Source organism: Nestor notabilis, unplaced genomic scaffold (assembly GCF_000696875.1).
Source record: "Nestor notabilis isolate BGI_N333 unplaced genomic scaffold, ASM69687v1 scaffold1205, whole genome shotgun sequence".
Taxonomy (NCBI): domain Eukaryota; kingdom Metazoa; phylum Chordata; class Aves; order Psittaciformes; family Psittacidae; genus Nestor; species Nestor notabilis.
In genome coordinates this window covers 99,021-169,682 of record NW_009927724.1, presented here as the reverse complement: position 1 = coordinate 169,682, position 70,662 = coordinate 99,021, and the positions used below count along the sequence as shown (strand labels likewise).

Sequence of the window (70,662 nt, the reverse complement as noted above, 5' to 3'; positions counted from 1 at the left end):
GACACTCAGTAGAGAGTAAAACAGCAGAAAAGTTAGCAATGATACTTTCTGTGAATATTCTTCCAGCTTCTAACAACTTACTATAGAACCATAGAATAGTTTGGGTTGGAAGGGACCTTAGAGATCATCCAGTTCCAACCCCCTGCCACAGACAGGGACACCTTCCACTAGACCAGGTTGCTCCAAGCCCCTGTGTCCAACCTGGCCTTCAGCACTGCCATGGATGGGGCAGCCACAACTTCTCTGGGCACCCTGTGCCAGTGCCTCACCACCCTTATAGTGAAGAAATTCTTCTTTCTATCCAAACTAAATCTACCCTCTTTTAGTTTAAAACTGTTACATCTTACCCTGTCTCTACAAGCCCTAGTAAGAAGTCCCACTCTGTCCTTTTTACAATCCCCCCTTGCATATTGAAAGGCCACGATACTGTCTCACTAGAACCTTTTCTTCTCTGGGCTGAACAACCCCAGCTCTCTCAGCCTTTCTTCACAGGAGAGGTGCTCCAGCCCCCTGATCATTTCCACGGCCCTTCTCTGGACCCACTCTAGTAGGTCCATGTCTGGGGGTCCCAGAGCCAGGTGAAATACTCCACTTGTTGCACAGGGATTTCCAAAGCCAGAAGTAAAATCTGTTTATTTCCTTTCTGTTATTTTTCCCAGCTGACTCAGGTAAGCTTTTATCATCCACAGAATGCTGCAGCAAGGAGCTCCATGGTCATGTGTTGTGTGAGGAGTCACTCTCTTTTCCTTGTTATGAATCTGTCACCTGCTAGTTTCATTTGGTGCCACCTTTGTCCTGTTTTAAGAAGAGACAGCGAAGAGTCAGCCTGTGTGCTTTCCTTGGTGCTTAGTTTTATAGATGTTGCATTGGCTGTAGTGCAGTTGCTGATGAAAGGGTGATCAGTTTCTCCAAATGCTTTATGTACAGCAGGAGCCAATTGCTAGTCTGCATGGACTCCTCTCTTACTGAAGTCTTAGCAGGTCCAGCTGCTTAGGCTTGACCTCCAGGGAATGCAAGAAGAGCAGATCTGTAAGAGAGATTTATTTTACACAGATGTCCTGCAAGGGAAGCTCACCTGAGAGCTTGCAATACCATACCATGGCTAGATTTTAATGAGATGCCTTCTACCCAGTCCCTGGGGAATTCACAGGGCAATGGAGATTCCCACCCATCTGTGACAAGGCTTCATCATCACCATGTTCAGTTAGATTAAACTGCATCCCTGGCAGTGTTCAAGGCCAGGATGAACAGAGCCTTGGGCGACATGGTCTAGGGTGAGGCATACCTGCCCATGTCAGGGGGGTTGGAACTAGATCATCTTAAGGTCATTTCCAACCCAAACCATTCTATGATTCTATGATTATGCTTTATTGTATCCTCCCCCTGCCATTTTTATGGTCACACAGGCCACATACCTTCCTGACAACACATGGAGAGGAGCAATGCAGACAACGAGTTGCAGGAGAGGTGATGTTGCTCCAGCAGCCTGGAAGGGAGGCGGAGCAGCGGGGGACTGAGAAATGGCCCTTTCTCTCCCCACCAGGGTTCATTTTTTCCCTTTTATTTTTTTTACCCTCTTGATGTTCCACTTTGCATCCTTTGGGCTGATTCTGGTCCTAAATGTACTCAGAGGGGCAAGGTGAGGCATCTTAATGGAAAAAACAGTGCCTGATGCCAAGTGACGTTTTTTTCCCCAGCCTCAGAGTTGGCAGGGCTGAGTCTCTTGCTTACACTGTGAAGAATTACAGCATTTTTGCTAACACAAATATCTGTTCTGAGTTTCCCCTCTCCCAGCACATACGCCAACCACCCACCACTTGGCAGCTTCTCACTGCTGCCAGGCAGCTGCTCTTGCAAAGATCTGAGGGTTTCCTTGCATATTGCTCTGCCTGTGAAAGGATTGTGCAGCACTGGACCTGCTGATCATGTTCCCTAGAGGGGAGTGCCAGAGGGATTTGGGATTTCCCCCCTCCTTCTCCTCTCTTGCTTCCACTTTGGGACAGGCAGCCCTCAGATAAGCAGGCATGGGTTTTGAGCACTGGGATTTGCAACATGATGCCACCAAAATGTGCTGCAGGGAGGATGTTTTCCAGGCAGCCACAGCATGCACATTAGGATTAGCTATTCCAGGAGAAAGCAAGTGCCTCCCTCGCTGCAGGAGAGCAGGGACTGAAACCATTAAGACTGTTTACAAAGCTAAAGCAAACTGATACCAGTGGGTACCTGTGGGTGCCCCCAGGGTGAGCCCACTTTGTGCTGGTATAAATCTTTCTCTCCCTCTCTTGCTTACACTCAGTGCGCCTGCCAGAAGCAGCAGCCTCGTCCTGCCTGGATCCTGCCCATCGGGCTTGCTCTGGCTGAGTGTGCTTTATCCTCCGAGATGCACCAGCTACAGGCAATATATGCTTATTTATCGACCTTACCTGGTACCCAAAGGGTGCGCTGTTGCAGTGCCACAGTGCCTCTGCTGCTGGCATTTTGCACAGGTTTGGGGCAGGTGTTGATGCTGCAGGTTTGCGACAGAGAGGGAGCATATATAAGCTTAGCATTATGGCATTATGGTTATTAGCTATTGAAATCCCGTGGGTGAAATTTGATATAAATGAACGAAAAAAAAAAAATGCAGCAGAAAAGATTTAAACGGGAGGGTTTTTTTTCCTAGATTCCAAACTAGGAGATCTGTGAAACTCACGGTTTGTGAATAGTGTAAAAATAAAACAAAATATTTGTCCCTTTCATTTTGGGTATCACTTGCAGTTGTCACAAGCTATGTAAAATAAGAAGGGCTCCATAAGGACAAGGCATAAGGATGTAAGCAAATCTCCAGCTGATTTCATGTGAAATTTATTACCATGAACTTATGTAGCAAAATTAAATGGTTTGTCAGAAAAGCATGCAACAGCTTTGAAAGTATGTGGGATTGGTCAGCGCAAGAGGATTGATACCAGCATGCATGGATAACTACCCTGTGCCTGCATGCCAATCTTCCTTGTCTTGGGATATTGGGGATAAAAGCAAACATCTTTATTCACTTCAACAAAAATGTCTTTGGGGAAATCTTTTTGGTTTTCTCTGCAGGAGTTTTATCTAATCCTTCTAATATGCTGGGAAGAGAGGGGGACTGCACACATCCTCCGGCTCTTAATTTGCTCAAAACCCAATGATGAGTGATTGAACTGATGACATCTAAAGCTTGATTACTTTTTCATCTGCCTGTGAAATGCAGAACATGTAAAACCTCCTGTTCATATACTCTCTGAGGACATTCATGTCAGTCCCCATTGTGTTTCATCACATCACCTACTGACTGCCACAGTAGCCAAGGAAATGCAGGACCTGATGGTTGTAGTAGAGAGAATAAGGATAAAGATAGGTGGAGGCACACCATAACAAACAACGTAAATTTTGGGTTGCTTTTCTGATGGAGGATTGATGATTGTTACGTCCTTCTTTTTGTTTGCCATTTTTGTATTTCTTTAATTGCTATGTCTCTTCCACTAGGTCTTAGACCCAAATTTGCAGTAAAACTTTGGCTTCCATAAAGTTGCATTATGACTTAATTTATCAGTCATATGTTTGACGTCACTGTGTTTCTATGGAAACTCTCTATGGTACAAGAGATTGTGCTATGGTCATATTCTAAACTGCTAGTCGCATCATTTATGTATCTCTCATATTTTTCACCCTGTGGAAGATTCTGGCTTTTTGGCAAAGTAATTTTTTTATATCATCTCCCTTTCATCCCCAGTATATTTTCAGAAATGCTATCTAAGCCTCATGATATTTACAGCTTGGAAGCTTTAGGGTTCTGTTCTCTGGTGTAGGCTGGACTCCCACACAAGGCTGCATGTCCCTTGATATGCCACAGCTTGTTGTCTTTGCTGTCTTTGCTTGAGGCTACTTGTTAACTTGCCAACTCAAGATGGGAACCATGAAGTGTTCAAAGAACCTGCCTGCCTGATCCTTCCCCCAGCCTAAGTACAGCAAAAAGCTGGATTTAAAAGAGCTTTCCTGCAAACATTAGTCATGGGATACAGAAAATAATGCAAAGAATTACAAAAAAGAAAAGCACACATAATGTGCTTTTGTAGCATTCATGTATTTAAAGGAAACATAATATGGGAATTTAATTCTAAGACATAAAGAACACAAACCAAAATAAGACTCACCAAACCCCAAACACCCACAAGTGTGGCCAGCCCTCTAGGCACATATTTTGCCCAGCCCAGCTTTCTGGTGTTAAGATGCAAAGAAGCAGGGTCTCATCATGTTTGCTTCTGGGAAGCATAGCATCACCATGAGTTCACAGCTGAATGAACACCCCTAAAGGCAGAGCCCTTCTTCATCAGCTATGCACAGTACTATTTCATCCCAAGATGCTTAACTGGTAACCGTTTTTCTGGACAGGCCAGCTCCATTTATTTTTTTTGTCTAATATTGTTGCCCAGTTTTACCTGAGACAGTCTGACAGAGTACCTCTGGTTAACTCTAGTAAAGATGATGTTAGGGCATCTTGTCAATGAGCTTTTGATTCTTCTTCATCTTACACCTCTTTCTGGTGATGATTAGGCGCTTGATCCTTGAAGATATCCTAAAGCTTACTACAAGGTCCCCTGAAGTCCATTTACATTATGTTGTCTCCTCAATATACCATTGCAGATAGCCCCTCTTTGATCTTTGGGTTTGGAGGAGTCAGTGGTTAGGGTCTGGCCAGTGGCAGGGCTTTTAGATGCTCCTCGGAAGTATATCCCTCTCTGGTACTCCATGAGATTCGGGTAGGTCCCACATACTGTGAACAACATAATCTACTAAGTGAAACTAATGAGAGGAGAAGGAGAAGATAAGGCACCCACGGGACAGCTCACTGAACAGGACAGCAGCACTTGCAGATGAAGATTGGGTTTCCGGAAGAGTTCAGACTGACAGGTCTTCTAGGTCTATGCCAAAAATAAAATATTCTGTGGAAAGCAGACTCTTGATGACAGGGGAAATGCCCAGCTCAGTGGGGATCCTTGACATCACACATCCCTGGTCTGCTGATCTGGTTACAGAAACACAGCTTTGTTTGGTGTCCCCCACTCTCTTTCTTTCTTTTTGTACTCTGGACTTACACAATCCCATGTACTCAACCTGCAAGGGCTTTCCTTTGTTTACCCATAAACCAGGCACCCCTCCTTGCCTGGTGCTGGTCCTTACCCACTCTTAGTGGCACATTGGCTGCATCCTCTCACTTACAGCTACTGCTGTCTGAGGGACAGGGCATTTCTTCTGTGTCAAGCCTTCTGATAAGTTATGGCTGAAATTAAAAACCTCCATGTGTATTTAACCACAGATGGGCCTTTTCAATGCCAGGAAAGACCATTACCTGCTGCTGTATTATTGGGATACCTGTGGTTTTGCCAGGATAAACATTGAGAATAAAGAAAGTTGGGATCTGATGTGAGTAGTGGTTGAAGGAAACAACAATGATCTGACCTCTGACTTTGTGTCTGTGCTGGCTGGTGGACAAGGTGCCAACCGCTTCTACGACAACATTGAGGACATGATTGGTTTCCGGCCATGGCCCTTGATCAAGATATGCTGGCTGGTGTTCACTCCGGGTATGTGCTTGGTAAGTGCAGCTACAACAACATGGCATGTTATTTTGGGTCACTGGGTTCTCAGAAGGAAAGCTGATTTGTCTTCAAGGTGCTGCTGTAATTTTTTCAAGCTGTTATGGAGAAGCAGAAGCTTGTCCATAGCTGAGGTGGCAGTGTATTTCCCTTTGTAAAGCCTTATCTTTTGCCTGGAAGATTAACTGAGCTTGAAAAGTCACTTGCTGACTGTGAAGGCAGAGGGAAATGTACCCTCAAAGTCTGGAGAGTTTTGGTCAAATTACTTTTAAAAACAAGACTGATGAGAATTACCCTGTTCTGAAATACTTGCTTCAGCCTGTGTTCCTGGCACCTCCTGTGGTTCAGAAACATTTTTGCACAGCCACTTGCTTTCTGTATTATTAAATATCTTCTAAAACTTCTCTGACAACTGTATTTAAAGAAAATGCACATGAAGTTGGGCAAGTTCTTGCCTGTTTTGAGTTTATGTCCAGTCTTTCTCCACTGACTTTTACATGATTTCTGAGCCAAATTTTGCTCCTGCATCTGGTGTTGAGAGTTGAGGGTTTTTTTAACCTCAGTGAGAACCCAGATGGGACCTACAGCTACAGCTTACAAAAGAGTTCTAGTCCTTTGTCCTCAGCCTCCAGCAGGAGTTGAAAACCAGGGAAATTTTCAAAGCAGCCCAAATCATCTGAGAGCCCTGGTGTTAGAGAGCCTCAAGAGGTGTACATCTGTGCCTGCATGGTACTTCTGGAGGGCTTCTGTACTTCTGGAGGGCTTCTGTCAGTGAGAACTACAGTTCCTGACTTTGATATGAATAAATTGGTGTCTCAGTGTTGCTGGACCCTCAAAGCTGCTGCCAGCTTTGTTTAGGTTGAAATCTTTGGAAGTCTGAAGGCTTTACACTGTGGGGAAGCCTGGCCAAGGATCCGAGATAACTCCTTGTGCAGTCAGCATCCACCAAGCTCTGCTGTGCTGCAGCTAGCAAGGTCCATGCTAGTTCGTGCAAGAGAGAACACTCACTGCCACCCAGGCGGTGCTTGCAGGGTGACCAGGCTGCCTGGCTTGGCTGTTCCCTTTGCTCTGGCTATGTCTGCGTTTTATGCTCCTCAGGCTGTCTTCCTGTTTTCCCTGATCAAGTACACACCCTTGAAATACAACAATTCCTACGTATACCCGGCCTGGGGCTATGTGGTGGGCTGGCTGATGGCACTGTCATCCATGGTCTGCATTCCTCTCTATGCCGTCTTCATACTCCTGAAAACCAAAGGACCCCTGAAGCAGGTACTGTGATTGTGGTCACTGGGAGGGTTGCTGATGCTTTCCTCAAAGGGCTTATGGGAAAGGCCCCAGGGAAGATGCATGTGGCACATTTCTCCTCTAAGGACTCAAGGGAGGGTGAGGGTGGTCCTTCCTCAGAATGCCCTGTAGCTCTTGTTGGCAACCTGGAGGGCCTGGAGAATCTCAGCACAGCTCCCATGGTGAATATCAAATGTTCAGTCTTCCATGAGACATTGCACCACCATGCTCAGGGTAATATGTAGACACATGCAGAGTGTCTCCAACGGTGGCTCCACTGGATGGCAGATGATTCCTTTAGTGTGGGCTAGCAGAGGTCACAGGTTGATTGGTTTGGTTTATGGTTCAGGTGGCCCCACTGGTCACGTAAGTAAGGATGGCAGGCCACCACCTTCGTCTGCTTTCTTGTTACTCATCGGTGTCAGCGCAAATCAGATGCAAAACCATGATCTGTTTTGCCTTTACTTCTTGTCCCTTGCTCCCGCTCCCCTTTTAGTCCTGCATCAGGACTATGTTATTTTCTCTGAAGAAAGTACTTGAGGTTGTTAAACAGGACTTGCCCAGAGAACTACAAAGGTCTACCCTGTGCCATGCCCAAGCCTGCCCTCTTTCACTGCAGACACCTTGTCATTGTCCTGGGTAGAACTGTGTCTAGGAAGATGGTGTCATGAAGATGAGACTCCACCTGACCCATGAAGAAAAACCCTGAGTGATGTACAGTGCATATAAATTTCTGCACAATTTCTCTTCTGGTCCTTCCTCATCCTCACTGGTTACAGGCTCACCTGTGGCTGGTTGCAGGGTGGAGCAGGTGAACTCTGGATGGGAGCATCCCTGTGGCTGTGGTGTAGGTCTGACAGTCACATTGTTGGGTCATGGTAAGGAGGACCCTGTACTGCCAACACAGCCAAGGACGGGCTGTGTGCAGGATATCCTTGTTGGCTCCATTGCCTCAGGGAAGGTGACTCTATGGCCAGAGGGACTCTTATCTACTGGCTGGGAGATGTGACTTAATAGGGGAAGACAGGAGCTATGGCAGAGCTGGCTAATGCCCATCTCAGGCTCAGGAAAAGATACAGTGCAATGCCGAGATGGGAATGGCAGCAATGAAAGTGAAACAGTGGCAGGGGCATAAGCCATGCAGGCACGAAGGTGGAGGAGAAGTATGGCCCTTGGGCCTCCTGGTTGCCATGGGTGGTCATGAAGAGATTACGGAGTTGGGAGGGAGCTGGCAGCTGTATGAGGAATGTATGAAGAATGTCAGGTGAATCTTGTGCCAAGATGCTGTGTTATGGTTTGCTTCAAGTTCAGACCCTGAGTCCTGACTCTTACAGCCCTCTCCTGTGCTCCGGGCCATTTAGTGATAATGCATCTGTCCTTTCCCATGGCCGGTTGGAAGAGTTTGACTGGGTGACTGATGGCACATGTGACTCCCCAGAGCTCAGAGGTTTCATATGTCTAAATGAGGACCCGAAGCTGTCACTGAAGTAATTGCCCAAATGTCCAGTCTGCTACACAAGCAATATTTCTCACCTGTTGCAAAGTGCTTTGAGCCCTTGGCTGCTGTGAGTAGTGTTAATGCTTATTTTACAGCACATCCGAGGAATTGATTTGGCCAATTTCAGATGGAGTGTTTTTCCATTTGCCCTGGTTAAATGATATTAGTTGTAATTTCCAGGGACTTCTCAGTTATCTTAATATGAAGAAACTTCCAAGGATGTGGTTTAGGAAGGAACTGGCTGCTAAATCTGGGTTGATTCAGGGGACGATCAAAGCCAACCACACGATACCTTCTGGAACAGTTCACCTGCTTTAAAAGCAGGTTTTCTCAAAATATACCTGTTCCCTTTTTCCAGTCACACACCAGAAATGTAATGAATTAATTTCCTGGCACAGATGCTTCCAGGAACAGTGTCTTTCAACTGAAGAGTGCAAACCATTCACTGACAGCAAGTTTGTAATTAGTAATTATGATCAGCCACTGCAACAGACTGATTTCTCTTGTTACACTTGACTGACCAAGAAACACAAAGTTTGTTTCCTAATGTGTCTGATTAAGACAGCTTAAGCTCCGAAGACTGAAACCTCACAATGAAGTGCTCACAGAGCAGCTGCAGGCCAAGGCCAATTTCAGAAGTCATGAGGCAAATAGTTTTGAATAAATGAGTAGATATGGGATTCTGGCAGACCCTTCACAAGGAGTGGAAGCACTGAAATTAATCCAGCAAGTCATGGATGCATTGCCTGCTCTGCTTGCAATGCACTTTCCAAGAGAGGGGTGTGCATTGGTCTGAACAGCTTGTGGCGGAAAAAGTTAGTAACTGTGAAAGTCAGTTTTCAGCAGGGAAATTATATGCTGGCCCGTGGAGCTGGGCAGGCGGCTGCAGGACATCATGCGTTACTTGGCTTTGAGAGATGAGGCACTCAGGAACAGGCTTGGAAATGAGATGAGATAGACCAGAAATTCACAGCATCTGCCTCTGTGGATCAGCATCTTTTGCCTGGAGCTCCAAGTTCTGTGCCATTTTTAAGGATTAACTCCCCAAAGCTGACACAACACTAGTATACACGTGTGTGGAACTGCCTGCAGCACCCTTGCATTGCAGAAGACAGGGGGAGCTAAGGGCAGGCAGCTGCTCCACAACCTCTGCTTGCACCATTGTATTGTGTCTGGCTGGAAGAGAGGAGCTGGGGTGGTTTGAGGACAAGAACCAGTCTATGGAGGGACTGCTTTACCAGTGACATGCCACTGCGGCAGGTATCACCTGCCACCCTGTTTTGGACCATAGGAGGAGATGCCCAGCACTTGCTGATGGTCAGACCATCTGGAAGGCTCCATAGCTCCCACCAAAGTGAACAGGAAGCACAGCTGCTTGGCACAGAGACAAAAAAGGGCTATACAGAGCTTTTTCTGTGGTCTCTGGGGCTAATCTCTAGCACCTTTCCTTGCAGAAACATGTCTGTGAGGAACCCCATGCATCAGATTATCAGTTCACAGCCCGGGTTTAAGCCCAGAGGTGGAATAATTGTCACTGAGGGCAGTTAAAGCAAGTCTGCTCTCCTTCCTCTCCCTTGGACAGCCACTCAGTGAGAGGAGCAGGGAGCTGGGAGCATTGGATCTCTAGGTGCCTTTGCCCCCAGCAATGGTTGTGGATCACTATTGGGTGTCAGTATGTTTGTTAGCTTAATTAACAGAGGCTTCCTCTCCGCAGCGGCTAACTCAGCTGATTTCCCCAGCGGAGGACCTGCTGCAGCCAAAGAAGCATGTGGCGGGGCTGTCTGAACTGAGGCGCCAGGGATGGTCCCCTCCAGTCCAGAAGGTGCTCAGCATCACAGAGAGAGAAACTAACTTCTAAGGTGCTGGGGATGTCTCCTCCATGCCTTGAACTGATTCGCTCTCTCATTTCTGAAGTGGTTTCTTTTCTCTCCTGGGCTCTTCCCTTCTCTGCTTCACATCCGAGACAGAAGCATCTGGAACACCCTCTTCTTCCACCCAGCTGGTTGCACCCACCGGGGACAGCATTTCTTTTGACACCCTGTGGACAACTGTCCCTGTCAGCAACTGAGGAGAGAGCAACACGCTTTGGTGGGGAGTGTGGGGCTCCAGTACTGGCACCGGTGGGGAAGAGAAAAACAACGTGTTAACAAAGAAAGGGAAGGAAAAAAAAATAAGCAGCAGCACTGGGAGGAGGAAAGGAAACCACAGCGGTGAGAGAGAGAAGATAAAAAGGTGTGCAGGAGCAAAGTTAGGGATGCGAAGGCACAAAACGATTGGGCGTTAGGGTAGGGAATAAGTAAGTTGGTTCAGAAGTACATAAGAAGCTGCAGGATGACAAAAGAAAGTGCATTGCTAGGTCACCTACATACAAGGGGGAAGGAGCCAGGAACATATCATAAGCAATGATAAAAGGAAGCTGCGGTGTTAGTTACGGCTTCAGTTGTCACTGAAAGGGAAGAGAAGTGACAGGGTGCTTGATGCAATCATAGTTATTGATGATGGATTTCAAGGCAGTCTCAGGCTGGAAAGGGGGTGAGGAATAACTACCCAGGGGACTTGCTCCTGGTCAAAACTACACGGCCCACTGAAAGCATATCAGATTGTGAAACAGCTGAATATTTGACAGTTCTCTGAGAAAATTCCTGGAGTGCAGGAAAAGTCCCAGAGCAGCTGGTAAAAAAAAGAGAGCTGCAGCACAGCAGTGACAAATGAGACCCTGGGGACTGCACGCCCACAAATTTAACTGCGCTATGGGGGCATTTTGTAGAGGAATTAATGAAGGAGGCCTGATTCTGTGCTGCAGACTAGCTTGGGGGCGAGGGTGGGAGAAGGATTGTGCTCCCTTGGCTTTGCTGCAGATGATTGCTCAGGGGATAAGGAAGACATAATCAGGTGCAATAATCATAAGCTCAGGCAAGATAAAGCAGTAATTAATAGGTAGGATGAGTTCATTGGAAGCAGATTTGTCGAATTAAAGGTCTGTCATTGCCAGGGTAGTCATGAATGTGAGACAATAGCTGGGAGGGATTGCACTCGGATGCAGTGTTTGGTGCAGTGCCAGATAGTTCTGTCCTATGGAGGCTGGGATTGCAAAACTCCCTGCCAAAGCCTGCTTGAAGGCCTATCCAAATTTCACAGTTAAAACCACAGGAGAAGCTGGTGGCAGGATTCCCCCAGGAGCTTTGCCGTGGTCGAGATGCGTGGCTGTGTTGCAATAGTGGCGCATCAAACCCATGCTGGGGTATGGCCGTTAAAAAGAATCGGAGATGCCACAGGCTCCTTTACCCTTGTTCCTCATTCTAAGTAATTGCTTCTCCCCGTGCTGTGTGGAGATAAACCACCAGCGCTAAAAGTAAGCAGGGAAATCAGGCCTCATCTGTGCAGCGTGGTACCTATTCCGATTGCTATGGGAACCTTATCTTTCGCAGTTTCCTGTGAGTTTAACTGGAAAATTAGCATAGGGCAATCATTTCCCCATTTAATTTCCTTTCCTTTAAAAACTAAAAAAACTGTTGGCGAAATGAACACTGAAAGTCAAATATCAAAATTTATATCTCTCTGGGACATTATCGTTTAATTGGACATGATTTACTGCAAAAGGTAGAGGTATCTGGCAAGCCTCGTTCCTGTTCCCTGCAAAGAACTACAGCACCACAGCACCATGTAAGATACCATTTATTTTATTCTTGTTTTTCAAAGAGCTGACTGTCACGTTGCAGCAATAGTTGTGGGAAGAGCTTAACATCCAGAGGCTTGCAGTCAGGCCTCATGGTAAGTATACTGGTGTTATTTTCCTCTGTGGTGGGTCCTACATGCAGCTGGAGCAAAAGCCAGTGGCCGCCACCAATAGGACATTTAACCCCTTTGCTTCTGCTGCCATGCCTCTAAGATGTAAAGTAGTGCCATGCTGCCAGAGAAGTTGTGGAGATGTGTTCACTCCTTTTTCCAAGGTACTCAGATAACACTGCAAAAATCCTAGACACAAATAAATCACTTTTTCAGTTTTGAGCACAAACGTGGGGCTGTGTTATTGAAAATAAATACTTCATGAGCTGGTTCCTCTGTTGCTTATGTGTAGCCTGAGAGTAGCATCCCACCTCTGCCAAGAAGCCACATATTTTAGTAAAATCATAGGAGGTATTGCTGTCCCCATTGAAAGCAACTACAGAATTCCCAGGATCAGGAAATTAATCCAGATGCTTTGGATGGGATTGACAGAGTCTCAGAAGTTCAAGGGAAAGCTTAGTGACCCAGGTACACCCAACTGGGAGAAGAGAGGAAAATGTCATCAATAACTGTCTTTTGCTATAAGACCCTGCAGCATGCAGGCATAGTTAGAGACCAACTAATGGTATACTAAACTTATATAAACACCTCAGGCATTGCTGCATACATACAACAGATCTGACAGGTTTCCATCAGCCCCTGGAAGTGGGCACTTCTGGAGACATCCAAGTCTGATGGGAAAGAACTCCCCTCCTGCACACCACCAGGGTGTAAATACGCTATTGAAGGGATGGTATGGAGAAGAGGGAGATATTATTTTCTCCCCGTAATTGTTGATAACATGCCAAGACATGATGCAATTGAAGTTGAAGTCCAAAGGAAGTTATGAGGTGGCCATACTGTGCTGCTCGTCCTGGCTGGAGGAAAAACTCTGGATATGGAAGAACGGACAGACGTCTATCAAGCACGTAATTACCACTCCTGAGATTTCAGATTTGCTTGTTTTTTTTTTTCATTAAAAAAGTCATTTCCACCCCCCTCTCCAGAAAGGAAAGCCAGTAAAATAGTTTGTTAAAAAACAAATCAAGCCCCAAAGTCTTTTATTTTCCTTCTCCTTTCTTCATTCTCTGTTTCTTTTCTTCCCGTTTTTCCTGTTCAGTCTTTCCTCCCTTCTTCCTTCAACAGTGCCCTTCTGGCAAATTTCTTCTTCCCAAAGATAAATGTGCTGTTCTTGAGAGTCTTCTCTTAGATCCTCATCTGAATGAAAGTGACTCCTTGTCTGGCTGGACTGCTGCTCCCTGCACTTGGCCAGACAGGGAGACAATTCTTGCTTTTCTACCTTTGTCCAGCATGAAGTAATATGTATTACTATCAGGATATCTTCAATTTTCTTGACTCCAACCCTCAGCACAGTGTTTTGGGGTGAGAAGAATTGCAGCAGCATATCCTCTTGGTTTGAGCTAAGTTGGGTTTGAACAGGGTAAAAGGAGGTTAATGTTCATGAAAGGAGAAAATAAAATACTATAAGCTTTCAAAAAGTAAGGATTAACATTTAAGACCTGAGAGGCTGAGCAGATGTGTATATGCTGCTATCCAGTTCACTCAGCAGGGCTGCAAGGAAGGGCTGGAGCGTTAGAGTCAGACTTTATTCCTGAATCTCTTGATCGTGCCAAAGGAAGAGAAGAAACATGTCTAACAGTGGTGGGAGGTGGAGAGCTTGTTTTGCTTTGTTTTGTTTTTAAACCCAGAATGAGCTCTGCCCCTCCAACTGCTCTTGGAGCATGATCCTGGCTCTGTTCTGAATCCCTGACCCACGACGGCAAAGGAGGACATGTATTTTTGGAGCTGTCTGTTCTGGTTTGTCAAGCCTGTGCTTGGAAAGCTGTGTGGAAAGTAAAGGGATTGCCAGGGAGAAATGCTTTCAATGGCTGTGCAAAGCTAGTTGTGGGCAACTCTGTCCTGCCTTGCTCTTGGTGACATGCCAAGGCCATGCTGTGAAAAGGTGTCTTGATTTCGGTCTCCTTTTTTCAACAGGCTGTAAAACAGTTTCCTGCCCAGCCTGGGACACAGCCAGGACAGGGAGCTTTACCATGCTAGCTGTCTAGGATGGCAGCTCTGGACTGGAGGTGTGCTCATGCTTGTTTGTTATTTGCCAGTTGCCACTAGACTTTTTCAAAATAGGCTCTGTTGAGTGTGAGGCTTTTGCTGTGCCATGGTGTAGATAGGGGTCTCTGGAGAAGGATGAGTGATTACAGCAGCCTGGTGCCTTTTTCAACTTCGTACTTCAACAGGAGATGAACCGAGCTTCTTTTTCTCATGGAGGAATAACCCACCCCCAAACAAAAAAGAAACCTACCACCTTCCCATATCCTGTCTTTCAACATGAACCTTCCTCCCCCCACATTAGCTTTGAGGCGGGGATGCCTGTGAGCTGCAGCCTGGTGTTTATTGACCAGGCTCTCTGGGAGCAGAGGGCTTAGTGCTGAGATGCTGCAAACAGCTCACAGGCAGGCTCAGGAAACGCTGAAGAAATCCCACCAGTGGCGAGGCACAGTGACGTAAATCAGAAACCCTGGGTTAGCCTCTTCAGGAGGGTGGGAGGCAGCCTGGCAATGGGAACTGGCACAGTCCTGGGCCTTAATCTCACACCTTGAGGGAAAACATGTCCAGGCAGTATTAGTTTTCTGTGTTGTGCTTCGGGATGAGGTACGATTTCCCCAGACAGCCCAGGGGACTGTGGCTCGTGTTGGTACCAGTGTGATGTGTACATCAGTCATGTAACGGGGATACAGTGGTGGAGTCCTCTCTCCCATGCCCCATGCAATTGTGTCCCATGGGTGTCTATCCTGTCACCAACACTGGGCTCTCCCATTCCCGGCTGCTTCTGTAGGGCTCAGCTTTATACCTACTGCTTAGCTAAAGCATAAGCTACCAGCTAATTAAAACTAGAGCATAGAGTCAGCCCCCAGTTATCCTCTCCATTAACCTCCTTGCCCAGGAGCCCAGGCATGGGAGTGTGTGTCTCTACATGGGTGAGCTGTGTGGTCAGGCACAGGCAGATTTTTTCAGAGCCTGTGGGTGGAGGATATTTGAACCCTTGAAGAACATATTGATTTTATTGATTTTACAGTGACAAGTTGGGGAAATTCCAGGAATTAATTTCCTATATTATTTTTTTTAAAGTTATTTGATGCCTGAAATTTTACATCATGTAATCTTCAACATGACCCCCACAGCAGCCTCTTTTGCAGTTCAAGACAGAGGTGGCATTTACCTTGCATTTGGGGATGGTCAAGCTCAGTCCCACTTCCCTGCTTCTCTGGGATCCAGGCAGTTGGAGCTGGGCTTTATTAGGGCAGGGGGGTGCTGGCATGGGGGGTCTTTCCAAGCAGGTGTCACAGCCTGCGGTCAGGAAAAGTGGCAGCAGCAAAAACTTTGCTGTTTGGTTCTTGGGTTCCTGCAGAGCTTCGTGTAAAAAGGAGAAAGGCGAAAGGGGGCTGGTCCCTTTCAGAAAGCTAGAGATACTGATCTGAGACGTTGCACATCTCCACACGTGTGCCAGAGTATCTGGGGGAGGATTACACTTTGGTATTTTTTGTGTCTTAATCACACCACTGATGTCCGTGTTGTGATGGAGGCTGGTGAGTAAGTATGTTGCTGCCAGCATTTGGAGTTTGTGAGCCTCCAGACCTTGACTATAGGTAGAGGTAATTCATAGTCTTGGCAAAACTTCATAGCTTTTCTTCCCTCTCTGGAAGGAAGGGAATGGAGTTTTACCAAACAGAAGTATCTGGTTGTTGTGGCCAAAATCCCTTGGACAGGCTGACGTACGGCACATCGAACGATGGCAAAGCAATTTCCCACCGTCCAATTCTATCGATAGAAGTAAATCCCCCAGAGGCCAAAACATGATTGCTGCAAACAAGGACTTGTTTTGGTTGTGTGCATCACGCGGGCAAGCAGCAGCAAAGTTGCAGGCTGGAGACATTTTCCCTCATGGTGCAGGCACTGTCCCTTCCTACGTGGTGATAAATGAGATTATACCCACATGGCACTTCACAGAGGAGCCGTGGCTTTGCTCTTCCTCTTATCCCCAACACCCGCATATTTATCATAATGGATCATCTGTGGTGGGTGGTGGTTATACTGCCTCTGTTGCTAACTTGCCCTGGCTTGCATCTCATACCCGAATCTGTCCTCTTTCTCATCCACACCTATCACATTTTCCCGCTTACTGCTGTGCTTTTGAGGTCAAACGCAGTAGCTCAATAAGGCTGCTTCTTCCCTGTAGGAGAGTATTGCCATATAGTTGTACTGGGAAGTGGCATAAAGCTCCATCAGTATAACTGTACTTTTGTTGATTTAAAGCGTCTACCTCAGAGCTTTTATCAGCATAAGCCTCTTAATAAAGAGGGAAAAAGAATCATACTCTCTCCTGGCAGAGCTATACAAATGAGGTAACTAGACCTAAGGGCACATTTACTTTAAAGTTAGGTTGGTTTAACACAGTATGTGATTTCAGTTAAATCTTCCAAAGTATGTGAGGACACTTCTATTTATGTTCCATTCACACTAATATTAATTTATATTAAGTCCATCAGGATTGAGATTGAGCTAAGTATTACTTTTCACACTGCTTTGGATGGATTAGAAGCAATAGAGCGGAATCATCACAGTCCCTTGTGAGAGCAGTTTCACTGACAGATAGATGCTCAGGTTTTTCAAATACATTTATCAAAACAACCTGCAGACACAGACACACTGTTTTCAATGCGAGTATGTCCACCTATCACTCAAGTGGTATCTAGGTATCTGGTGTACTAGGTGGTATCACTCTAAGAATAATCATACTTGCAAAGTGGGCTGCTCTGTTTTAATTTAGACTAACTGGATTTGATGCAGATGGGTAAAACCTGGTTGCTTATGTGTAGACAAGACCTAGGAGAGCTCTGTGCAGTGGGTAGATACTGTAACCCTGCTGCAACACAAGTATTCTCAAAAGCCCTTCTCCCTGTAGAAATCCCATGGCTGGTGTCTGTGATAGCTTCCTGTTCGAGGGCCTCATGTCCCTTGTTGGTGTGCTGGCCTGGAGGCACACATCACAGGGACATTGGACCCCCAGTTTCACTCAGATACCCCTGCGGTAGGGACATAGGCAAGAAGATGGGGTAAGGGGAGACTCTGCCATGCTTAGAGGCTGCTCCCAAATACCACAATATCACCATGGACACCAGCGGTATATGGCTTCTGGGGCCCCCTGGGGTGTCTCTGTGTCACTTAGACCCCAGGCATGCTTGAACTTTGGAGCACCTCTGGAGAAAGCTGAAAGCCCGCAGGCAGGTGCCGTGCCCCTGACAGTCCTTACAGACTAACCAGCAAACCAAAGCTTAAGAGCTTTCTGGCAGCTCCAGGGAGGCAGATGCTGTAATTAAACCTCATGCTTTGGAAAGATAACACAGGTATGGCTTTGCCAAGCAGGAAACTGAATCTGTGTTGCAGTGAGGTGCCATAGCTATCAGCATGATTAGATGAAGTGGTTGTCTACACACAGGTACGGGCCAACCTCAAGCAGCACCACCAGCTTTGATGTGGATGGGGAAGGAGATGTTGTGATGGTGCAGAGGCCAGAGCTTTCATTGTGTGTTAGCTGTTAACAAAAGCCACAGGCATGCTACCCAATGTGAACAGTGCGCTTCTCTCCCCTCAGAAAATTCCATTTATACAGCCCTGTTTATTTCAGTCAAATGGAAAAATGGTCACATACCCAGAAGTACTCTACCCAAACAAACTGGAGGTGAAGGCTTGTCACTGAAAGAAAGGGAAAATGCTATTGTGACCTCTTTGAATGCATGGATTTTATTTTAGTGGCCTTCTCTTTCTCTTCTGCCTAATATCCCTGCTCCTTCCATAATGCATCTCAGGACTTGTCAGATTGATCTTCTTCATTTTGTGCTGGAGGACTCTGGTCCTTCTGGTCTCGCTTGCTGACTGAAAGCTCAGCACTGATAGATCTTTAGCAGAGGAAGCTTTTCTCCCAGGTGCTTCTCAACAACATGAGTTAAGGTGAAGCACACGGGGCAAACAACAGAAATAATACTAAGCTTAACAGGACTTGACTGTTTCACCACTGATGATGTCTTGCTGCCAGTATCTCCAATGATGTTATCTCACTAGTTCTCCCTGTCTACAAAGTATTCCAGGGGGAAAAAATAAGCAGGCGAAGCAAAGTTCCCTAACCCAATCTATTTTTCTTTTGCAAGTCACCTTTAATCTCCTCCAGGGTGGAAATTCCTTTCCACTTACTTATTTTTAGTTTTGTTCTTACTATATGTCTTTTACGTTTTTTGTTCCTCCACCACGTTCTGCTTTGTTCATGCTGCTGGCAGTGGAAGTGATTTAAAAACGCCCAGTCTTTGAAACAAGTGATCTCCAGATGAAATTGCTCCCAAGTTCTCCTAACAGCAGCAGGGGCAAGTGGCATAAATGTAGATTTAAGACCAGTGGTGAAAGCAACTGTAAATAAGTTGCTAGCTGCAGAAAGTATTGGACAGGTTTCTGGGGGAAGGATATTTCAAAGAAGCAGCGTGCCCTGGGAGTGTGGCTGGCAGCTTGTGGAGAACTGTAAATGTGAAGGGCAAAACCTCTCCCTGTGCCATAGGACTGGCTCATCCCACCTTGACTGGGAGTGAATGCACAAGGTGCCCAGGACTGGGAGGAGTCCAGGTTTTGGCAGCTTTCCTGGGGAGAAGAGGCCAGCAAGGCTAGGAGATGATTATGTTATTGGGTATTAACCGCCCAGCCGCTGCTGCTGAAGCAACCCTGGACCCCACCACGGAGTTTTCAGCAGGCCTGCATAGCATCTGTGGGTGGAAGCTGGGAGGACAGCACAGCGATTGTCCTGCCTTACCTACCATGGGCTTACATGTTTTCCCTGCCTATATCCTACTGACCGTATTTTGGGGCAGGATGGTTTGGGTGGCAGGAGTTGGACCAGACCTGAGCCCAGAGCCTGCTCAGGGAGGAAGGAGGCAAGCCAGGTTGGCCCCCACTGCAGCCTGGCAGGATTGCTGAAGTCGTGGAGGAGAAGGTCATGCCTTAAACTGGGCTCAAAAAGGCAGTGTCTGCCAGACCTCCTGCTCTGGCCAGCTTTGCTTTCTTTTGGAGGTGGTGGACTTGGTGGATGTAGGGCCAGGCAGCCTCACAGCTAGTAGCATCTCTTTTCAGTGAGTACAGCCCTATTCCTCTTTGCAAATTATCCTTGAGTGATTATAATTCTGCTTATTTTACAATGATTGTGCTAATGATTTTTGCAAATGAATTTTAAACCAAGAGATGGCTAGCCTGATAATTTGGCTGCTTTTACTGCTGTCATCGTGTCCAATAGCTGTTATTCAGAAAACACTTTGCACTTGTGTTTACTCACCCAGATTGTAAGGTGGGGTTGGGTTCTTTCGCTGGATACTTCCCAAGCCACCAAAAGCTTTGGAGGTGGCAGCCCAAACGCTTCAAATGCAAATACTCAAGCCAGTGAGTATCTGTTTCAGTGTGTGCCAAGCTCCCATTTTCTGGGAACACGCTGGTGAATCAAAATATAGACTCATGAATGTTTATTGACAACAACCAAGAGAACAGCTCCAAATCCTTCCCTTCCAAACAAATTCTGCTTCTCTCCTAAGGCATGTTCCCAAATTCATTTGGGCTTACCAGTCCATGTCTAGCTCTAGTCAAGTATGAAATATCCATGTACTGTCTTCTGTTCTTGGTTCCAATTTCCTTCCTTCTAGGAAAAGAAAGGGTTGCTCATACTGATGTTGAGAGACATTCTTGCTCCCCAGTGTCTTTGATACTGACTGCCTGCTTCTGCCTCTAACTCGCACAACAAATGTTATACAGAAAACACTTGTTGCTTTCAAATTCAGTTTTTGTCTCTTCAGTGGAAATGGCTGCTTTCAGGCCTGTTTTCTCTCCAGTAGTGCTCAAGGTGGGGAGATGCTTTGCTGTGCCTCCAGTGAAAGGAATTAGTGTCTTTCTTTGCCTATGTCAACTGGTATTTCCAGCCAACCTGTTGTGGTTTCTTGGTGTTCCTGAACCAGGACTGTGTGGGGAGCTGTGAAAGCACATTTAACAGGCTGGTTCCCTCAGGCCTGAGATCTGCACCTGCCCTGCAAGCAAACCGCTACCGTCTCTCTCTGTCTTTTTATTTGAGGAGGTGTCACATCAGCAATAGGGCTTGAGGAGAGATTGAAGACCAAGAGGAAACAGCGATGGACAGGCTAATGCCAGGCATGGCTTGCTCAGGAAAGGGTGAGTTGTGGTATCTTGGTATCTGAAGTTTCATTTCTTTTGACTAAAGGAAGCCAGGGGCTCTGCTGCTGACTCCCCACTTGCAGGTACCCGCTTTAAGTTGGTTGGTTTGGCCGAAGCAAACCTGACCTGGTAACATGGCATTACATTCAAAAAGCCCTCTTCTGGCTTGGGGCCTGTGGTGGCTGCAAAGTGATCCTGGCAGATAAGGGTGAGCTGAGCCTCCTGCGTGGTCCAGCACATCCAGGAGGCAGGGGAAGGCCATCTTTGCCAGACCCACTTTCACCAATAGCTGTGAGGAAGCTCTCTGGTGAGCTGACTGAGCAGAGGCTTGATCTCACTCCTGCAGGACTCAGCTGGCAGCGATTCCAGCAGAGCTCCATGGTGTGACGGGCGATAATGATTGCTCTGCGCTACATGCTCCCTGTCCTTGCACATCTGGCCAGCTCAGGCTGTGCTCACTTGCATGGATGCAGAGTGGGTTTTCTTGGGAGCGAGGACAGAGCAACATTTTCACTGGCTGTGTTTTATCCTAGGCAAGAGTCTAAAGGGGAGATGTCTGAGACAAATGTAGTTTCTCTCTTTTTTGACTTTGTTAGCTGCTAAATAAGGGGTACTCCAGCTCATGGTGTGGTGTGGGGAACCCAGGCTCCCTGGCAGAGGAGGTGGATCAGGGTGCTCTGTCAGACCCACAGCTTGCTCTCAGAAGGGATTCGCACTCACAGCATTCACTTCAGTTCGGAGAGGATGCCTTTTTGTGAGGATCCCTCCAGCCTGTGTGCCATCCTCCCACTCGGCTCTCAAACCCTCCTGGTTTGGCTCTCAAACCCAGCAAAAATCATTTCCTTTCTCCATTTTCCTCTCTCCAGCCTCGCCAGCCCTCCTGGTAACGCCATCTGTCTCCTTTAGTGGCTGAAATAACCTGGTGGGGTCTTACTGCCTCCTCCATGCTCCTCTAGCGCCCACTTAGCCTGAAACATGATCTTTAAACATAGCCCATTGGCACAGTATTAGCAGAGATGTAGGTGGGACTATGAGCAACAACCTCAGCAAAGATGTAAGGCAGCATGTTTTCCCTCCCATCCGTATGGGTAAAGGGCTTTTGCAGATGGGCTGCATTAGGTTTAGCTGTGATTGGTAATGGGTGTGATTGCTTGCTCTAAGGAGACACAGAAACCTTTAAAGAAGGTGAGTTTTTGCTGCTGAGGAATAAACCGTGTGGGATTACTGAAGTAACCCTCAGTCTACAGTTGGAGAGGGATTTTTTTACAAGGGCTAGTAGTTTCAGGACAAAGGGGAATGGCTTTAAGCTGACAAAAGGTAGATTTAGGTTAGATATTAGGAAGAAATTCTTCACTATGAGTGTGGTGAGGCGCTGGCACAGGTTGCCCAGAGAAGCTGTGGCTGCCCCATCCCTGGCAGTGTTCAAGGCCAGGTTGGACACAGGGGCTTGAAGCAACCTGGTCTAGTGGAAGGTGTCCCTGCCCATGGCAGGGGGTTGGAACTGGGTGATCTTTAAGGTCCCTTCCAAGCCAAACTGTTCTATGATTCTACCTAAACCCCTGGGGAGCTGGTGTGTGGTTATGGCTGGGGTGAAGCAAGCCTTTGTGGGCCCTGGGGCATACAGGAGGAATCCAGGTCACCAGCTGTGTTTTCTCCACAGCGCTGAAAGCTACTAAATGTACTTTAGTCAGTAATTCAAGTGCACCTACTTCTGCTTTCACACGAAAGAGGAGCTGGTAAGTGAGAAGGTGTCATTTTTGCTGGCGGTCTCTGGTTGGAATTATACTTTAATTCACTTGGGCTCCTCCTACTGCACCTCTGAAAGTGCTGCTGCTAATGAGGTGATGCTCGAAGAGGCAGCAGCTCCCGCACACTGCCTTTGAAAGAGACTTCTCTGTGCTCCCAGTGCATGCAAATTGTCTTGGGTCCCAGAAACAAAAAGAAAAGGGAAATAAAGGTTCCATATAACTCCTTTTAGAGCCAGTTGCAGGAATTACATGCTAAGCAACTAGTTGTTTACATGTGGCTCCTTTCCTTGGCTAGTGGCCGGTACCTGACACTTCAAACCAGCAGTACCCCCTTCCTCTGCCTCCCCTCTCCACCTCAAAAGCCTGACCCACAGCCAGTACTGCACATGACCAGTAACACCACGGTACTGTTGGGACTATGCCTCCTGAGCCCTGCCTGCCCTGCTCCCATTTACAGGGCTGCACTGTTGCAAGCCCTGTGCAAGGGCTGTGTGAAAGCAGGAGAGGCTCATGGGCAGAGACTCACCCTCCTCACTGCACATGGTGTGCTGGACCTCTGCATCCTCTGCACATCCGCAGCCAGCCCTGCTTGTGGAGAAGATGGAGACCACTGTCCGACTGCAAACACAGAGGTCAAGGGACGTGCAGTGCCTTTAGCATGGCCTCTTGCATACTGCGGCAGCCATCCTTGCTGGAACTGCTTCAGCAACACGGATGCAACTAACTCCACACAACCTGCTCAGCTGCTGCCTCCCCCATTTGTGGGTGCCAGGCCCTTTGCCCACGCTCCTGCCCTCCCTCCTGCCCATGCCCTTGGAGCCTCTTCCCTCTCAGCAACGGGTGTTTTTCCAGTGGCGCTGGGTACCCCCCCACCCCACACCCGCGACATGCAGGGTGTTGATTTGACTGGACATAAGCTCAAAGCTCATTAAGGGCTCATCAATATGGGCAATGAGAAGCTGTGTGGGGTGAGGCAGGGAGAGAGGGGCCCGCAGCTCATAGTTCCCCTCTGTGTGTAGGAGCAGGTCAGTATGTGCCTGCCTGGGCTGGTGTCTCCGTGAGCAGCTCGGTGCAGAGCCAGAGGACCCCAAGGACCCTCAACCAGCTGGCACTGTGAGGTAGGTGCCTCCACTGGGGCAGCAGTGTCTGGTCCTGGGGACATGAGCATGGGGGTCAAAGAAGGGTGCATTACAGTGGTGCTGGGGAAGAGCCACCTGTTTGCATGGGCATCACTGTGGAAAGGACACTGTAGGTGCTGACCTCTCCTCCATCCATGCTGGGTTGGATGTGGGACTGAGTGGCTCAGCATCCTGAGGACAAGGCAGGATAAAAGATGGTTTCTGCCTCCCAGAAGGTGCTGGAGAGATCCGCAAATGAGGGCAGACCTGCCTACCTGATGCTCGATCAGGACAGTGTGAAGCGGGCATGTTGCCCAATGCAGGAGCAGGCGTAGTTTGTGCTTTACCCTCAGCTGCACCATTGCTGTGCCTAAATTTCTTCTGCCATTTGCCATTGCCATTGCAAAGTCCCCTTGGTCAAGAAAGACACCAGTTGCTGGGAAGGCAGCATATTTCCCATCTGTCACTAACTGGATTCCCCTTGGTGTTAACAAGTAGCTGCAGCAACCAACCTCTACTTCAAAACCCTCTCACCCTGAGCAAAAGCTTGGGCTTTGGAGAGTGTTTCTGCTGTAGTGAAGAAGCAGGGCAGAAGCAATCACCCCCTGCATGCTGCTGGGTGAGCAGCCCCCAGCTCCTATCCAGGGGGCTGGTGCTGCCAGGCAGGGTGAGGGAAGGACAGCAATCCCAGAGCAGCACCTCAAAGTAGTACTGGGGGTCTGAAAAGTGGAAAGCTTCTCACAATGCCTATGGGCTGGGGGGGGGGATGTAGTGAGCTTGAAAGGTGAAGATGCTCTAACAGCACTTGGATGAAATCTGAGCAAGTTTCCCTGGAAGGGTCTCCAAGTGGGTAGGGCTCAGGGGCGAGGTGATACGCATAGCAGAGGGATTGGTACAGCTGCCTGGCCCTGGGGCTGAGGCAGTCCTTGTGTGTTGCCATCGCAAGGATCAACCTGAAACACAGGGTTTCAGCGTTTTGGCACTCCTTCGCAGAGGCCCTACAAGCTCTGGTGGTCTCTGAAATGGATCTGAACTTCCCTGCCTCTCCAGCTTCTGGGTTGTTTTGGGGGCTATGCCTGTGCCCTTCCTATCTATCTCCAAGAGACTCTGACCCTGAAGGATGAACCTCACTCCCCAGGTGAAGCCCTCCCCATCCTTTGTCTTCACAACACTGGGGAACTGGTCAAACTCATCCTCTCTCCATCCCTTCCTACCTTCTCCCTACTCCCCACCTCCCATGAGTGCTGCTTGGAGCCTGGCTGAAGACAGGCTGCTGGAAATGTGTTTTCTTCTGGAGAAACTTAATGGGCATAAGGAACAAAGGACTAATATCCTTACACTGGGGGAGGACCTTCCCACGATGCTGGGTCCTGTTCACTGGGGATACAGCAAGTGAGTGCCATGTCTGGCCCCTGTGGAGATGCTCATGCAGTAGAAGCTATGCCAGGCCTAGGAGGGTCAGGGGCTGCACCCTGGTATGGACTGGCTGTGTGAGCTATGGTTCAGGTCCCCAGCCAAGGCAACATGGACAACAGCCTTTCATTCATCTGCCTTATCTCCTGATATTAAAAGCCTTGGGGGAGGAGCTGCTCCTTCTGCATTGCTGTATCATGCTTAGGACAAGAAGTAGGGAGAGGATAAGGAAGATATGAGTGTTAAAGTAGTAGAGATAATAATGTCCAGCTAGTTGCAGGATGATTCTAGACAGCAAGGGCTGGTGCTCTTCCTGGGTAATGAGCGCGGTTTTGGAGCTATTTTGAGGGAAACCTCAGCCAAGGCACTGCTGGCTAACAACGTTTGTGTGTGTTCCTGTGGAGGAAGCTGGCTCTGCCATTATCTATTTTCCACCCCTAGAAAGCATATGAACAAATGAAGCTGTGCAGCAGCCTCGGGGCTCTGGGGCATGATTGTCTCTCCAGTTTCGTGGAGAAGGAGTGCAAAGAGTTTGGCATCTGAAAGTGGGACACATTTCCTTTCTGGCTTGGCTGTGCTGCAACAAGAAAACGATGTTGTGCTCTGTGTGGTGAGGCTCTGGTCTTTCCCAGAGCTTAATATGTGTGCCAGAGTGGCACCAGGCAGTTTCACAGGTGCCATGTTTTGGATGAGCTCTTGGTGACTTGATGGAGCTGCTGTGACCCTGCCCATCAGGCTGGACTCATCTGTATCTTGGGGATGGGTCATGTCCCCATCCACAAACTTTCCAGCCACAGGGGACACGCAGTGGCCAGTCGTTTGCTCCTCTGCCTTGCCAGGTGAGGAGACGTTGCTCCCCTGCCATGCTGGACACTTCAGGGTAGTCTCTGGATCATTCTCACGCTTGTTTCTGCTCTTTCCTTTTATCTTTTTTAATTAAGTTTTTCATTATTAAACTATAGCAACAAAGTCCAAGGTGACTTTCTCAGGTGAAGGTCATCACTTTCCATTGCAAGACCAGTTTTGCCCAATTTGCTCTGTTCGATGACTTCATAAAAAAAAAAGGAAAAACTAAAAAAACTTCACCCAAACCCAAATATATAAAGTCCAATACAGCAAAAAAAAAATAGACATTACTTGCAATGTCTCTGGAGGTGCATCAAATCCAGCTCTAGGTGTATGAAAATATTTCCTCTCTCATGCATGGCCCAGCCATGCCTTTTGTGTAGTATTTGTGACTCCCAAGTAGCTGGGAAAATTCACCCTTTTGGAGGCCATGGCTGAGACCTCAGGATGTTGCTGCAGCTCAGGGTTTGAGCTAAAATCTTAGCTCAGAGGCACAGTTCTGGTAAGACAGTGGCCGGTAGGAGCAGTAACTCATGCTGCATCGGCTGAGCTGTGTCAGTGCAGCCTCCCTGGGGGAAAGGCTGTGCCCAGACACCATGGAGAGCTGTAATGAAAGGAAACAGGCAGTCTAAGGCATATGGGAAATTCCAGCTGACATTGCTCTGTGTTCATTTTTGGGTACTTTGCCCCAGTGATGTTCTCACTGAAGTCTCTGGAAGGTTTTTTCCATTAGCCTCCCTGGAGTGGGATTGCCCCTTAGGAAAGAACAAGGCAGGCAGCAGAGGCCAATGAATGTTATCCCTGGGTTGTGCATACAAAAGAAGTGGAGAAATATGTGGAAAACAACAGCTTCTGTCCTAAAGGAAGAATAGTGAGTTGTTCGGGGTTTTTTTTTGCTTAGCAGAACTAATGATACCTGCTTTTCCCTTCATAATGTCCTTTGTCCCTCCACCTATCATGACAGGTCCCTTAGGGCAGTGTTTACTGCCCCTCTAGTCCCCCACACCATCCTATCCTCAGTGTCCTGCCTGTGTCCATGTCTCTGGGCTGCACTCCTACGAGATGCTTCCCTCTCTCCTCCCTGGCCCCGTGCATGCTGGCTGGCTCGTGGTGCACCGTGGGGTTCCCCCCCAGCCCTTCCTCAGGAGAAGCACTAAACTGAGTTTCTGCCTCTCTCCATTCCCTACTTGAAGAACTTGATGCCTTTGAGGGCTGTGCTCCTTTTTCAGATGAGGGTGAAACTCACCAGTGAGCTCAAAAAGTAACTGAGGTTGGGAACAGACAGATGGGTCCTTGTAAAAGAAAATGTCTGCGTTGCTTCTGACAGGGCAAAAGAATAATACAACAAAACTGTATAAACTACCAGCATTGTGAAACTGGCATGATAGAGTGCCAGCTTGTACTGTATAAGAAAAGGAAAATGCTTCTTAATTTAATCAGCACATTTAAAATGGGCAGAAATAGGCCTTTAATCTTTTTAATGCAGTAGTTTTGCCGAGGAGGATGGAGACAGGGATGCCTTTAAGGCACTTGTCTGTCTTTCCTCATCCATAAGCCAGCATGGGCTCAGGGAGCTGCCTGCACTCTGCTTAGAGGCTGACAGGAGGGAAGCAGGACATGGCCCAGCCTCATCCTCACGCTGCAGTTGCTCGGGCTGGGTCTAGATAGTCTACGGGAGCTGAGGAAGAGTAGTGCCAGCTCTCTGCTCCCTGGGGAAGCCTCTCAGGATGAGCTTTACATGAAAGCGCTAAAACGGGTCAGAGGCTGCATCTTTTGCGTCTCTGTCTCTAGAGACAACGTGAGGCAGCCCCAGCCACCGAGGTGAGAGCAGCAGCGGTGGGTGAAGCACAGTCTGTGGCTGCCAGCAAGGTATGACCCTGCTGACCCTGCTCCCCCCGCAGGATAAGGAGCCAAGGGGCCATCCATCTGGAGCCAGGGAGGGCATTGCAGTAGCTGACCCGATTCCACCTGCATGTGTAACACAAAGGTCAAGGTGCTGCTTGGCAAACCAACTACATGGTAGGCTACAGCTCAGCAGTTCTTCACCCATTTTTTCAGGGCTGCAAGACATTTTCTGTCCTCATACGGATGTCCTGTTTGTTTAATGGTTTACAAAACACTGCTCATGTGTGCCCCCCCCTCCTCATCTGAATAGGGTTGTGGTGTGTTACCAACCTCACCCTCCGTGTTATCAGGAGCAACATGGATCACCCAGGGATGATAGTGGAGAAGGGAGGTTGGGCAACAGCTACAGGTCAGATCTGGACACCAACAACCCAAATCTCATGCAGGAGAGTGGAAAAGGCATGCCATCCAGCAGCTCCATTGCCCAGGAGAGCTGATTTATTTTCTTCTCACATCCTCTGTGAGCGCTGATTTCTCCTGTAACCAAGCAATAGCCTCTCTTCAGGGGAAGGGAGATGAAAGGTTGGGTGGCTGCAGTGGCTGCCTCTTGGGCAGCACGTGGAGAGGGCGGTGAAACACAAGCCCTGTCTGCCTAACCCTGCCAGGCAGGACGGTGATGCTCCAGCCCTGAGCAAGCTCCATTTGGGGCCAGCATCCTCAGACTCCCACTGGGCGCTCTTCCCCAGACCCTCCTGTTTTCATGGATGTAGGAAGCTCAAGCATATGCTGCTGCTGCAGCAGCAAGCAGAAAATCAGCTGAGCATCTGCTGTGCCCTGATCAGCCGGTCATAGCTCTAAACAAGATGCAAGAGCCTTGGGGGGCTACTTGGCTGTCATTAAAATGGTGTGGATGGAAGGAAAAGTCTAATTGCCTGAACCACAGCCTGCGCTGTGTAATTAAACTAATTGTGTCTCTACCTGCATGGGTTAGAAATTATTTGTGTGACTGTTACAGCACTGAAAAATAAGAGGTGGAGAGGTGTGAAAGTATTTCTTACATGAGTTTCCGCAGGTAATTTTGCTGTTTCATTTCAGGCAATTTTATGCCCTTGAAATTTTTCGTTTATGTCGAATTTGAGGAGGCTGTTAATATTTCACACTGAAGCAGGGGAAAGCAAAAGGTCACTGTTGTTAGCAGTTTCAAGGCAGTAGCGTTCCAAGCGGAGGTAATACTTTTTCAGGGCTATTTTCTTATTTGAAGTGAAATTCCTCAAAAAAAGGAGAGGAAGGGCAGTTTTCCAGAATGTTTCAGCCTGGCTCTGCACCCGCTGGGGACCACGCAATTGTTTTTATTGACTTGCGCAGCAAAAGACCAGGCCTTCTGCACGACTCAGTGAAACTCAGGTCACTACTTTACTGCCAGGGATTTATGACCCTCGCTTTTACTGATTGTTTTGAAAGTCTCAGCTTCAGAATATGATGTCTTTAGAAGTCGAATGAGAAATCTGCTACCAGCGTCATCTTTAAACTCTTTGACCTTGTTTTCAAGTCCTTGCGAAGCGGAGCCCACCTCCAGCTTGTAGTTCTGCTCTTATTGATTATCATTTCAAGTCCTTCAGGCGTTTTGCTGTGCCCAAAGCACCGTGTGCTTTTGGGAATGAATAATGTGACATGACAGAGAGCTACTGAACTGACTCTGCTCTCTCTAGGCTGTCAGCACAGGGCAGAGCCCTGCACTTATGCTGGAGGAGACGCATGTGGATAAGTGGAGGGACTGATGCATTTTGTCCCAGTAGACCAGTTGTCCAGCATGTGAGCTGATATCTAAACATAGGAGTCAAACACTTAGCCTGGAGCAACCAATGACCCTATTTTCCCTGGTCAGGGCTGCATGTCCAGGGAAGGACATGGCACAGCTGGGCTGCAGGACATGCATGAGCCCTTCTGCCCTAATCATCCATCACTGTAGGAGACAGGACAGTAGGTGGGATGAACCTTCAGTGGGTGCTCTTGACTGTGGAGAAAAGACTATAAATCTAGTTTATATTTTCTGAGCTGGAGATGAAGGATCTCACTTCTCAGGTAAGAAGTAGCTGCCAGTATGGTCTGCTGCTCCTCCATCATCTTCCCCCCAAGTATATGAAACAGAAGGTGTGACCACCTTAATGCCATATCAGTCCAGAACTGTGGCAACAAGAACAGGGAAAAGAGCAAAGGGAGAGCAGGATATATGCATACTTTTCAGGATAGCAGCTTACTTACTGTTTTTTGTCCCCTGAAAAAAACCAAAAAGTAAATCAAAATGGCTTCTGCCGAGCCTAATTTGTAATGTCTCCAGGCATAGCTAAGCATCCTGACTTAACCCAGCTCTGAATTCCTCCCAGGGGTTTTGATGCTATTTCTGCTGTTTTGATTTATAAATTGTCTTTATTTTACTTTCCTCCTACATGTTCTTTATAGTCTCTTTTCTCCCTGCCTTGCTGAGGAGACAGGAGCTGGTGCTTGCTATACACAAGGTGTAGGACAGAAAGGGGATCCGTTAACCAAAGCTTTTGCTTTGTCTGTCCAGCAATGTTTTCTTCTGGCATTTGCTTCATGGGCTATGTGAAACAATCTCTCCTCATCAGAAGGTTCTTTTGTGCTGCCACTTACTTTCTGGGTACTTTTGTGCTACCACTTCGTAACTGGAGGAGTTGTGAAGCTTGGGGCTGGTTCTATAGCTTAGAGGGGTTTCATTACATCCTTCACCCCACAGCAAGGAGTTTCCTGGCTTCTCTACTGACATACCAGAACGAATCACAGTTATTTTCTGGTTCAGCCATTCCCTTCACACGGGTTTTCTAACCTCAGCAACAAATTCGGTGGGAGAAGGAAATCCATTTCCTGTAATGATGGGGTGTCAATTGCTGTAAGCAGGAGCCAGTACTGCTGTTGAGCCTGGGCTTAGGAGACCGTCTGTATTCAGGACACTTTAGAAATGTGAGTTAATGAGTCCCCTGAGCACCTCATGGAGCAAATGGGTATTCTTTGCTTACAAGATTGACAAGAGTAAGCAGCTCAAGCAGCGCCAGCTTGAACTGCTAGAGCATGCCACCTCTTAGAGTGACAGAATCAACTAGGTTAGAAAAGACGTTTAAGATCAACAAGTCCTACTTCAATCCCAACACTGCCAAGTCCACCACTAAACAGTGCCACTAAGGGCCTCATCTACACGGGTTTTGAACACTTCCAGGGATGGTGATTCCACCACTGTCCTGGGCAGCCTGTGCCAATGCCTGATCATCCTTTCAGTGAAGAAATCTTTCCAAATACCTCATCTTCTTAGCATTGCTTTGTTTCCTGATATATCCCCTCTTTTTTTTTTTTTCCTTTTTTTTTTTTTTCTGATGTGTGAGTCCAGGAATGGGAATGTTTTTGTCAACAGACTTCTCCAGGAGATTGTAGCACTGGTCACCTTTACAGCCCCTGATGGAGGCCTAAATTCAGCTCTGTGTAAAATGGACTGTCTTCTGCACTGGGTGAGGGCAGATGCTAAGGGTAAACCCAGGAAATGTAGGGAGCGATACTTCATTGGAAGAGTCCCTCAACCTCCGGCAACTTATAGTTCAGGAGTTTCCTGAACTGCAGTGGTAGCACCTGGTGGATTTTCCTTCCATTATTTTCCCTCTTAATTTCCTTTCTGAAGTCATGTAAACTCTCAGCATCCAGCATGTTCTGGAGAAGGGAGTCCTGCTCCATAGCTATGCATTTTGTGGACTATCACCTTTCGCTCTTTTTGAGCCTACCATCTGCTGTCTTGATATAATTCCCTTGTAGTTCTTGTGTCAGAAATGGTGATCAATCATATTCTAAGACACTGACACATTTATAGGCCCCTGCAAGTCACCTCTTCCACAGGCCAATGGATTCTAGTTTGTTTAGCCTTTCCTCACATGGAAGATGTCCTTTTGGCTCTCCTCCATGCCTTTTTCTAACTTTACAGTGGCTTCTGTAAGGGGGGAAGGGAGAACTGTGTTTAGTTTTCAAGACATGAGTGCAATACTGTTTCAGACATTGGAGTAATAATGTAGCCTGTGCTCCTTTTCTTTCTGAATTGTTTTGGTGTGCTCGTTATATACTTCTTAGGGCCTAAAAGAAGTGGAAAAAATGTTTAGTCAGACTCATACAATCAATTCTCAGGTTTTTGGAGCCCTGACTTAGTAGGATTCCAGTGGTTCACAACCTGGCTATGATCACTACCAAGCATCATCTGAGTAGACCAGGCAATTTCAGTATCACATACGAGCTGGTGTACAATGAGGTGCTGAGCAGATCAGTGGTTTCCTTGCCATGCATTGCAGGTGCACAGCTGTGATCATAGCTGTGTCACTGCTATGACAGGAGATTAGGGCACAGGACTGCAATGTGGGGCAGGTCCATAGCAGATCTGTTGTTGCACGCTATGCTGTCACAGCCATGCGCAATCTCAGATGGCTCCGTGGCTGGTGCACTCAGATTTGGGCCACAGACCTGGGGATGCCCTTCTCCACTGTCGTTCAGACATGCTAGCTATATTCCTTTGCCTGGCTGCTCTGTGGTGGGTCACGCACAGACTATGACTTCCCTGCATGCAAACTGGTCCTGGAGTTTTTCTTGCAGAGCAGTGGTGGGATGAAGAGAAGATAAGATGAGAGTTGAAGGGTTTGCTATGTGCTGGTAATGACCAGGTCTAAGCCTGTTGTTAACAGCCTATATGACCACAGCTCCTCAAAAGGGCAGCTGTGGAGAAAGGCAAAATAATCTTTCTCTTTGTTGAAAGCAGGGAGGCATGGACAGGCTGTGCTGATGTGCACCAGCCTATCCAGTGAGGCCACCTCAGACCCAGCCAGGTCCTCCCCTAAGCCCCCTACACTAACACAGAATACCTTCTTTCTCTTCTTTCTCCTCAGGAGCTTTGCCCAGCACTTCCCTTTCCATCTGTGCTTGGCCAGGGTGAAGGCTGCCCTTCCTGCTCCACCAGCCCCAGAGCAAGAGTGGCCATATATCTGAGTCACGATGGGCAAGATGGACAACACCTCCGTGGAGCTCAGCTCTCCCTCCGAGGTGAAGCAGGCAGCCCTGGAGGACTCAGAGCCCATCACCCCTGATGCTGTGAGCACCAAGAAGAAGAAGGAGATTCCAGACAGAGGTTCCTGGAAGGGGAGATTTGATTTCTTGCTGTCCTGCGTGGGCTATGCTATTGGGCTGGGCAACGTGTGGCGCTTCCCATATCTCTGTGGCAAGAACGGAGGAGGTGAGAGAAACACACAGCACTGTGCTTACCCCTGAGCAGTCTTGTCCCCTGAACAAGCTTCTGTTTGGTGTGGGTCTGGGCCAGTGGCTGGTCACCTGCCTGAGAGCTCTCCCTCATGATGTGAGTTACTAAACTGTCAGGAGACTAGTTCCCACAGTCTGTGGGCTTTACTAGCAAGTGCAGGATGGGAAGAAGCAGCCCAAAGAAATATAACAAGAAGAGTTTTGTGAAGCTTCTGCAGCCCAAATTTGCAGGGCTATAGTAAAGAGTGGCTGGGACCTCATTTATTTACAAGGATAAGCATAGGTTCACATAGGCACCCAGCTGGATGCTGGGGCATTCCCAGGGAAATCGGTTTGTATCTGTTAATGGTGGGTTTCTCCTCAGTCTAGAGTATTCTTAAGGGGTAACAGTTTTGTGTCTGAGTTTGGGTCATATCTCTGAGGAGTTTTGATTAGAAGCTTTGCATGGACCATAGCAGGGCAGTGTAGACATATAGACAAGTGTGCATACATACGTACACGTGCAGAGAACACGAGTGTCATCATCTATGGAAGGAAATGAACTTTGACTTACTACACTGCTGTGAGCAGGGTCACAATTATCGTCTCCATCCTAATGTTTGGAAAACAGAGGCCGTGCGAGAAGGTAGCAGCTGGCAAAGGACTTGCAGTGACTGTGATGCAGCTGGTAGCAGTACCCTCCTCTGCGGACAGCTGACACCAGCTTTTAATTCTTTTTAATATTGTGCCACTTCATCCTTCCCTTACCAGTCCTCAGCCGAGACTTTGCCAAACCATTGCAAGGCTAGAGAAAGACAGGCAGATGGGGAAACAGTGCTGGGCTAGAAGTCAAGAGACCTGAGAGATCAGCTCCCTCCCCAGTTACAGGCTTTCTGCGTGCCTTGACTCAAGTCAGAAAAAGCATTCTTGTGCCTCAGCTCCCCTTTGAGAGTCTCTTCTCACACCGCTTCTCCACGTCTTTTTTCTTTTCCCTTTGCCTTGAATTCCCTTTTCAAAACCCACTTAGTCTTTGGCTCTCATGACTTCTCATATCGCCAGCCCACTTTTGCTATCTGTGCTGTAGGTGGTATAGGATGCTCTTCTCTTCCCACCCTGGGAAAGAGGAGAGTGGTCTAGCTCCCTGCAGTGCTCTGTCCATGTAGCTCCATGGCCTTTAGGGTGATCTTGACCCTTTCTTTGAAGCACACGGAGTGAGTCCCAGTAGGAATCTGGACAGTTATCCATTTTGACTAATTCAGTATCATTTCATGCAGAGGTATGAGTGTGCAGCTGAGCAGGATGAAGTCTATGGGGATCAGCAAGGCCTACCTAGCAGAGCCTGTGCCACCATTGCCAGAGCCATGGTGCAGATCTGCCATTTTTATCTCACCACACACTGCACCTGGCTGCACTAGCCCTCCTCATACAACATTAGCCCCATGGCTAAGTCCAAAGCACTGGGTTTTAGCCCAGTCTCTGCCCTGGGATTGCTGTGCCATCTCAAACACACCTGATCCGTGCTGCCTGTGGCTCTATTGCCTCACACATAAAGGTGGCGATGACAAGATCTGTAGTTAGATGAGGGGTATTTGAAGCTAAAACCAATCCTCCTTATAAAGTCAGCTGAGATCCTAGGATGGAGGGTGCTGTGGGGGTGTTGAGCACAATTATTAGCATTAGCAAAGGCACACAGGGTGAGCTGCAGACACTCAGAGGGATCAGCTGTGAGCAAAACACGGAGCAGAAGAAACATGGCAATTGGTGCCTGTGTCCTCTCAAAACCCCTTCCCTGTCTGCTGGTTCGTGTCAGCCAGTATGGCTCATTCCTCTCACCCCTACCCAGTCTGGCTGTTTGCAGGCATGACTGTTCCCGCAGCCGGCAATAATGAGCAGCAAGTGGAGGCTGCTGATGCCGGAGACAGGCGGGAGAGCTGACGCACGAAAGCGTCACCAGGAGCCGATGCGGAGCAGCGAGGAAGGGTCGCACGGCATCTGATTCGCGATCGGGTGGGCACCGTCTTGGCTCTGCCTCCGGAGCAGAGCAGACTGTGGGTGGGAACCTAATTTTAGCGTCCCGCATGTGCGCTGCTCAGAGCACGGTCGTGTGGGCTGCTTCCATTACGCACAGGCAAATTGAACTGAATGGAAATATTGCCCTCTCGCTTACCACTGTCACATTGTATCGGCTCACGGGTGATTTGCTCGGCATTGTAATCGGGCACATAATTAGGGGATATTCATCCAGGGTATATACAGCAGCCCAGCAGCGCGAGGCCCATCTGCTGTGGGAGCAGGCTTTACCCAAAGTGATGCCTGGGCTCCCTTCTGGCCCTGCACACTGCTCAATGTGCCTGGCTATGACTAATACTCCAGCTCTACACTGATTTTTAACCTCATGCAGTCCTTCTGATGTCAACAGGATTTTACCAGGCTCTAAATTGACTCTAAATGCAGCTCAGAAGGTGCTAAAAATTGTCTCTGTGATCCTGAGCTTGAATAACTTGAGAGAAGAATGCTTCTTTAAATAAGCATCATGCATTTCTCATTTACACGTCGAGACTCCAAGCAACGGCATGTAACAGCTTGTAATGCTCAACTTTAGATTTGTGGGCAGCGTTTGCGGTTTTGAGGATTAATTGTAAGTGATTGCATTACTCGGCATCAGGAGCTGGAGACCGCAGGGAAATTTGGGGCTGCACAGTGAGTGCCAGGTGCTGTGTGATCCTTTCCCTGCTTCCAAGGGCTGGTGTCCAGAGCAAGCAGGCCAGGACCAGCACCATCACACCCCCTTCGAGCCATGGGCTTTGGAGACAAGTTTGGACTCTCCCAAGGTCACACATAATCATCTGTAGCAGGCCCAGGAACTGAACCAGACCTTTCTGCAGCCCATCCAGGGCTGGAAATTAAAGGCCATCCCTTTCTCTCTGTGCCAAGGATTTAAGCACAGGTGTGCAAAGTTTAGGTATACATTTCAGAACCGATTTCCCCTTTGGCTGTACAGCACCCAGGGAAGTTATCCATGCCTCTTCAGGGACCCGACCCTCCAGAGTGGCACAGTGTCATTGCCAACTTCAAGGCTGTAGTCTGATTTTAGATTTTCCCCTATTCTAGAGGATTTTTGTCAAGGCAGGATAAATGTGTCCAAAAGTTCGTGTTTTCTTTTTCTCAACAGTCAAATAAAATCTTTCACCTACAAACCTTCCTGACTTGCTGTAGATGAAAAATGCAGGATCATCGAGGCTGTGGCCAATTTTCATTAGCTGCTTGCACAGAAGCAAGCAAAGCACTGTGCTGATAATCCTTGTCTCCAAACTCTACAATAAGGCACAGCAGTGGTGAGGCAGCCTCTGTGTCCTCGGTGCAGACCTGCAGGTCTCCTGGGGGGCTGGACCTTGCAGGCTGTGGCAGCTAGCAAGGGGAGAATGCTGAGCGGACAGCAATGCTCAAAGCTGTTTGCTCCTCCACGCCAGGCTGCTGGCGAAGCCGAGGGCCTGCATTTCCATGCCAGCCTGTGATTCGGGCTCATGGTCATCGAGCTGCTGGCCCGCAGCATGTTTTCTCCCTGCCACCCACTGCCAGCTCCTCTTGCATGCTACCTCCCATGCATTCCCATGCCGGGTGCTGGCACCTGTCTCTCCCAGCTGGGTTCAGCTCCCTGCTTGGCAGGCAGGCATCCCCAGCTGGGTGTCCCCTGAGCCAGCATCGCTGGCTGTGCCTCGCTGCTTCCCAGCCCTCGAAGAGCAGCTGCTGGAGCCCGGCTCTGCCAGGTGGAAGCTGGGCTGCAGCGCTCCGGAGTCGCTTTGCTTGCTGGCTCTGTGCTTGCTTTACCACTAGTATCTGGAGAAAAAGACTCAGGCTGACAGCTCAGCCCTCTGGCTAGTGCAGAAACCAGAGCCGGCCCAAACACAGCCAGCTGCTCCTGAGCAAACTGAGTGTCCCCTCTCTCTCCCCAGCCAAGAGTTTGTCCTCCTCAGGAATGATGGCATGCTCCAGCACACGCCTGAGGAAGCTGGGAAACGAGTTTTGTGTCTAGAACTAGAAGTCAGGGTGATCTGGTGATCATGCACAGCCTTCAAATCACATGGCAAGGCTCTCATATTCTATTTGCTCTTCTAATAACGGGGTGCAAGTAATATGTCTAGTAAATGGCTGTATTACCTCATTTCTAGTGGTGAGATGATTTCCATAGGGCCTGTAAAGACAAATAATGTTTTCACTAGTAACTTTAAAGGTGAAACCTAGAACATGGGAGGGGAAGTGTATAGAGCAAATACAGTCTTAGCCACAGTTTCCTTAAAAGACTAAAATATCTATAAACAAAGTAAGTAGTGGCCAATGCCAGATATTCCTGTGCCCTTGTAACTCAAGCTGAAGAATTGGGAGCTGCTGCAGGTAAGACAGAAGATACCAACAAGAAGAAGGTACCAGTGTCAGTGTCCAAGATTTTGGGTTTGTTGTCAGATTGGGCTTAGCATTGCCTGAATATCTAACAACAAAGTGAGACTGGCATCACGTAGCTAGTGATGCCAGCATACATGTATATATGATACATATATATCCACAGTGATAGGAACAGATAAGGGGAAGGCAGTGGTGATCTCACAGGGAGACTCACTGAACATACCAACCCCAGCTGCAAGCTGTCGCCTCCAGGTCTGCTCCTCCTCGGAGGAACAGAGCAAGAAACTGCAGCTGGAGGCATATACTTCATAGAAAAAGGGATAGCTGCCTCATAACATTGCTCCTTCTTTCAGGGGCCTTCCTCATCCCCTATTTCCTGACGCTGGTGTTTGCTGGGATTCCTCTCTTCCTGCTAGAAACTGCTCTGGGCCAGTATACCTCTGTTGGTGGACTGGGAGTCTGGAAATTAGCACCCATGTTTAAAGGTACTGTACTATAAGTTTTGAAGGTGATGGCACATAACTACAGATAAAAACTCTTCTGTGGTTTGGGAAGCAAATCAGCAAATGACTGGGGACTGGGATAGGGTGGCAAGTGAGGCGAGTTTTTTCTCTCTGTCTTCATCAAGCTGTCCTTGACCTTGACGCCTGCCATCACCAACAACACTGTGCTCTGTTCAAGCAGTCTTGTGTGGTAAGAAGGCATTTCATGAGCAGCAGGACTGCAGTGGAGGGGCACTGGTTGCAGAAGACCTGCCTCAATCCTCCCTATGGAGGCTTACTTTATTTGCATAGGAAAGCTGAAGACAGGGAACATGAACCTCTTGCTGTGTATGGAGTAACTACGTTCTGGAAACCAGTGGTGATTTAGAAATGCCTTGGATGTGGGAAAAAGCATTTCTCCAAGGAAGTGACCGGGTCCTGTTTTCATGGGGCTCTGTCGCCAGAGCACCTGTAGCATACTGAAAGGTAGAACTGCTCACCTGGTGGAAATGGGTGGGTGAGAGATGGAGGGAATGAGCCTCTCTTGCTGACCAGTTCACAGTGCAACTATAACACGTGCTGTGTTGTTCTGGCTCTGCCACAAAACTTGCTGTGGTGCCCGTGAGCTCAGTTGGGTACCAGAGACCTGCCTTGATGCTGCTCTCTCCTTCAACCACAGGAGTGGGGCTGGCAGCTATGGTTCTCTCCTTCTGGCTGAACATCTACTATATCGTCATCATCGCCTGGGCTCTCTACTATCTCTTCAACTCTTTCACTGCGGTAAGTCACAGATGTCTGCAGCACAGCAGTGAGTGTGTTTTGGGTTCTAAGTCCCAGCTTGATGGGAAGTGCGCTGTTTATGCCACAAAACATGCACTATCTGCTTGTAGTTTGTGCCAAGAGCCTTTGTCAGTACCCTGCTGGGCCCTTCCTGAAGAGGTTCGTCAGCTTTGGAGGCTGCTGTGCTAATTGGTACTGATTCTTGTCCTCTGGACATGATGATCCTCTGAAGGGGATGATCCCATTCCCTCTCTGGGAACTGTTCCCCACTCACATCAGTCTTTAAAACTCACCCTGTGTCTCTGTTGTATTTCTAGAGCTGTGTGAATCTAAGAGCTGCACATTTCCACAACTGGTTTTGTCACAACACGTTCTTATTAGCCGGGACTTAGTCCTGACCTCAGTTAGTCCTCACTCTTCTCTTGATACATGAGACCCAGGGATTTTTTTCTGCTAGGAAAATGATTCGTAAAGCATTTAGACATCTGCTTCTGACTGCCCCTTAGCATGTGCTTTGGCATTGTGGTTTACAGTGGGTTCCTTCATAGCAGGGTCTTCTACCATACAAGGTTAGAATCACACCCTACAATAACTTCTTGGTAGCTGAATGATTTATTTCAGCCCAGCACTGAGAAGAGCTCCCTAAACTTAACTCTCTGAGCAATGTGCAGTCTTAAAGACATCAACCCTGTGGTTCAAATTGGATCTTTTCTCATTTCATTTAGATATAAACCTGAAATGCTGTTCTGAATGCTGTACATCCAGTTCCACTTTTTTCAAGTTCCACTTTTTTTTTCAAGTACCTATCAAGACTTTTGGTAAAATATTCTGTTTGGCATTCCCAGCTGTGCTCCTACCACCAGTACCCATTGTAGCCTCCTGGGTCCAGAACAAAATTGTTGGTCATGGATGATAAGGTGCACCCTCAGGGGATTCCTAAATGAATAACAGTCTTCCCTAAAGGAACTCATCCTAGGTTACACCCTGGGAAGGATGTAACTTAGGATGAGGCTTTGGTACATTCAGGTGTCACAGACCCAACTGGTGACAGTGCTCATACCTACACAGGCAGCTCCAGATGTGTGGCTCAAGACCAGAGAGAACTTCAGATTCCCAAAAGGTGCAACTAAAAAAGTTGGGCTGATGCCTGTCCCTTCTAAATTTGACTAGGAGTATTTTGAACCTGAATAGGAGCCCAGCCTGCCTTCCACAGTTCTTGTCCTCTGAAATTCAGAGGAAATGGAGCAGCAACAAACCCTCCTCCGCCTGCCCCTCCTTATAAAAGCTATACAGTGTCTCTGATGCACAAACCGCTTGGTTGAAGGGCTCCTGTCAGTGCTGCTTGAGTCATTGCATCTGCTTCAGTGCAAGCAGTGAGTCCACAGTGAAATCACTGGGTGGGTGCAAACAGCCTGGGTGGCCATTGGGGTGTCCCTGCTTGTGTCTCCCACAGCCCTTCTTCTGCCAAGCCAGCGTGCACATTAGGAGGTATCATCTGCTAGAGTGAACTGATTTAGATGGCAGGTGAAGGCAGCACTTAAAGGCACTGATGCCACAAAGCACTTAAACCACAGTATTTCTAAAGGGGTTTGTGTTCATGGATCAATAGGAATGAATACAAACACCTTTTTAAAGCTTTGTTGAGCTGGAGCCTGAGGACTGATCTGCAGAGGGAAATCATCCAGAATAGCCATTCTGCATTTATCTACATGCACTGCACGCAGGAAATCAGATTGCTGCTCTTGTTGGGCTGCCTCAGCCACAGCAATACAAGGCATGGGTGGGTTACCCTGCATGCTCACACAGCCCCTGATGCTGTGGTTTCGTTGCTTGCAGTGCCAGAACTGATCCTATTAACTCTGTAGCAGTGTGCTGCTGTCACACTGCTACCTACTGTGTAAACATCTCCCAGGAATCCCTTTGTGCTGCTTATAATCAGAGCATGGACTACATGTAATAGCTACTATGCTTTAAATTTACTCCTGGGCTTATGCTACTGTAGTTTATTAGTGTAGACAAACTGTTAGCTCCCATTCTCAATGCCACATTGCTTTTTAAGCATTGGAGCTTGGTATAAATGAGAGGTAAGAAATAAATCAGTGTTTATGCTTTGTGAAGTAAATTCCAACCACTTGTTGAGTGAAGCTAGCCAAAAGCTGTAATGATTATAAACACAATATCCCCAGGTAGCTATTTTAATTAGTAGCTATTAATTACCAACAGTTAATTGGAAATGGCTTTCTATCTGGGGAATTGCTAACATTTTATTAGAGCTATTGCACTGCCATAATCACATCGTGATATTGTTTCCTGGAAAATCTGTGTCACAATTTATCATTATTTTGGAAGATCTTTCCATGCCTTTGGCCGCAAGGCTCCTGCCCATCCAGAGGAGCTGCCCATCCTCTTCACAAGAAAAAATGGGGTTTCAGTCTGAAAGAAGCCAAATTTTGCTTTTTGCTGCTGCCCTTGGGAGATGTCATGTTAAAGATAACCCTGCCCTTCTTGTGCCGGTGCAGGACCTGCCGTGGCAGAGCTGTGGGAATGCCTGGAACACCGACCGCTGCTTTTCCAACTACTCCCTGGGCGACACCACCAACCTCACCAGTGCTGTCACCGAGTTCTGGGAGTATGTCCTCAGCCTGCCTACACCAGGTTTCTCCCCCTCGCTGTGGCCATCTCCCCTGCTTGCTGGGGCTGGGGCTGGGGCTGTGCTCACTGGCACCTTTCCCTGGTCAGCCTCGGCAGGAGGCATCAGAGCCAGCCATTGGCCAGGGTGGGCATGGGGTGCTCTGCAGCCACAGGTCAGATGGATAAACAGAATAACAGCCTCTCTGCCTCACTTCTACTTCCTTTACCCCATCACAATGAGCCTCATGTCCCTTTAGGGTTTTACAGTCTCTTGTGCTTGTCTTCAACTGGCCCTTCACCCTCCAGCCCTCCAGGATCTCTGATCCCTCTGTCCCCAGGGGCCGGACTTCCCCTTAACCCAACCTCTCCCACCGCTAGGAGGAACATGCACCAGATGTCTGGAGGCTTGGGGGAGCCTGGCACCATCCGCTGGCCCCTGGCCGGCACACTGGCCCTGGCCTGGCTGCTGGTCTACTTCTCCATCTGGAAGGGTGTGGAGTGGACGGGCAAGGTATGGTGCAAGGACTGAGTTTTTCAGTGCTGCCTCTCACTGCTGCACTATTAAAATGTCCTCTGGGCTCAAATTTGTTTAAGTGCCTATAACTAAGATAATGGTGTTTTAAGGCAGAATTGCAGCAGATGCTATTAAATACCTGACATTTACCTTTCACGGCTGTAAAAATTGCTACTAAACAAGGTAATTTTCATTCTAAGCATAGAAAATAGCTCTTCCCTGTAAAGTCATAGGTCTGAGCCCTCAGACTCTTTGGGAAGAGACTTAGGAAGAGGTTTTCAGAGATTACTTGTATTTCCCATCTTGGGACAGCCCTTTGAGAGACCAAGGCCTCTTCTTGACTTTCCCTTTTGAAAATCATGGTCTCTTAAAATGCTGCTGGTGGAAATAAAACTCGGCACTTCCTTTGAAAATTTTCCTGCTGCCCTTTAGGTGTTGATGGGAGACCTTCAGATCAGAAGCATGTTGTTATTCACTGTATAGCATTTCAGGCTAGCGCAGCAGAAAGGTAATTGCTTAGTTTAGTGAAACAGTGATGCTGAGATGCTGAGGTGCATTATTCAGAGCACAGTGTGGTGTAGCAGGACAATATTATGAAAGGAATAATCTAGAGGAGAGATCAGAAAGAAACACTTCAGGCATAGGTCACCTAAGCTGTTAACTTCCCTGGTGGCTCTCAAATAGGTTTCAGCTACACAACCACAGCTAAGCCCCAGCAATTGCCGGTATGGGCCCTGTGATGAGGGATGGCATGTACCTACAAGTCCCTGAAACAGTGGTGAAAAGAAAGCAGTGGAGTCAAGACTCATATTGGTTGATGCACTGGACTAGAGAAACACAAGCTTTAACTCTGCAAAATAAGGATGTGATGACTTAAAGGGATTACTTCTGTGGACTAAATTTATCCCTGTTCAATTCCCTTGTCTTTGGGCAATTCGTTCAGACTTTAGCCTGCTGCTTTTGCGATTAGTACGTCCTTGTGTGTTGTTGGCAGGGAGAAACCTCAAACAGCCAGAAACATTACTAACATGTGAGTAGGAGACAGAAAACACAAGGAGTGCTGCCAAAAGTGGCTGTGTGTGGGGAGCCCGTCCCCCCTGCAGGGGACACACCAAATGCAGTGCCACTGCAGGCAGGAAAGCTCCTGGGCAGTGGTGAGCTGATGGCTTCTCTCCTACGGTGTCTTTCGCAGGTGGTATATTTCTCAGCCACCTACCCCTACTTCATGCTTTTCATCCTCTTCTTCCGGGGAGTCACGCTGCCAGGAGCCAAGGAAGGGATCCTCTTCTACCTCACACCCGACTTCAGAAAGCTCTCGGACTCTGAGGTCTGTAGCCTCTTACCTTCCAGGGGTCTCTGCATTAGTCTTCCTTGGGCACTTCAATATTAAGTATGAAAACCCCCCTGGACCAGTTTCCTGTTCAAGCAGTCATTACCCTCACAGGCTGAGTAAAGCTGGAGGACAGGCCCTTTGTGAATGTCACTCTGTGTAGCAGCTCTGCTGTACTCAAGCAGTGTTATCTATAGGGCAGGGAGGGCAGAAATTACCCCAATGAAGGAAACTCCCCTCCAGGCTGGGAATGCCTCATTTCACTGACTGTCCCAGGGCTGGTGAGTTGGTGAGTTCTCTGGTGGTGCTAGAGAAAGGATGATGTTGTGCACTGGCATGGGAGCCTCAGAGGTAGCACAAGCACAACAGTACACCACAATTTTCTTGGAAGTGCTTAACTGGTGGCTGGTGGCCAGTAACGTTGCCTTGGGCAGTGGAAGCACAGAGGGGACCCAGGAAGAGCATGGTGGCTTGCAAAGGCAAAGTTCTTCAGGACACACAGACTCTGCCTTTCGCAGCAGCGATGCTCTCGTGGCTCCAGAGCCATGTGTGAGTAGGGACAGCTGGACACCCATCATTCCCAAAGGGTTCCAGTGATTCCTCATGCAGGGCACCCACTGTAAGTGTACTGCCAGTTCCATTGGCTCTAATTGTGGAAACGGGGCTCTCAAGACCAGAAGGCTCGTTTAAATACTATGCAACTAAGAACAGCCTGCCCCCTTTTCTTGCGCCTTCTAGGCTTTAAGGCCTTAGAGCACCAGGACCAGCTTTGCAAGCTGTCCTCTTCAGTTGTTTGCACAAGAGACTCTGTGTTAGAAAATCCCGATCGGCATAACACAGCTACAGGTTTCAAGGTGGCTCCTGTGACATTTCCCTCGCTAGCCCTGCACCAAGGTACTGCAGGAGACATACCTGCAGCACAGAGTCGCTCCTGCTGCACTCCTCTCTTGCCTCCTTCTCCACAGGTCTGGATGGATGCAGCCACACAGATCTTCTTCTCTTACGGCCTGGGGCTGGGGTCTCTGATAGCTCTGGGGAGCTACAACACTTTCCACAACAATGTCTACAGGTCTGTTGTTTCTTACCAGCCTCCTGCATGGTGGGGAGTGCTCAGGGGTAAGGCAGGGGGACATGGTGATTTTGGGGTGCCTGACCTCTGTCATCCCCTCACTGACAGCATGCAGCTTAAGGGGCACACTGTGATCACATCATATCATAGTGGGGCTTCCCCACCTGCAGGACACTTAACATGTCTCCAAGGCACAGATACTGCTTTGTTTAGCCCAGCCTTTGCTCCTTGATGGGGACCTGCAGGTGGTTTCTTTCCATTCTTTCTCTCTTCCAGAGACTCCATCATTGTCTGCTGTATAAACTCCACCACAAGCGTGTTTGCTGGCTTTGTTATTTTCTCTATTGTTGGCTTCATGTCACACATCACAAAGAAGTCGATCTCAGAACTGGCCTCCTCAGGTAAGCAGAAACCTAGGTTCAGATACAACAGCCTCTGAGAGCAATTTGTCAGTATGCATGGGATGGTCCTAGGTCTTTCCTTGCTGGGACCCAAGTGTGCAACCCTCTTTGCATTCCCTCCCTCCAAGAAAGGCACCTGTGGCCAATGTTCATCACACTCTGGCTGCTGGAGATATCTCCCTTTGCTTTTAATGATCACTTTCTTTTAGTGTTGAAGTTTTCTCTACTTTTGCTGCAGTGAAATATTTAGGCCATTTGCTTTCTAAAACCTCCCTATGGAGAATAGCTACTGCCTATGTTTTCGGTAGATATGATCAACATTTGGAGTTCCTTTTCCATGCAAAATTTTGAAACTGTAATCACAGAATGATTTTTTAACCAAGATGGGACACTGTCTTTTTGCAGAAAGACGTATTTCGAAATTGCTGTCTTATCTAGGAAAGCTTTTATCTCAAGAAACTGTGTTTTGAGATGGAATAAAATAAAACCATTAGGAAAGTTATAACCAGCTCTGAATGTTGGTTTATTTTTGTAGCATAGTGCTTCAGCTCAGTTTGGTAGCAATAATTTGATGACTTTCTTGCTTGCAGGAAGAGAAAAGGCAAAACGTTTCTCCAGTCACTACTGCCTCCCATCCTACTCCTGTTCACCCCACTGGGTTAGTTTGTCATGGGTGAAATCTCGGGTGTTTCTAGCTCCTATATTAAATATCTGCAATTCTTGACTGATCATGTTCTCTCTGTTCAACTGCTTACCTTAGCTCAGACTTCCCATTAAGTGCTTTATAAACATGGGTTTATTCCTCTTTTAATTACTGCAGGACCTGGACTGGCTTTCCTTGCCTACCCACAGGTTGTCACACAGCTGCCCCTGTCCCCACTCTGGTCGATCCTCTTCTTCTCCATGCTGATGATGTTGGGTCTGGATAGTCAGGTGAGACTAACCAGGGACAAAGTGGGGTAACATGCAAAGATATCTTCACATATGATGGTGGTGTCCCATCTGCATCTTGGGACAGTGCAGAGCAAGGTTTTTTCTTATTCTTCATGGTGAGATGCAACTGCATGAAACAAATCTTCCTGTGTGGTCATCACCTCTGTGCTCATCCGTCATGTAGGCATATACTGCAAGTGTGGTGGTATCTGACCACTACCAAATGCACTAGTCCTTGTTGTGCTGCCAGTTAAAAAGAGTAATGACCAGGTCCCAGCAAGACCAGTCAGCTTTATAAGACAGTCACCACTTCCGTGTAGGAGGGGAGGACCTTTGGAAAGCTTATCTCCATTCAGATCAATTTTTGACCCTAGTGAAGTGCCAGTGCTACTGCATGGGCACAGCATGTCCCTATCTTGCCAGCCTTGGGTGACTCTAGCAGCTGAGCTGAAAGGCTTTAAGTAGTGCTAGTGGGAAACTATCCCTGCCAAAATACTTTGGAGCAAGGGAAAAAGGAAAAAGATTTTTCTCAAGTAATAACTGCTTTGTTCGTGTAAGACACAATTTCCCCCACCCCCTAAATAGGCATGTGGAATAAGGGAAATCAGTATTAACTGGTTCGTTTCATGACTGCGTGATAAACAGTTTGTGGTCTCTGCAGCTGTGTGAGAAACTCAGTTTGGATGCTTTGGATTTTCTTACTGTGTTGCCTTCCTCAAACTGCATTTCCTGTGAGGCAAGAAAATGTCATTACTTTGGCTTACTTTCATAGATTAGGGTAGAAAGTTTCCATCTTCTCTACTCCCAGGAGCTAGAAGGAGCATCTCTGCACAAGGTACCAGCCTCCAGCCAGATCCAGTGCTCTGGCACAGTGTTGACAGGTTGTGCTGAGAAAGGTGGCGATGCAGTGTTTGAATTAGGGCTCTCCCATAGTGTAAGGATGGTGGTTTGATGTAGTGTTTTGGCATTGCTGATTACAAAAGTGGCCCTGAGCAGAGCTGAAGCACCCTGGCCTGGTTTGGAGGTGAAAAAAAAGCCATGCTTTGGGAAAGTCTGGGTACCCTGACTGCTTTGCCATCAGATAGATCTTACAAGATATTTGATAGGGAAGCAGCTAAATGTAACAAAAGGTCTCCCTGCCCCCCTCATAGCCCTCACAAAACAAAACAAATCATAGTCTCTATGATTTTACAAGCAGTGATTTTTTTTTCCATGATAATTTGGTATGAAAGTACCTGCCCAATGAAGCAGTGAATTGCAGCATGCCTCCCTTTTGAGTGCATCAGAAACAAAGGGTCCTTCAAAAGCCTGTGCTTGGTCTGTCACATCCTCCCCTGTGCCAGCATGTTCTTTCCTTTCATTGCAAACCACTCTCTTGGATTACAGGTAGTGTTCATAAAGCCAAGGCTAGTTCATAATCAGACTCAGACCTATTCCCGAAATGTTGCATTTGCTTTCCAGGAAAATCTAATCAACCAAATCTGGATTTCAGTTATGGCACACTCCTATAAACATATTTTAAAGCTCACCTCTGCATTACCACAGACATTATTTAGCAAATAAATTCAAACACAAGTAAATGTTCCAAAAGAAGCTACATTTACAGAAAAAAATAATACTCTCCATGGATTATTCATTCAGCATGGGTAAATAGTTTGAGACATAACAATAAGCCCTCTAAGCACTGCGTGGAATTTGTTTGCTGCATTTGCTTCTGAAATACCACTTGAAATTCTCTAGGTCCCTTCTGACAGCCAGTCTCAGAGGGCAGGCAGTCCATGGGGGCTATCACTGCCTACAGGAGGAGGAGGGGTAAGGGGGGAACGAAGCATCAAAAGGAAAGCAAGCTTTTAGAAGAGCACAGATAAATACGTGTGAAGAAGCTTTCTGTCTGATGCTGGAGCTCTGATTCAATCAAACACAACATTAACAGCATGGCAGCTTATGTGTATAAACCAAATAGCACAGGCTGCAACAACAGCTACAATTGCACATGTGTTTTGAAGCATCCAGTTAAAAACCAAAAGAGAAGTTTTTGCTATGTGCTGATTAAATATCATTTGCAGATGGGGAGCAGCCATTTTTCACTTGGGTCAGCAGCCCAGCCCATGAGTTACGGCAGGGCCATAGGGCATTTCTTGCACCCTGTGCCCCAAGGGCTGATGGGCAGGGCTGTCCCTTGCCCTTGTCTCTCCAGCAGAGATGCTCGGAAGCCAGGATAGCAAAGGAAGATAGGGCTGAGATCTGCGTTTGCGATGCAGGGGCAAGCCCTGACCCCTTAACTATGGTGGGAGTAGGTTCACCCATGCCCATTAGCTTTGATAGTGAGCTTTCTGCAGATGCAGCACAGCTACCTCTGTCTCTCTGCAAGGGTGCTCATCTCATCTGCAGTTGCTTGAATGGGATGAATGACCTATATTGATAGACACGCGCCTCCCTCCTGTGCCCCCACTTGCCGCTCGTGTGCCTTAATGTTCACTCTGCCTCTGATCCACCCAGGCTTTAGCTCTCTTGCGTCTAGACCCTCTTGCATAACATGCTAATGCTTTCTTTTAACCTACCAGTTTCCAGGTCAGGCGTTTTGTCCCCAGGGAAGCTAGCAAGCCTTGTGACTGCAAGCTTGCGTCTGTCCCATGTGAGGCTGCCTCTCACAGGTTATTCATGAGGATTTCCAGCTGCCAGCAGCAAGACCCACTCTCATGGCTCTCTGCTGCCCATCTGGTAGCTGTGGTTGAACCCCCCATGGGCCCATGGGTCCAGTCAAGGTGCTATGTGGGGCCCCCGATACTGGAAGAGCTTGGGAGAGAGACTTTCCTTCAGACCAAGATGGCATTCATATTGACTCCCAAGCCCATATTATTGGGCATGGCAGCTTGTGTAATGACTAATCCCCTAGAGGAGGAAAAGAGCAAAAGAGGCTCTGAATGGGAATAAAATATTTAGGAGAGAAATGGTATCATGGGGCGAGGCATGGGGAAGAACAGAGTATGTACTAAAAATGGAGATGGTGAGAAAAATGAAACTTTTTGGAAAGTAGATTGAAGTGTGTGTGTGTATCCACCCACCCTCACAAGTGCACACACAGGGCAATGGCGAGAACAGAAAACACCACAATGACCAGATTCTCATCACTCCTGAAAGCAGAGTGCTTTCACTCAGGGGCCTAATTAATCTTGTGCAAGCATCTAAGGATCTTTATGCAGGTTAGGAAATACGGACCCCTGGCCAGCAAGGGAGCCACAGTCCCCAGGGTTGGAAAGGTGAGCCTCCTCCAGGAGGCATTACCTCTGAAGACTGAGGCTGGCATGAGACAATTTTCAGTAAATAGTATGAAGGCCATTGCCTGTTTTATGGCTGGAAACAGTAGTGCACCACTGTTTGCTTCCCCACTTCATCCACTACATAGCAGCTTAATTTTGGTAGGAAGAAAAGAATTTTCAACTCACTTTGTAACCCTGTTCCTCATCACCCATCTCCCTGTCTTTCCTTCTGTGCTTTCCCTGACTTTGATCCCTCTTCTGCACCAAAGGGCTGTCAGTTTTAATCCCTCCTGCTATCTGAGGCATCTTTTTCTTTTCTTCTTCTCTGCTGGACACCACTCACATCCACCCTCTGCCTCTGACCACTTCTGGCCCCGCTGTGAACCCTTTTCCCTCTCTGCCTTTCCTGGTGCTAGACCCCATGGCTCCAGCAGTGCCTGGCTACATATCCAGGTGGAAGAAATAGCTTTTAACAGTGCTTTTTTTTGTTATTCTGACTCTTCATACTGTGGTGCCAGCTTAGTCCTGAGTCTTCCAGACAGTGAGCTGGGTAGGATGGGATGAAGAGCTTGCTGTCATTGAGTTTAAAGGCAGCTTAACCCATGCCCAAATGGCAAAAGATGCTTTAATAGCACTTGTGTCCACAACACAAAAGGTTTAGCTCATTAGAAACTTAAGTTGAAGCTGTTGAGGTTTGACTGTCCGGGGATACAAAGCCTTGGGCAGAAGCACCTCCCTTTGCCTCACCCTGTCCCATGCGGAAGCCAGCTCCAGCAGCCAGCAAGTTCCTCCACCATCCCTGTAGCATTCACACTATAGGCATGGCTCAGACTCCCCGCTTTCCTCCCTTAAATCTTTGCAGCCCTCTGCTCCTCTTTTTAGTCTGTGTACCTCTACCTCCACCTCCACTCTAGGTTTTTTTCTTCTAGTCTCCCTACTTGAAGCTGAATTTAAAATGCCAGCACTTTTTAGAGTGCTGTCCCGGGGACAGGGACGTCCCTGACATCGAAGAGCAATGACACCTCTTTCATTTTCATTGCACTGGCTTGTACATTTACTAAGGGTGACCAGGGAAGCCAGGAGCCTGCTGCCCTCATAAACTTCTCAGGATTTGTGCTAGAGGCATGATGGGCTCTTTGAGAGCTCTATGTTGCCTGTGTTTTCTGGCAGTGAGATATAGAAGTGAATCTCAAAATTTATCAGGAAGTCGGAGGGAAGGATGCACTTCACATATATACGTGCCATAGGGCAGAACTAGTAGGAAAACGGATTTGAAGGTTACACTCATGGGGATGTCTTTATGTGTTATGGTGCAGATGGCTTTAATATACTGCGCCTGGTATAGCACTGCACAAGCCATGCAGGTGTTTTCAGCTCTAGAAAGACCAGGTGCTGTGAGGATGGGCTTTTAATGTGCTACATGCATTTAATGTAGTGTGCTTGAAAAAGTGATACAAAGTGAAGGGCTGCATATTATTAAGGACTGTTATGATGCACATGCATGTGAGACTGGGCCATGGGTAACACGGCTCCTTAATGAGTGTTTTAGATCATTGAATAGCACAAGTGCTGTTGCAATAGGCTGAGAAGAGCAGACACGGAAAAGAAAGAGCAAGCATGGTCCTGCGCGTGTCCCAGCAGCAGACTAACACACAGCTGTGACAGAGAGCCTGGCAGCATGGGGAGCAGGGCAGTGGCAGGCAGGCCCTAGAGGGTTCAGGGAAACAAAGAGGAGGCTTTCCACAGGAGTAAAAGGCAGAGATTTATCTCAGCTAACTATACATATTCAACTGCAGTGCTTTTAGCTCCCTCTATATTCAGTGGAGAGAGGCATTTTCAGAAGACGATCCAGGCCAATTTTGTGCAGAGATGCCTTCTTCTTTTCTAGTGTTTGTAGGGAGATCTTAAAGCAATGAGTTTATCAATGCTGGAGTTAAATGCAGGTGAGGGTGGTGGCTGGCTAAGATACTTCTATATTTATGTCCTTGGTGTATACCTTTTCCCACAGTTCTGCACCGTGGAAGGGTTCATTACAGCCCTGATGGATGAGTATCCTCATCTCCTGAGAGCCAGGAAGAAGGTCTTCATTGCAGTAGTCTGTTTCATCTCTTATCTCATTGGATTCTCCAACATCACCCAGGTACAGCTAGCCGTGCTTGTACTTCCACTCTTGGCACATTTATAGTCACTTTGGCATAGCACAGCAATACCAAAAGCTTTGAGAGAAGTGACAGCATCCTTAGGAGCCATCCTAATGCTGTGTAAATGTATCATTGCTGATACATCTGAAGAGTCTTAGGATGGCTCTGTAATTTTTACCACCATCATATTGTCAGTCTGGCTTGGGTTTTTTACTATTTACAATAAGAGCTTAAGCCAGAAGAGCCTGAGCTGAGCGAACTCTTGGTGCAAAGGGGTAAGATAGCATAAAGAAGACCAGTCTGTTGAGGCCCTGAACCTCTGGGGCTGAAGCTAAGGTTCACATGTGGGGAGGTTAGGGCTGAGTGGCCTGGGGACCCCTAGTGAAGCAGTGTAGGTTCATGATGAAGCAAGGCTTTAGCAAAACTCCTGGGAGGGCAGAGCAGACTAAATTAAGTTACTCCATCTAAACCAGAGAAAAGTAAGATATCCTGGTGAATTTCTGTTTTCCTCCTCACCTTTGGCCATGCCTGAAAAGGCCAGCTAATTGTCTGCAAGAGCACATCAGTTTTGCTGCTGGGGACCAGACTCTAGTGGAAACATTGCAATGCTGACTCTACTGTCCAAGGAAATTAACATTAAAGCCAGCAGATGCAGACAGTAGCAATCCAAGCAGTCTGCTAATACTGTCGACCATAATCTATAACTAAACACATTGACCCCGGTTTTATTTTCTCAGGGTGGCATTTATGTCTTCAAGCTGTTTGATTACTACTCTGCCAGTGGCATGTGTCTTCTCTTTCTTGTCTTCTTTGAGACCATCTCAATTTCTTGGTGTTACGGTAAGCACAAAATACATTGTTCCTTTGTTTTCTTCATGGGCATAGTAAGTTATTTCAGAAGCCTCCCACAGCCAAGCCAATGAAAACATTGCAACTGGAAATAGCTCAGGTTGATAACTCGAGCAAATCAGGAGTGGAAGCTGTCATCTCCCTTCGCCACCACAAAGACCTCTGTACAAACCGGCAGATGTCTAGGATCCTGCCCTCTGGTCCTTTGAGAGGACAACAGAAACATGGAAGCTGCTAGCATGAATTAGCTTTTGTGTCGCTGTACCATATCCTCTCCAGATAATGTTTCTCATGGCACAGCTCTGTCACCCTTTTGCTGTGGCTGGCCTGTGCTGTGACATGAGAAGAGATGGTGATGATGGTGCTGAGATGGGATGGTTTTTTTCAACACTCATTTCTTCTTGTAGGTGTGAACAGGTTTTACAGGAACATTGAAGAAATGATTGGCTACAAACCTTGCATGTGGTGGAAGATCTGCTGGGCTTTCTTTACTCCTCTTGTCTGCCTGGTAAGACCTGGGACAGGCTCTCTGCAGGAGTGGATCCAGAAAAGCCTCTTAGTTTGGATGGGCTGTAGGGGAAACATGGTGTTCTCATCCAGTGTAAGTCTGGTGCAAGGTGGTCCTAGACAGACTTGAGAAGGGTGAAGTAATACAGGAGCCTCTCTCACTCTGCCTGCTGGAAATCACCCTTAAGAAAAGCTCTAGGTGATTGTTTTCATCTAAATGAGGCCACCAGTTCTTCAGTCTTCTTTCTGAGATGCCAAAAGATAAGCAAATATTTTACTGTTTTAAAAAGCTATTATTGATTTCGGAGAAGGCTCTCAGCCACTCCACTTCCAGCCTCAGCTGCTGATAGACTTGTCAGAGCAAAAGTTAACAGCAAATGCAGTATAACTGACTGCAGAACAAGTCTGCCTTTGCTGGTTCCTGCGCTTTCAGCAGGAGTAGTCCAGGGAATGGTGTGAGAAGGCCAATAATAGGAAGATGGAGGTTCCTGAGACCAGCTGTGAGGATGTTGTTAACTTGCTTAGAAGCTGGTGTGGGAGCACAACTTGTCCAAGTAGTCTAGTGAAGAAGGAAATCAGGGGTTTTCCAGTTCCAGCTTTTTACATAGGACAATAAGAAATTATATGATATTACCAGCTAGTGGGCTGAGACCATCTAGATTAGTTTAAGGTGTTGGCAGCAGGTGTATGACTGTTGGCAGCTAAGAGGATAGTGAAGGAAAGAATGGATGGATGGACCCGAATTTTGCACATCCTCACCTGTGATGGTGGTGCTTTTTTCCCAGGGTGTGTTCTTCTTCAGTGTGGTGGAAATGACTCCTCTGACGCTGGGAAAATATGTCTATCCCGTATGGGGACAAGGCATTGGTTGGCTTATGGCTTTGTCCTCCATGATACTGATTCCAGGATACATGCTGTACTGCTTCTTCACCTCAACAGGAACCCTCCGGCAGGTATGTGCAGCTTCACCGCTCCTCTTCTACTCTCTGCTTACAGTAATCGCCCCACTGAACTAAGCCTAAGAAGAACCAAGCAGGCTCTGCTCTGACAAAGTTGTCAGAGTACTTCAGGTTGGTGCTGCAGGATCTCTGCAAACCCCCTCCTCCAGGAGGACTCAGATCAGCCCCAGTGCACAGAATGGCCTCCAGCAACATGGGTTGGCTGAAGAGGACTTACTAGCACAACTGAATACTAACATGTCTAAATGGCTGGGAGCACTGCTGGGTAGCAAGTGGTTAGCTGTGTGGCCAAGTGTGTAGACCTTGCAGTCTATCTTTAGGTCCATTGTACCTCATTGAGCTTTGTGTTGCCACCATCACAAAAAGAGAGCCCTCCTGCCCTGAATCTCTCTTTGATGCAGGGGACTGGAGCCCTGGAAGGTACTGGGAAAATCCTTGATGTTTCTTAACCCAGAGGAATCCCAGTTCCTGGCAATCCCTGGCTATGAGCGTAGTTACTTGGCACTTCCCATCGGAGAGATCGGCATCCCCTGAGCATGAGGCTTGAAGTATCTCAGGGCTAGGACCTGCCAGGGACAGAGACATGCACAGTGGTAGGTTGCCATGTGCTTTGCTAGGGGCACTCAGTGAATGAGAGGTTAAGAAGCAAGGAAGGCTTTTACGCAGGATGTACAATACCCACAACTCCAATCTCGTTTAAAACATTTTCTTTAATAATTTGAGCAGGGTTTTATGTAGCAAGAGTCCCTGTATGTCATACCTAGTAATTACTGTTAAGATTTTATTTACGGTGTTGACATTCAGTCTTGAGAGCACTGTGCAAAGTCCCTGGCTTGGTGCTGTCTGCTGCAAGCTACAGGAAGAAGAAGTCACTGCAGGAGTGCTGATTTATGGCTTTCCCAGCCCAGCTGCAACAGCAAGCAGATGTCATGTAAATCCCATGGGTTTGCTTCATGGATGCTGTATTTTGAATGATGTTTAAGTCGGAAATGTTTCAGATGGAATTGCTGAGCTGAGGTCAGCTTCAGACTGCCTACCTCTGAGGTCAAGTTGCAGGTGGATTTGACTTTCCTTGCCCCCAGTTTTCCATTTGGATGGGCTCTGATGTAGGAAGTGGTGTCTCAGACCTGCTTTCAGTTTCTGGTGTCTCATCTGATGCTGGGTTTAGGTTCTTGCCGTTGATGTTGAGATCCTCAATGGTGTTCCTGCAGACTCAAGCCAAGGTGTTATGTCACTTCAGTGATTTTGGGTTGAGGGCCAGCAGCAATTCCAATAGTAGGTCATTTCTCAGACCTTTAGAGGGTTCCTTATTCCCTCATAATGTGAGCTGGAAAAGCGGGGGAAGCGAAGTCTGCAAATACAGATATGGGTTCAACCCTTTGCCTAGTCTCAATTCTGCTTCATTAGGGATGGTGAAAGCACATCCTGGCATTCAGGGACACCCAGGCTGGCCTGCAGCCTCCCAGGAGTAACTATACTCCTTCTAAGAGCTTGTGCTAATTATATACATAGCAAACGTGGCAACACCAGCCCTTCCAAAGAGCTGGGGACTCCCATGCTGCCCCAGGGGCATGGAGGGCACCTCATGAGGGTGTTTCACCCATACTCTCAGCATCTCACACAAACCAGCAGTACCAGTCAGCAGTGCGAGTGGCTGGTGTGCACTCTCCCTGTTCCACTCTCCCTCTAACAGCACCCACACACATCAGGAGACCCAAACCTCCCCATCCTTCACAGACCCAGGAGTAAGCAGCAGATGGCAGCAGGAAGAAAGTGGGTGCCTCTATGTGTGTGTGTGTGTTGGTATCAGAGCGACAGAGAAGATTTTTGGCCTCTTATATGCACAGATCCTGGATTAGTTTGTAACAGAGCTAGAGCTGGACGGAAATTAGATGCCAATGCTGAATAAAGTGGTTTTGACAGACAGGAAAGATTACAAGTCATTTTGATCCTACTGAGCATGAATGCGTGTGTGTTGAGGGAGGAGGAAGACCATGAATGGCAGAAGAGGCTCAGTGAACATTTCAGGGACTTCACCCAGCAACAGCCACTTCAGTGGTATGGAACAGTAGAAGCTTGATTCCCTTTGCTGGAAGGAGCTTCTTCCTGACTTAGTGGTGTCTATTCAGGTCAGGCTCAATCCTCCTCTGCCTTCTCTTCTGCAGCTTACAGCATCAGTCTCTCCCTGACAGGCAAAAGTGATTCATCTTTCTTCATCACTCCTGATGCTCAGTCCACACCTCCAGTAATGATTTGCCCCTCCATATTTTCTGTCATTCTTGCTTCAGTTTACTTGGCTCTTCAATTTTCATTTCATCAGCTCAGGGTGGCAGGAACTGCTGCTGGTGCAGAGGTTTGTGCAGGAGGACCAGTCTGATCTGCATCAGAGTCACAGACCATAACCTTGTTAGCCTGCTGTGGCTAGTTACTTCTACTTTATAATCAGCCCTAGCTGAAAAATTACAGAAACTGGGAAAATGGGTCTGCTCTGAAGCCTGTGACATTGCCGCTTTCTCTTGCTCCTACTTGCAGCTGGTATTGCCTGGTAACAGTTTGCCAGTGTTGTAAGAGTGATTCCTGTATTTCAGACAAACGGAGGAGCCACTGTGTTGTGTGCAGCACCAAAGCAAAGGCAACTTGCAGAGGCTTTCAGTGGATTGCTGAATGGTGCTGGAGGAGTAACTCCTGTTGCATGCACCATCCCCTCGCCCTGTAACTAGGGCCACGTCTGAGGCTTGGGGTGAGGGATCCTGATGCTCAGCCACTGCTGTGCCCCGGCTGTCCCACCACTGTCCCAGTCCCCTTCACTGACACACTCTCTCCTTCATTCCCGGGCAGCGTTTGCAGCAGATGACACAGCCCAGGCCAGACGTACACGCTCAGAACAATGGCCTCCAGCCAAAGACGTCTTTGAATGGGAGGATCTCGGATGCTGTTGTTTAGGAGGAGAGCCTGGACTTCCTCACCCTGACCTGTAGCTGCTCACACCACGTTATCCCTCGAGCTCCTCTAGCACAGCTCGCTGTCCCTGTCTGCAGTGACTTTCGCTTCTCGAAGAGAGGACCTGGCAGAGGAACCCTCTCACTCCTCTTCCTCCCAGCCCGGCTTACCAAGGCCCTGCAGGAGCTGCCACCAGCAACTGTCTCCTGCAACATCCTGGTGCAGGCTCACACAGAGGCGTTGCTGGTGCCCAGGTCTTCCTCCTCCTGGCAAGGAGGGTGTTTCTAGAGAGCTTAGACTGATTGCTGACCAACATTTCCTTTGCCTTTCCTTGTGAACCTCCACAGAGCATCCCATAGCACACAGCTGTGCTGTCACCCCAGAGAGCCAGCTGACACCAGGTTCAAATCCCACATGGTTAGTGATTGATCTAGCATAAACCAACACTAGCCAATGCATAACTGGAGGGGATGTGGCCCAATAAGGGATTCCTGTGAGGAGTCCAACATGGCGATAGCTGTAGAACATCACCCCAAAAACGGAAAAGGGCATCAGGACAGTGTGTGCTGCTCATAGGTGCTGTGTTTCAGCCCTGCGCAGTCTCCAGCCATTTCCACTGCATCCATTGGGGCTGGTACTGAGCCAGAGCCTGGTAGACTAGGCAGCCTTTTAGTTCTGGAGCATCCTACCCCTGCAGCTGTGTGCAGCAGTCACTCTGTGCCCTAAAATATAGTTGAAAGGGTAAGTGGAGGGCTTTTTGATGTAAGCTGTCCAAGCTTGCTACACTGACCGCTCTCTGCTGCAATCAGCTGTGTGCAGAAGCGAGAACTGTTCTGTGTGATGGGGAGACTTTCCAGCACTGTGCAAATCTTCCCCTCCAACTGGAACAGGGTAGTTCCTGCCAAACACCCTCCCTGGCTGTGTCCCAGGGTGGGAAGCAGCATAGTGCCCATGGGTGGTTTAGCTTATACCTCTTTGGGAAGTGGCAACACCTAAATCCCAGCTGGTGGAATGCAGGTGCTCCCAGGGTTGCTGGTAGGATGTAGCCACCGTGTTTGCACCCACCCCTGTGAACCAGTGCTGGCTGACTTTGGGAAGTGTCTGTACAGACAACCGCTGATGCTGGCACACCCCATCTCCCAGCATACAAATCACAGGGGCCAGGAGCTGTTGTAGATGGTGCTGGAGGGGTGTATAACAGCTCAGAGAAGGCTGGGAAGTGTTTCAGAGCTGCAGCTTATTTCTTGTTTGTAAGGCCTTGAGAAAGGAGGTGACTCATCATAGCACCATGTGCAGGTGTGACAGTGAGGCTCCTGTTTGTGACAGCCTCCCAATGACCCCACGCAGAGATACCCAAGTACCCAGAGCATTTGATGAGCTCCTGTCATGCCTAAGCACACATGGTGTGACTTAGTGCAAATTAGCCTCTCCTCTCCTTTGGCACCCTGACAGCATTGCCGGATCTGTTCATACTCCCAGGTTCAGCTCAGAATCAACAGATTCAAAAATGAGTACCCAAGAAAACATATGTCTTGATCAAGCTTCCTACCAAAGGGTCTGATCTTGTAGGTGACACACTGAAGTCCCACAGGATCCCACTGCAGGTGCTAGCTGAGGGAAGGACGAACCTTTGCTCCCATAGGAGATGAAAAATGATGCAGGATGATGCTGTGTTGCTGGTCCCTGGCTGCGGCCAACCTGCTCTTCTGATGGTCTCCCAGCCTGAGGATCAGTAATGTGAAGAAGAAAGAAGTTGTCTGGTTAAAGCTGGCATCAGTGACCTTTGGCGTTCAGTCCGCTGCCAATTTGCCAACGCATCACAATTAAGACTGCTTTAGATGTGTAACAGATTTGTATTTGTACACTGGCTCTTAGTGGTTGTGGATGCCAGGCCCTGTCCCACATCTAATTGTTAGGGTGTTTGCATCAAAAAAAAATCACAGCTTTTAAAGAGACCTGAGGAAACACTGCATTTACAGGCTTGGTCTTGTAAAGCCAAAAGCCGAACACTGAAAGCTACAGTCATAGTTCACCACAATTAATCTCAGCCAGTCACAGACATGTCATCTTTCCTTGTCCCCTAATTGCCAGCACTAGTACAGCTGAAATTTTCTATTCCACTTTCACCTATTTTTATGGACTGGGAGACAAAGGAAACCACTCTTCATACACATGTATGTCCTTCAAGAGGGACATCTGTGCTGAAAATGGATGTTAACCTCTGATCTTTGTAGAAATGACCTTTACTTTTGCCTCTGCAAAAGGTCACATAACCTCCCTCCCCTTAAATGCAGACTGAGACTTGTGCAGGTGGGTGGTGGGCAAAGGATTCTTGAGTCAATTCTTGAGCAAGACCTTAAACCCATGGAAAACCCTGATTTTTCCAACTTCATTGGGGCAGCCCAGGTCTGAGGTAGAACACATCTGTGTCAGTGGTCATTTCTGAAACCCTCGGCTGAAGGGCTCAGTTGCTGGGAGAGCTGCTCAGAGGGTTGCACTATCCAGGTTGTTCTTCCAGGGGAGTGGAGAACGAAGAGTCCAGAAAACAAAGTCCCCTCCCTGCTAGCTGAGGAAATCCCTAAATCTCCAGTTCTTTGTGCTGGGATTTTAGTCCCAGCATCTCTCTGACTTGTGGCCATGCATGCGGCAGGTGCAGAACGTCACTCCAGCTGTAGCAAGCAGCAGGGGCTACCCCCCCCACAGGCTGCTCATAATAACAATATTTGGTGAGATTTAACCGTTTGCTCAGTTTCCTGCCTGTAACCTTCTCCTTTGCTCTCCCTCCTGCCCTGCTCCTTTTCGTTCTCTTGCCTCGCTTGTTCCCCTGTCATCCATTCAGTGAAAGCATCTACCTCATCTTGCTTCTTCCTGCTTTTCTGCTTCCACCATTGTCACATTACAGCTCTCCCTCCTTTCTCTTCCCCATTTCTATTATTCCCTCATTTCTACTTCTCTCTACTGTTACCAGCCTCTCTCCCCTGCTTCTCTCGTATGCTCTCTTTGAGCCTTATTACTTATTCCTTTGTGCCTATGACTTGGTTTCTTGCTTTGTGCATGCTCAACCCTTCTGCCTGATGAAAGTCTGGAGCTCAGGACCCCATGGAGGTGCTCAGCTTTTTGCAGGATCCACTCCCTAAGATCCAATTTCCATCCCAATATCAAAATTATAATGGAGTTCCACCTATCTTGTTTTCCTCTTTGCACCAGAAAGTGCTGTGCCAAGCAATGCTATCTCTTGGTATTACTAGAAGACATTTAAACCCATATTCCACCAGTCTCTGCAGAGCTGTGCCTGTTCTGAAAGGTTTTGTGGCCTTTCCTGGATTTGCAGTGTTTTATTTCCACCATGAATGTTTGGATCTGCGACGTCTGACGTTCATAGCTTTGCAGGGAGGAATTCGCTCTTAGTCGAGCTCCGTCTGATTGATCCCCTTCTCCAGCACTTCAAATGGATCCCATCCTCAGTGCTAGAAGAGCCTTCCCACTCCACCGCATGCAGTCTTCCCATTTAGTTTGATGGCTCCTTGAGCTCATCCCACACCTCAGAAGTGCCACTGTGGGCAGGTCCATCAAAGTTGCTGCATCTGTACATTGACTTTTTGATGTCAGGCTTTGGATACCAGCCACAAGGCATGTGCCATGCTTGTGCCAGTGAAAGAACCATCTTTAGTGCTGTTCCCACTGTGTGCCACTTCTGCTACTGCCACTCTGGTCCTCATTCCTCTTGGCTCACCCAGCAGAGAGGATGGATATGCGCAAGGCAGGGGTGGGATGCTCCCCTCTTGCCCATGCTGTGGTTCAGAAGTGGACCCCACTGCGTTGTGTTCACCTACAGTGCTCCTGCCTGTTCTCTGACCCCTTGCCTCCCCAGCACATGCCAGCTTCATCATCCCGCCACAGGCAGCCTCTTGAAATAATCCCCTGTGAAAACTCTTAATTCTAAGGAGCTATTTAGGGAACTGTGCTCAAATCCCTTCGAAATCCTCTTTTTCCTGAGGGCTGTGAAAACTAAAATGAATGCCATTGCCCTCACCCTCTGCCGCAGCAGTGGGGGCTGAGGGATGCAATGGGAAAGGCAGGATTGCTCCATTGCTGCTCAAGCATCACGTCCCCTGGAGATGCGAGTGTGAGTCTCTCCCCCAGGAGACAGGAGCTCTTCCTGCTGCCATTCTCCTGGATGTGCTCCAGCATCTGGCAGCTGGTTGTAAAACATATGCACAACGTCCACCACACTATACCAATGCCATGTGGCACTGTAAGGCTTCAGCTAGCTGACCGCTGCATAGCTTGTAGTCTCTCCACAACCCTATTAAATGATGTGTTGGGCACAGATGTGCTGTGCATTGAGGGGTTGCCCTTAAAGCCGGTGTCATTCTGAATGAGCAACTTTTCCTTATCCCTCTCCTGTTCTGGGGGGATTCTCTCTGGACTGGGGGATGCTGTTTGCATTTGGTGGTGATAGCCAAATGGGGAGGGGGTCTGTGCCACTAAGAGGCATGTCCACTGTGGTTTTGTTTGTGCTGAGGGCTACCAGCCCACCCGTGGTGAAGGAGCTTGCACCAAGGACACTGCCTGCTTTTCTCGGGAGCTGAGCACATGAAACACAGTGTTTAGCACTGGAAGCCATATGGTGTGCCCGTACAGCATGGTTTTCCTCTCCTGATGTCTGATCCTCTCTCTGTGCAACTCCAGCTACTGGTCAGAGTCCACCTGAGCAGCTCACGGGTAGGAACAAAGAGCCTGGAAACTCTGAAAACTACTGATGACACCTGGAAGTTATTTTAAAACATGAGTGCTAGAACCATTCTGATCACTGCTCCCCTCAAAGCCCCTGGAAAGGGAAGGGAAGAGATGTCAAGATGTCAAGGGAGGGTTCCAAGACAGGGGCTCCTGTGGTGGCTGGCTACCATCTCCCTTTCCACTGTCTTGGCCACCACAACATCCCCTGGGTCAGGTACCTGTCACTTCTTCCTCCCTTCTCTGCTTTGCACCCTCTTGCTCACCTGTCTCCCCCTCTTTGGGGAGAGGCTTGCCAGTCCGTGCCAGCTTTTCTCTCCTCCTCAGCCCCTCTTGGCACCGGTGACCTGTCAACCCTGAGTCACTGGGCAGTCCTGCCTGCTGCTGGGCCAGAGGATGGCGAAGCAGGCAGTCTGGGAGCGAGTGGAGGGGCAGGCTGTGCACAGATGCTGGGGCACTGACCCTTCCCTGCTCACCCAGTCGTCTCTGTGCTGGGTCCATGCCTCCTTCCTTCCCTGGAGCTTCCTGCTGCTTCTGCTAGCAGCGATTCTGCCTGCTGTGGGAAGCCAGTGCTGTTTCACTGGCATCTAACAGGGGTGTCAGATGCTTTCGTCCCCTCTACGGACAGCCATCGATAGCCTTGATGGAGGGGAACAAGGGCACTGTGAAAGCGAAAGCCACAGCACTGTACACGCCAAGCATTTTAACAGCTTTCCTCCACATTCTGCATCTTTAATAGTATGTTAAAGTGGTGCATGTGGTCAGAGGTCCAGGCAGGCGCCAGACCTGCTCAGAGCTGCGTGGCGGCAGTACATTACCATCCCGGCCCTCAGGGCTTGTTCACCCCATTAGGAGCAACCCCTGGGGCTGGTGTCCCTCCCTGAAGTGCATCAGGTGCCCTATCCAGCGTAGGTCCCTGTGTGTGGCATGTGTTGGGAGGGCTGCCTGGGGGATAGGTGTCTTTTCCCCTGCTTTAGTGCTTGCCCTGGGACCTCTGTGCAGTTGTTAACCACTGGATAAAGGGTTTTGAGCTGCAGGGCCATGCGTATGTGGAAGCCCCAGGTGATGGCCCAGGGGCAGACAGCCGGGGGGGTTGTCTCCAGCCACAGTGCTGGCCGAGGCAGCACTGCCAAGGGCTGTATGGGGCTCTTGCCAAGCACGTGTCCATCATCCTCATGATGCTGTCAGCCGGGAAATGTCTGTATCTGGAGATGTTCAGGAGAGGTTAGTGCTCCCTGCGCTGATACCTGACAGCCGTGACACTGATGGAGATGCCAAATGACAACCTGGCATGATGCAGCTGCTCTGCAAAGAAAATGGCACCAGCCTTCACTTAGGCACCAGGGGTGGCTCGTGTCCCCAGCACAGCCCCAGGGGACCAGCAGCTCTGCCTCCACGGCAGAGTGGTCATGGAGGCGCTCATCCTGGCCATACTCATGCACCATAGGAGCTTTCTCCATGGGACACTGCGAGGGCCATGTATTTCTTCTTCCACATGAGGAAACCCAGCCCAGTGGCTGACGTACTGATACCAGGGGGGCACTGGCCTCAGAGGGCTCTACAGCCAGAGGGTGCAGGTAACCTGCCCAGGCAGCGCTCCCGGACACTGAATCTCCCACAAGCCTGGGGGCTGCTGGCAGAGCAGTGCATGGTTGCCTGGCCGGATATTTTTCTGCCTTTGAAGTCTGTGTGTTTCAGGAAGGCTCTTGGCTGGTTTGCATTGCATCATGCTGTTCTGAAAAACACAAATCCCCCTGCCATGACCCTGCAAAGAAAAAAAACCCTTCAAGTTTTGTGCTGACGTTGCTGACCCATCTCAGACAAAACCTGTCCTGTATTTGTCCAGATATGAGGCTCTACAATGCAAACTCAGCCCTTGTCGTCAGCCTAAACAGTGCTGCCTCCCATCTGCTCGATCACTCTGAGGCCTCATACACAACCTTAGAGGGACGTCAGCCCCTGGGCTGGCCCTGGGAGACAAGGGGCAGGACATAGGGGCACCCATTCCTCGTGTCTCAGCATGCAGGCACAGTTCTGGCCCCCTGCTCTGCTCTCTGCCTCTCCCCCAGGAGCCCAAGCACCTTTCAGCTACAGCTTGGCACACACCAGAGCTGATTGATGTGCCTTTAAAAACAACTCCTCAGTGGGGAGGAGGATGAGATGGAGAGAGATGAGTACTCTTGGATGGAGGGGGACAACATCTGCCTCCACCTCTCCCTGCCCTCAACATCTACAACATCCCGGCCGAGCGGCCCCACCAGTTGCTGCCTGGCCACCTCATGAGACAAATGCTTCAAGGCATTCAAGGTCCTGCAGGAGGGAGAGGAAGAGAGCCAGCATCTCTGTCCCCTCTCTGCACATACTCTAAATGAAGGGATTAGTAATTATAATCCAAGATTCTTATTTTAAAGCAGCTTTTTGGCTCTGTGAGGGGAACTTCAGTGTGATGCTCGCAGGGGAGGCGGGTGACACCCCCCCCCCCAGCCACTGTGGGTGCCAGGGCAGCAGCAGCCAAGGCTCAGCCTCCAGGCTCCACAGGGCAACACTTCAGCTGGGAGGGGGTGTATGTGTGCAGGGGGGCTTCTGACCTGCACCACTGGCAGTGTCTGCCCCCATGAGGCACTGTGATCGTTGTTCTTCTGTGCTATTCCCCCCTTCTTCTTCCTCCCACTGTTTTCATGGCAGACCTGTGCGAAATGTTAGCAAACTGCTGGGGTTTTATCACTGGCATCTCTGCCACCTTTCCCTCTGCTAATTATTACGGCAGTGCCACTTCTAGGGCAAGTCGACAGATGGCAGGGGTTTTATCTTTGAACAAGCTATTTAATAAGGGCTCCTGTTTTTCCCTTGCGCATTTCTTTCCTGGCCACACGTTCTGAGCTGCTGGATGGGTTGTCCTTTTCACTAGGGATGCCAGAAGTGCTGGAGAGCTGAGCAGGGCAGGCAGCTCATGCATCCAGCATGTGGGCACAGGGAGGGCTCACTTCACCCTCATGCCCTGGTGTGCCTGGCAGACGCACCAAGTTAGTTTCAGAAAGACAAAGCTGGGATTTCTCCCCACTGTTGCTGTCTCCCAGGCTCTGAAGGGGATGTACTAGGACCCAAACTCTTCTGGACCTGCTCCTTGAGCAAGGGGGAAGCTTTCCTTCTCATTAGAGTGAAGACCAGGGAAACCGGAAGTGGCTTTGGGCACCAGACACTTGGTGGCAAAGCCTCAGTGGAGGCAACATCAGCAGGCACCAGGCCCTGGTATGACCAGGCTCACTTCAGTGACTGCTCTGCTAGGGTTTAGCAGGCTTTCTCTGTGCTTGTTTGTCCCAAATAGTTTACAAAGCCAAGTGTTCTGGGGAGTTGATACCATTTGCACTGAGCTGCTTGGTGATGCCTGCCCCAGTGAGAAGGTCTAAGCTCCCCACTCTCCACCACTTGCTTTGTTGTTTTCCCCTACCTTCATTTTCCCCTCCCAAGGAAGCTGGAGAGGGGGCTGGCAGCTTTTCTTGTCTTTCACTTGTACAGTTGCAATGGTTGTAACACCAGCTGTCCTAGGTTGCTCCTATTCTTGCCAGGGCTGCTTGTCCTGGCAGGAAAAAGCCCTGCTTGTAGCATCCCAGGAGGGCTGGTGTCCAGGTAGCTGCTGTCAGAGCCCAGCTGGCAGCCCCCCATGCTGTGCCTGCCTGTGCCAGGCTTAACTGTTCTGGGCTTGGTCAGAGCCAGCACAAGATGTCTTCTCAGAATACATGGATTTGTGTTTTCCTACAGAGAACATAGAATCATAGAATCACAGAATGGTTTGGGTTGGAGGGGACCTTGAGATGAAGAGCTGAAATGTACTGAAAAGTCAAGCTTTCCAAAATGGGAGGGAATAGGTAGGTGTACATGGAAGGCATCAGGATGTCCATTAGGATGGACATGTTTCACTTGAAGTGGTTTTGCTGCTACAGTCTTGGACCTAGAGCCATAGAACAGTAACGAACTTGTACCTAACCTGAACTTGCCTTGTTGAAGTTTAAACCCATTACCCCTTTTCCTACCCCTACAGTTCCTAATGGAGAGTCCCTCCCCAGCATCCTTACAGGCTCCCTTCAGATACTGGAAGGCTGCTATGAGGTCTCCGCGCAGCTTCTCTTCTCCAGGCTGAACAGCCTGAGTTTGCCCATGTGGAGGAAGATCTTTCCCTCTCCCTTTCCATTCCCTGTTTCTTTTTGTAAATGAACTTGGTGTTGTTTAGGACACCCTACCCTTAATGAGGAGGATAGCTTAGGAGGACAGGACTCTTGTTTTCAAGAAGTCACTGATGACTGTGCCACACTGTCAGACCCCAAGGCTGGAGAGTGGGCATTGTACAAAATAAGATCCTACATGCTTCAGAACAATCCCAGCTCATAGATTGTATGGATTAAGGCAGAGAACACAGCTCCTCAGCCAGTTTTTAACCTCAGCTGCACTCATTAGTGGCAAGAAAGATGCTCCAAGACTGGCCAAGTGTGACAGAGCCCCTAAACTGATTAAATCCCACAGCCCTACTCGCCTGTCATCCTCATCCTTGAGGCCCCTGCTGATTTTCAGCCACCTTTCTTAGGTCAGGCAGGAGTACGTGCATGACTCCAGGTTGCTGGAATCAGGATGTGGGCATCAACTTTACAGAGAGGCACATCTCCCCCAGCAGCTGGTGACAACGGGAAACCTGAATCTGTGGGGAACAGCAGAGCTGTGATGAGCCGTGCCTCAGGCACCCCCGAGGCACCAGCAGGATCCTTCCAGAGTACCCCAGGCAAGGTGGAAATAGGAGCCCACTGAAAGCGAAGCACGTGTGGGATGTGCTGGATTTGAAGTCCGTCTTTAAAGCTGCAGAGAAAAACTGCATCTCAGGATTCTCGGTGGAAAAGAGTGGCATATTTTGGTCAACTCCGAACGCTCTATGCGTATGTTATTGCACATTATGTGTACTGTATTCAGGTAACAGTGTACTGCTGTTATCTGAATACAGCAATATGAGCTGTAGTATATGTTTTTTGGATTGTAATCGATTTGTACCAGCACTACCTATATGTGTCTGCATAACATCCATCCCAAAGGGACCTGCTGTCTTCTGATTAATAATAGTACCTGCACATATGAGCAAGTTAGGAGTATTTCACGTATAGACAATCTGGTTTTATTGCTTTCATCTTTACAGCCAGGTGTGTGATCTAAACATCAGGCAGAAACTTCTCCAATAAATATCCTGTTTCAAAACATCTTAGAAAATGACTGTTTGGGATTGGGCTCATTTATAATAAATCCGTGGCACACAAAAACATAAATGGGAAGCTCTGAATCCTTGGGAAATTGCCTGTCTGTGTCTCAGAGGGATTTCTGTCCTCCCAAGTGCTTCACTGTGGGCCTGGGGATCTAAGAGATTCTTTGAAGCCAGCGAAGAATTTGCAGGCTATAGACAGAGTTTTTTAGCAGGTGCAATCTGAACCCAGCATTTATTTGACTCAGCTGCAAAGAAGTAGGTTGCCTTCCCTCATCCACTGCAGAGGAGAGCTTGCTTTGTGTCCACGTGCTCATCTCTGATCATCTCTCTCATCCCTGTGCAGAACTTCACAAAGGTTAGTTTCATTAACCTTGGGGCTATGCTTTGTGTAAATATGCATGTATATCTGATTTGCATGGGAAATGTCATTTTCCTTACGTGCCTCCCATCCAAATGTTAACCAAGCCTGAGCCTACGTAGCCTGTGAGATGTGCTGCGATGGTAGCTGCAGCCAGCACAGCTGTACTGCTCACGCAGTGCATAGCTGCATGTGCCCAATACTTTTGTACAGCACGTTCAGCTGTGTGAATATAGAGGTGCCTGCACGTTATCATCCATATAGAACTACATGTTGGCAAATGGTGTGTGCATTAACACTCAGCATGTGCGGATGTCTCTGGGTGCATGAGTTTTCTCTGTGGCCAGCTGGCGCCCAGCACACGCATTGGCATGGCTTGTGAAGCTGCTCTCCTTGCTGCAGCAACATGGGCTTTGCATGGGTGTGTGAGCTGCCTTCCCCAGGGGTGCAGAGCTACACAGAGGGTCTGGAGCTGGCTCTGCGGTGTGCCAGCAAGATGGAAAGGAAGGTGCTGCAGCACAGAACGGCTTTGACTTCCCCCCCTTACTGTTTTCCTCTCTGCCTCACTGCAGGGGTGAATTTTACATTGAGTTGCTGTATCTTGGAGAAGATAATTTCTTTCTGGTTTCCTCTGGATCTGATCTTCAGAGTGCCTGAGCACTGAGCTAGCTCCTGCTGTGTTCCACGAAATATCAGCAGTAGCTGCAGCAGGCTGCCCCTGAGGCCAGCAGGGAACCACGATGCTTAGCACTCCTTGGGAGTGCACCCTTAGTGTGTCGTGTCATAGTATCATACAACAGTTGGAGTTGGAAGCTGCCTTCAAAGGTCATCTAGTCCAATGCCCTGCAATGAGCAGGGACATCTTCAGCTAGATCAGGTTGCCCAGAACCACATCCAGCCTGGCCATGCGTGTCTGCGGGGCTGGCGCATCCACCACCTCCCTGGGCAACCTGTGCCAGTGTTTTACCACCCTCATTGTAAAGAATTTCTTCCTCACATCCAGCCTGAATCTCCATTCTTTTAGTTTAAAACCATCACCCCTCATCCTGTTGCAACAGGCCCTGCTAAAGTCTGTCCCCATCTTTCTTATATGCCCCTTTTAAGAACTGAAAGGCTGCCTGCACACGCCACGGGAGCCCAGGGACACGGGACGGGGGGGCTGAGGCAAAGACGACATTAGCGCACAAGTGACATATCTCAATATAATTTCTAAAACTCTATTAATTGAACAGATAAAATACCTCTGATCTATTTTTGTTAGTTTTGTTACAAAATAGTAGCCATTTGGACTCTTCGCTAGGTGTGACCACACCACTTTTCCCAAAGGAAGCTTTTCTTGGTGATATTTACAGCAGGGAACAGGTACAGACAGACAGGTGCTTTCAAAAGCCTACACACAGGTAACACTTCTGTTGTTAGTTGTTAAAAAGACACATTCAGATGGGGTTGTGACTAGTGTTGAAGAGTGGGTGACTTCAAAGCTGCTGTCCCCGGCATAGCTGTGGAAGAGCAAGCAGGACGAGGACAGCTCTAGCTCACGAAACACTGCCGGCAGTCCCTGGAGCCTACACTAGCACAGTGAGGCAGCTGGTGGAGTGGGAGATGGGGGAGCTTGCTCAGCAACTTGCATTTCAAAGCAGAGACTCTGCCAAGCAGCAGCTTCCTTGATCTAGGGCTCAGATTTGTTTTGGAAACCTCACAAACATGTGCACATAGTTGCAGGTTGAGCCTTCCAAGAAACATGTAACAGAACTCAAACTCTTACAGCTCAGCAGCCCTCAAGCACTTCCAAGTCTGCTGGTACCCTTTTGTTGAAGAAGTCTGAAGAAGTTTGAGTACTGATGAAATTCTGGTTGTGGACCATATCCACACCTTTCATCTACAGGGAGGAGAGAAAAGGTGAACAGTGGGATGCTTTGAAGGTCTTACAGAAAGCATTAAGTGTTGCTGCCACAGTGGCCCAGACTATAGCATTAGAAGTGCTACAGCAGTGGATAAGCACTGCATTAAACCCAAATTGTTTGCATTAAGCCTGATTCTCCTGCTGCAGCTTCTCCATCCCTTTGCTATTGGTGTAAACAGATTAATTTCACTGGCCCTGCACCAGCATGAGCAAGAGAGTCTCAGGACAGAGCCTGATGGTCTGTGTAATACAGCTTTGTAGACCTCACCTTGTTCTCTTCTACCACCCTGCAGAGCCAACTTCTTCTTTGGCCACTGACTACTCAACACTCACTGCAGAATACAGAATACTTTCTACTGGGCTTCTCTTTTCTCTCTCCCCCCTTCCCCTCTTCTTTTAACATAGAAGGATACGAATCTGACAGCAAAGACACTGGTTATTAGGGCTGATCTAATCTCTGCAGCAGCTTCCTGCCTGATCCCTCCACCTGAAAGATTGTGTTAGATTCATGAGCAGAATCACTGCTGTCAAGGGCTGGTGATTTTTCTTTGGACTGGTCTCTCCAGACAAGCTGTGGCACACATTTTGTTCCTTCATTAGGTTGTCACTGACATGCTCCTTCTAGCCTGCACCCTGTCAAGGATCAGTCTGTGTGAAAAGGTGTCTATACACCATACTACAGCTACATTCATTCTGTGTGTCTCGCTTGTGTGTGGGAGGGCTGTGGGAGCAGACAATACAATAGATCGGATGAGATGCAGACATGCTTTAAAGTGCTTGTCATCCTTCGAGATCAACCTTCAAAGGAAAAAAAATATCCATACTTAGAAGTGAAGTCCGAAGGGCTCAGCTACACAGTAGAATTTAGAGCAACCTGTTGCATGACAACCTGGAATAGAGTAGTTTGGTGTCTCTCTAGCTGAACCCAACAGAAGGTGTTGTAGCCAGAAGGCTAGAAGACAGCAAGTGTTATCTACATTTGCTTTTCAGTCCAAAGCCCAAGGCCAGTATTAGCCTTTGCAAGGTCAGGAAAATGAAGCCAACTTGCCCTGAGAGACTGCTGTGCCTCAGGTAACTTGGCACTTCATTTAACTCGCTTCCACCCTTCATCCAGCACTTAGAAGGAAGTCTCATGGAAGCTTCCTTACTTCTTCCTTAAATTCTTGCAGCTCTCCCAATCAATTATTAAAGCAGCAAACCTCTCTTGTAGGAACTTCATAGGCATTGTTATAAATATTTCATCTAAAAAAATTATTTCATCAAGTACCTTCAGGTTTTCTTGTTGTCGTTTCGTGTTAAACGTCAAGTAAAATCTGATTTACTTATTTTAACACACACACACAGACATTCGGTGGCTTGCTGCACTCCTGGAAAAAGCAAACAAACAAGTACTGCCGTTCCTCTCAGGCAGTGAAGTAACCACTGAGAAGGGAGGGCAGTGCCAGCCCCTTCTGGATACCACCCCTTCCACTGCAGCAGTGAGCAAAATAAAATGGCAGCTACACACTACGTTGAGTGGACAATGGCAGATGCCACATGTATGATTTCCCAGGAAGCTTTGGGCAGGTTGGATGAGATCCCGGCTGTGTGATGAGACGGCGTGTCACCCTGGAGGGAGCCGGCAGCAGATCACGCCAGCTGTGCCTCACATCTGGCTGGAGAGCGAAGGGCTGAGCCCTGGCTGGGGGTGAGGACCACTCCTTGGGCCCGGCTGTGAGATGCAGAGCATCCTCACTGCCCTGAGGGGCTGGATAGAAGAAAGCTGCTCTGGTCTGGAAGGAAACCGGACTGTTGTTCAGGCTTTTCTTACTTTTTTTTTTCTGTCTTCTGCTTCTGCGGTACTCCCCGAGGCTGTGCCTGTTCCTTTTCAGTACATTTGCTATTGCTTATAAAAGCAGTAGTCTAGTGCCCTGCTCCACACAGCTAAGAAAACAACTTACACCTGCTGGCACACCTTGGGTCAGGCTCAGAAATAAGGGCACCTGGAAGAGAGCAGGCTCCTGTCCTGGAGAGCTGGCCAAGCATGAAGAACCCCTCATCTGAGCCCCTGTCCACTTCCCTACCCCCAGCTGGACTTACATCCACATTAAATATAAATATCTAACACTTCAGCAGAGCCAGCAGACATCCAAGGAGCACTGAGGGGAGCCAGTCCCTGACGCACTATGGGTTTTGTCACTGGCAATAGCCCCAGAGGTGAGCATACTGGAACAATCCCTGTGGAAATTGCTGTGTGGATTTTATCCTGCAAGGTAAAAAAGAGTTTTCTGCGTCTGCCTTCACTGTCTCCCTTTCCTTGACATTCTGCACATCCCCACCACTGCCAACAACTCCTGCCACTCCTCACCCAATGGCTGCCATCAGCACTCAGTACTCACGTCTCAGCCTGGCACAGGAAGGAAGAAAGTTTCTTTCTTTCCCTCTTAAAAATGAAATAAAAATAAAGGCCCTAAAAGGCATTCTGTCCTATTTTAAAATCCTAAAGTTGATCTTCCTAAGCCTCAAAGGGAGATAGAGTGAGTGAGTAAGACCAAAGCCTTTAAGATAATTAATAACT

The 70,662-nt window shown here is 48.3% G+C and overlaps 2 protein-coding genes across 2 annotated transcripts in view; both read left to right on the top strand.

The window, feature by feature from the left end:
* The window catches only part of SLC6A12 (solute carrier family 6 (neurotransmitter transporter), member 12), a 29,381-nt gene extending 19,129 nt beyond the window's left edge, over positions 1-10,252 (top strand). The window contains 3 exon segments of the mRNA XM_010014164.1: positions 5,511-5,611; positions 6,711-6,881; positions 10,109-10,252. Coding sequence (XP_010012466.1) covers positions 5,511-5,611; positions 6,711-6,881; positions 10,109-10,252 — 416 coding nt within the window.
* Positions 10,253-32,431: 22,179 nt separating this feature from the next.
* Positions 32,432-55,871, top strand: LOC104405444 (sodium- and chloride-dependent GABA transporter 1-like). The gene is made up of 14 exons (XM_010014169.1): positions 32,432-32,669; positions 37,426-37,557; positions 38,234-38,334; positions 40,854-40,963; positions 41,344-41,476; positions 42,672-42,806; positions 43,775-43,878; positions 44,155-44,279; positions 45,100-45,212; positions 50,481-50,612; positions 51,351-51,453; positions 51,870-51,970; positions 52,755-52,922; positions 55,767-55,871. Exons 1-14 carry the CDS (start codon positions 32,432-32,434, stop codon positions 55,869-55,871), a joined length of 1,800 nt encoding a protein of 599 aa, XP_010012471.1.
* Positions 55,872-70,662: the final 14,791 nt, after the last annotated feature.

What these genes read in the sequence shown, in the direction of transcription:
- LOC104405444 (XM_010014169.1), top strand. Translation starts at nt 32,432, where the DNA reads ATGGGCAAGATGGACAACACCTCCGTGGAGCTCAGCTCTCCCTCCGAG. An exon ending in CTGTGGCAAGAACGGAGGAG is followed by an intron (nt 32,670 to 37,425) that starts GTGAGAGAAACA and finishes TCCTTCTTTCAG; the next exon opens with GGGCCTTCCTCATCCCCTAT. An exon ending in TCTTCAACTCTTTCACTGCG is followed by an intron (nt 38,335 to 40,853) that starts GTAAGTCACAGA and finishes GTGCCGGTGCAG; the next exon opens with GACCTGCCGTGGCAGAGCTG.